Below are 69,512 nucleotides of genomic sequence, written 5' to 3'. Positions count from 1 at the left end.
ATAATCCTTTGACCAAGGTCGGGATGCCCCACTGAGTCGACCGCGAGCTAAGTCTCCCTCGACCTCGGGATGCCCCGCTGAGTCGACCGCGAGCCAAGTCTCCCTCGACCTCAGAAAGCACCGCTGAGCACCGCAGAGCCGACCGCGAGCCCAAGCTCCCTCGGCCTCGCGCACGATCCTCCTGTTGGGATTTGTATCCTAAATGTCAATCGTCAGCATATTGATAATTGAATTTTGTAAATGAATTGACAAATTAATAAAGTATTATTTGGCATTATTCATCATTTCATTGTACATTTTTAAATGAACTCTTATATAATGAAGTCCTTAAGACTTATTTTATGATAAAGGAGGATTTATCTTCAAGTTCTTAAAACTGTTCGCGATCAAATGATATGTTGTTACTAGGACGACAACATTATTGAGATTCGGTCATTGTGTGACATATACGTTGGTTGTCCTCTTAACCAAGGAGTGTGGGGACACTGATATGTCACACAGGTAAAGTGTAGGAGTACATTTCACTGTACGTGACCAATTCCGGAACGCTTTACTGTTAAGAGATGTTCCGAGTGGATATAGGTATAAGTTTGGCCCTCTAACCTGAGACCGCAATCTGTGATTAGCAAGCAACTCACTGTACTTTGGTACCGGACTACCTAAATTTCTAATTCAGTAACGGAAGGTCACTGGGTGCAGTCAAGTACTTGCGTAGTTAGTTGTGAGTCGAGATGGAATTGACCCCTCCTGAAAATAGGAGATAATATCTTGTGATTAATTTAGCAAAACTTTGGCCAGGGTAATCCCAGTGAGGAGTCACGAGATATCTAAAGTTAATCACATAATGGATGTACTAATTATAGGGTTGACAGTGAGCTCTAAGTCATCCTGGCATTAGGAGTCAAAGGGATGAATTATACGGTAACCATAGTCCAAGCGTTCTTGAATGTTGCTTTGCAATCATTCGGCCTATCCGGATGTCGGGTACCATTGCTAGATGGTCATTTCGATTAGTACAAAAAGTTGTTCTTCTGCTACCGGCTTAGGTTCGAACCTATGGGGTCACACGCATAGAAGTTTATAGGTTGATCAAATGGTTGATTAATGATTAAAAATCATTCAAGGATAATTTGGTCAATTCGATTGACAAATTATCTTAAGCAAAAGTTGCATTAAAATAATTATTGAATTATTGGAGGATTAATTAGCATTTAGATTGCTAATGAACTCAATTTGATTGAGTAATTGGGCTTAGGTCTAATTGGATTCCAAGTAGATTGAGCTTGACCCAATTGATGGAACTTGACCCAATTGGATTGGGCTTGATCCAAATCAATTAGAAGACCTTATTTGATGAGGATTATGAGTCCAAATAATCAGAATTGGATAAGGAGAAGAATCCTTAAATTTTAGGAACCCATCCTTATCTTCTTGGAGAAGAATGATACCTTCATTTATCCCCAATATTTTCTATGCTTATCCTCTTTATTTTTGGCCAAAAATTGGCGTGAGAAGAGAAGAGGCGTGGGGCTATATTTTCTATAAAAGTGGCGCCTCAAATCTTCCTAAAAAGATTTAGATGAATTTTCTAATTTGTAGGGATTGCATGGCACATGAAATAGGGTGGTCTGCGGCTGAACTTTGGACGCATGAATTCCTATCTTTTACGGATCCAAAATGCACGAAATTTTAGCTGCCAAATAACCAGAATTTTTTGAAGATTTAATCAGCCAAATTAGTTGGCTAAATTAGGTATGAGTCATGGGGGGGGGGGTCTTTTGGCTATAAAAGACCTTCATGCCTAGGATTCAAGATATACAATATTTAGAGGTTTCAAAAAATTCTGAAAAAATTTTCTGAGGGCCTCCATCCCTTCTTCTTCTTCTTTCTCATGTCCATCCTCCATCTCGTTGAAGAACAATCAAAGGTTGAGTGTTTAGAAGGAGAAAGCTTCAGCCATTGCAACGTTCTTGCGCGAGCTAGCACTCCCGCGGAAGACAATCTACCTAGGGCTTCACGTGTACTTCTCATAGAGGCCATTCGTGTGCGTGGCTGTGAAGTCAAGGATCAGATCCACAAGTTTCTTCCATCATAAAAAGGTATTAATTCTATATTAATCTTTTATTTTGGAGTCAGGGTCTGGGTCCGATTCTCCGAGGTTTTATCCTTCTTTGGGGCTCCTCACGGAGTTATCTCCAGAATCCATTCGATGGATATTCGGAGATGAATCGGAATAGAGTGTTTACCTTTCAGATCTGATAGTTAATCATGCATAAAGTTTTAGCATAATTGTTTAAACGATTTCGGAATAGACACCTTTCAGATCTGATTTCTAGATTTGATCTTATAAGCATGCACGAATTAAATTGTTTGATTTGATTTTTCCGCTGCATTTTTGAAACTTAAAAAGAACTACGTATGGCTTGATCCCCCTTGTGAAGGGGTACGTAGGCAACCCGATCAGGTTCAGCCATGGTTTTAAGAAAAAAAATTCAGCATGCTTAACACCGAAGAACCTAGGATTCACTTTCAGTGGTATCAGAGCCAGGTTCGTACTTAAACTTTTATGTTTTAATTCTTGCAATTAAATCTGAAATCGTGAACATGCTTAGATTAGATCTAAAGTATTTTTTATGATTGATTTAATTGCTAATTATGCATGATTAACTAGATCTGAAATTTTGGATGCATATGATGCATGTTTGTGTTAAGATTTGTATCATAAACAAATCTGAAATCATAATATTATTTAGATTAGATCTAAATTAAATTAATGATTCAATTGATCTCTGATTTTAAAGAACAAATCAGATCTGAAAATAAAAAAAAAATTACATAAGATGTATGTTGTTTGAATTAATTCATGTAGTTATGTATATGTGATGCATCAACATAAAACATAATGACTTAAACATGAATTAAATCTGATTACATATGATTAATTACAAATACTCAGATCTGAAAATAAGTTTTAAGAACTGAAAGATTGTAATTAATATGTAATTAAAAAGAAATATGCAATGATCAAAACTTTCATAAGTCTAAACTTAATTGAGAAATAGAATTGTAACTCAATTAATTGACATTGCATAATTCTTGGGGCATATGGGTTAGCTCAAATCAAGTTGGTTAGACCTAGGGTTAGAATCAAACATGGTCTAATTAGAGTTAATTGATCAAATCTAATTAAGTAGTAACTAGATTAGGTCAAGGAAACTCTAGGTCAAATACAATAGTTGTAGATTGATCAATTCCATGGCTTTGATTAGACCAAGATGGAATTTGATTTAGGCTCAGAGGTAGAGCCCGAGTTATTTGAGTGATCAAATCGAAATTGATTAACTAGTCGGTGTCTAAGGTAAGTTTGGCAGACTCGACCGATGGTTTTTAATTGGGAGCTACTCGCACTGATTCGTCTTTGTCGAGTTAATGGCATATTCCTTCCACCGATCTCACTTACCTGGCCCGACATGATCAATCACATTTTGATTGGATCACTTAATAATTCAAGTTAGCCCATGCCTATAAGAAAAATCAGTTTGATTGATTTAGGTGCTTTCTTAACCGGTTTGAGTCTAATCTGATTTGGTGAAGTCAGTGGAAGAAATTAGACTAACCGGATCTTCTCATCTATCCTAATTATGAAATCCTCTAAAATTATACCCAATGTTCTACACTCATAGGGGTTTCCAGAATGGTAACATGCATCACCATCGGAGGCCGATTGACTCTCGCAATAATTCACCAAAATTGGGACTTCGACACAGTTTTTCCGCAGTGCCGGAAAAACTTGTCGAAATCCAATTCTTCCTCTTTTAACCACCTCTACAACCCTTATTCGACCCCTTTAGACTACATCCACCCTTTGTATAGCCTAATTTCATCAAAAGACTAGGTAGGGATGGGTATTTACCTTTTTCTCTACGAAAAATCGAGGTCTTTGCGTAGAGAAAAATGAGATCTACGCTTTTCCCTTCAGTTGCCAGCGCAACCGGGGCTCCCTTTCCTTCTTCTTTCTTCTTCTTCCTCTTCTTTTCTTCCTTTCTTTTCTTCTTCTTCTTTTCCTTCTCTCTGTCACCGCCTGAGACTCCCCCCCTTTTTTTCTCTGTTTCACTCCATTGACACAGCACCAAACCCATGAATTAAGTCACATCAAGCACTATTCATCCTTTGTTTAATATTATTAAATTCCTATTTTGCCCCTAACACTTCAACATATCTACTGTTATGCCATTAACTTTTGATTCTTTTTCATTTTACCCTTGCCACTTCAACGCATCTACAACTATGCCATTATCTTTTGATTCCTTCCAATTTTACCCCTTATATCAATTTTAAAGGACTATTCTATCCCTTTTTATATAAAATAAAAAAAATTTTGGGATTATTACAGGGCCTGAGCGCCGCAAGCGGATGACCTGACGACTTGGTCGCTGGGAAACGGGGGCTGGGCAAGCAAGGGCCGCAGGATTCCTCGTAGAGCTCGAGCCCGCGCGCTCGTTGGGGGAACCTCCTTCCAAATGAAGTCGGAAGTCCCGGCCTCAGTGCCCCTCACCTCGGTGGGAGCAGTAGTTGAGGCCGACCTAGCCTTCTTCCTGGGCTCAGGTGGAGCCCCGCCGGCCTCAGCTGCCCTCTTCTTGTTCGGGCAAGAAGAGCTGCATTGCTAGTCACCATCCTTGCAATGTCTGAAAAGGAAAAAAGGCCTAAGTGTCAGGTCGTCACCAAAGAATGATGATAAGAAAGAGGAAGAAAACAAGACAAAAGACGACAAAATAGAGGAGGAGCAGTGCAACTGCTCTTACCCTGGGGGGGCGCCGAACTCAGGCCGACGTTCGCCAAAGCCTCCTCGCTCAGGAGGTCGTTCAGAAGAATATTCTCCTCGAGGCCGTGAAGAGCATCGAGAGTCTTCTGCTCGCTCAGTGAAAGTTTGGGGGATTTGTTGACGGCCTTGAGCCGGGGCTGCCCCCACCTCGGGTCAAATCCCCACGTGCGCTCGGAGGAGAAAAAGAAAAATTTTTCCTTCCACCCATGAATGGAGAAAGGAGCACCTCGGAAGAACGGCCTACCGCCCCGAAGGGCGAGGTAGAGCCATTCCCTGTCCGTCGGGTTGGACTTCAACATGAAGCACCGGCAAAAGACGTTCACCGAGGTCGGTATCCCATGCGCGAGGCAAAGGGATAAGAAACCGATAATGGTTCTCCACGAGTTTGGAGCGAGCTGCGATGGGACGAGCTGATACGTCGCCAGGAGCTCGTTCACAAACTCGTGCAAGGGGAATCGCAGGCCGGCCCAGAGTGTCTTTACGTACACCTCGACCCGACCTGGAGGAGGTCTCGTCATCCGGTCTTCCGGTCCCACGGGCTCAAGGTGAAACCCGCGCTGAGGGAAAAACCAGGCGCGAATCAACTCCAACTCCTCGGTCAAAGCTGGACCCGACTCCGTCGGGACCATGACCCGTCTCCGACGCGACCTCCCTCCTGTGAGATAGGTCCCTACCGGAAAATGAGGCATCGCCTGACACTGCTGAGAAAAAAGGAAGACAAAGGAGGAAGGAAAGAAAGACAGACCCTCCGAGCAAACGAGGAAGAAGCACCTACTGTGGGTTTCACTGAAGGCACCGACAACCGAAAGTGGAGGATCGAGACGATTGCCGGGAAACACCTCGGAGCGCCGTCGGGAAAAACTAAACAAAGATCGGAAGACAAGAGAGAAGAAAGTAGAAGAAGAAGAAAAGCAACAACAGTGGCGGCCAAATGAGAGCTTTTAAGGCCAGGCCGGGGTTTATATAGATCCCCCCGACGGCCTAGATCGACCGGGCCAGATCCCGCCTTCCGTCTAGATCGCGCCACGTATCGGCCCCAAAAACCGAAGCGGCGTATCAACCTGGATCGATGCTTTAAAAGCAAAATCGAAGCAGCGTCCCGTCGGATCCCGGAGCCTCATTATGAGCCCGCAGCTCAAAACTGCCTCGAAAGGCAAGAGGGCGTCGCCTCGTGCCCTCATTAAAGACGTCCCGAAGCGCGCGGAACAGCGGAGCAATTTAAAGCTACCGGGTCCCACCAGCGTGATAAAGACAATTACTTTCTTTGCCCGAGCTCGTTAGCGGCTCGAACTCGGAAGTCGGAGGATAGTGTTGGAGGAAAAATGGACTGCTCTAAAATATGTGGATCAAGGTCCGCCGTACCGGTACCGGTCGGCGTACCGGTGGACGGCCGGACCGGTACGGTACCGGTCCGGTTCGGTACGTACCGGTTGGTACCGGTCCCATACCGGCCGGTACGCGGTGGTTTCAAAAACCACAGCGCGTGGCGCTGTGGTTCTAAAAAAAAAAATCGTACCGGTGCGAACCGGCCGGTTCGCACCGGTACGAGGCCGGAACCGGCCGGTACGGGCCCGAACCGGCCGGTACGCACCCGTACCGGCCGGTTTGGATAAAAAACCGGGAAATACCGATTTTTTATCCGTTCCGGTACCGATCCACGGCCGGACCGGTACGTACCGGCCCGTACCGGCCGGTACGGGCCGGTACAGCATTCCATGATGTGGATGCGTCGCCGACACGTGATGACAGGTGCAACGGCAGCAACCCTCAAGGCGCCCGACCTCAGCGCGTCCGACCTCAGAGCTCACAGCCTTGCAGCCTTGATCTCGGCTAAGCTGAGCCCGACCGATCTTAAGTCCGAAGAAGACCCAATCAAAGAATGAAGCAGACCTCTCCTCATCTGAGATCTAATCTCGTGATCTCCGTCTGAGCAATTGTCAGCAATTAAATGCGCACGATCTCTACGGACCTCCAGCCAGCCCAAAATCTCAGGCCATCCATGGCAACTCGTTGACTCACTCAACTCCGTCCAGGCACCTACGGCAACTCATTAATTCACGTAATGTAATAACCCCAAAAAAATTTTTTTTTATATATATATAAAGGGATAGAATAGTCCTTTAAAATTGATATAAGGGGTAAAATTGTAAGGAATCAAAAGATAATGGCATAGTTGTAGATGCGTTGAAGTGGCAAGGGTAAAATGGGAAGGAATCAAAAGTTAATGGCATAACAGTAGATATGTTGAAGTGTTAGGGGCAAAATGGAAATTTAATAATATTAAACAAAGGGTGAATAGTGCTTGATGTGACTTAATTCATGGGTTTGGTGCTTTGTCCGTGGAGTGAAACAGAGAAGAAAAGGAGTCTCAGGCGGTGACAGAGAGAAGGAAAAGAAGGAGAAGAAAAGAAAGGAAGAAAAGAAGAGGAAGAAGAAGAAGAAAGAAGAAAGTCTTTTGATGAAATTAGGCTATACAAAGGTGGATGTAGTCTAGAGGGGTCGGATAAGGGTTGTAGAGGTAGTTAAAAGAGGAAGAATTGGATTTCGACAAGTTTTTCCGGCACTGCGGAAAAACTGTGTCGAAGTCCCAACTTCGGTGAATTATTTCAGGGGTCAATCGGCCTCCGATGGTGATGCATGTTACCATTCTGGAAACCCCTATGAGTGTAGAACATTGGGTATAATTTTATAAAAATTGGAGTTCGGAAAGTGGATCAAAATCGGGATGAAATAACCCACTGTCAATCCAGGTTACTGTTCATCCGAGATGAAAAAAAGGGAGAAAATGGTGGGAGTCGCCTCAAAACGCGTCGGAGTCGACTCGAGGTCAACTAGAGTCGACTCGGGGTAGATTGGGGTCGACTCATGCCTCAGAGGGGTCGACTCACGAGGTTGGGGGTCGACTCACGAGGTTGGGGGTCGACTCTCTCTGAGAGTCTGGAAAATGAAGTTTTGCGGCTCTGTGGTCGGGGTCGACTCATGAGGTTGGGGTCGACTCAGGCTTCAGTAAAATTTTTAGTGAAGGTGGATTTTGACTCTTTCTCGCACCTTGACCCTATAGCAGCGGCCTAAGGTGTGTATGTGTTGCTTTTGCATCATAATACATATAAGGGGAAGATTAATTGATAGGAAAAAGAAAAAAAGGAAAGGATTTAGAAAAGGGGGGAGTTGAATCAATTAAAGTTTCCTATATTTATGATTGGCACGTAGATTATGGCCCTTAATACAAGACTAAATGTTACGGGGGAACTTAGCCACCATGCCCCACGTGACCGGCACGCGCGCCCGGGAAGACTACGGCTGCCCCTTGATCCAGCAATCCGACCTCGGGTCGGATATCTTCGGCTCCGCAGCCCGACCCCGAGTCGGCTGCCCCTTGATCCAGCAATTCGACCTCGGGTCGGATATCTTCGGCTCCGCAGCCCGACCCCGAGTCGGCTGCCCCTTGATCCAGCAATCCGACCCCGAGTCGGCAATCTCTGACAACAACAGACTGTTCCCCTGAGGCACGCCGCGGCCCCCTGCTCCACTACTCCCTGCAACGGCCGTATCCGACGCTGTTTCACGATCCCCTGTAACAGCCGTACAAAGCGAAACTCCACTACGCCCTGCCATAGCCGTACCCAGCGCTGCCCCACGACGCCCTGTAACGGCCATGTCAGTGGCAACCCCATCGCGCCACACGATGACCAATCCCCAAAAGAACCCCCCAGCCTGGTATATATGCGGCTGGGGGGGAAGGGGGAGGGTAAGCAAGATTTTCCAGAGTATCATCTTACCTGCTACCTCTCCTTCTCCTTCGATCTTCCCTAACTTGATCGTCGGAGGGCCCCCACTACCCCGGTGGTGGTGCGAGGCTTGCTTGCAGGTTTCCCGGCGGAAGGTGGAGCGCAACCGAAGCAATTCCAAGGGAACCCCGTTCACACCGCTGTGCCAATCGTTCTCGGTTTGAACCCCCAGCAACAGTTGGCGCTAGAAGGAGGGCCCGGATCTCAGAGCGATCGTAATGGCACGGCGAGGTGGTCGTGGAGCTTCCAATGCTTCCGGTCGCGGGGCCTCTCACGCCTCTGGCCGGAAGGCCGCTACATCTCCAACACACTCTCAGCAACACTCTACCTCCCCACCGCCCGTTCAGACGGTCGAAGCCGCCCAGTTCGACCAACTAACCCAGCAGGTTCGCACCCTCGCGGAGGCGGTGCAGAATCTGCAGGGTGCGATTTCCCGGGCGCCGCAGCGGGCTCAGGAGCCGCCGCGGCCTGAGCATTCGCCTATCCTCCTCAACCCGCGCTCCTTCCTCTCCCATGGGGATGAGCGCCGGCGCGAGGAGGATTCTCGAGCACGCTCCATTCTGCCGGAACCTTCCCACCGGAGCCGCGCGGGGTCCGAGAGGCGGGCCCGGGCGCGTTCCCAGACCCCCCAATCCTCGAGGAACCCGCGCTCCAGTCGGTCCCCCTCTCGCCGCTCCTTGTCTCCCACCCACCGGTCGCGCTCCCTGGACCGGCGGGTGGACGATCTCCACCGACAACTCCAGGTCCTGAAGGGCCATTCCAAAGATCCCTTCGCCAACTTAGAGATCTCCTCCCAGCCGGCGCTTGCCTCGAGGATCCTGCGGACCCCGAATCCGCCGGGGTTCAAAATGCCGGCGATCGAGCCCTATGACGGGGCGGCGGACCCGCGGGATCACGTCGAGAGTTTCAAGACCCTTAAGCTCCTCCACGGAGCATCAGATCCCCTTCTCTGCAAGGCTTTCCCGGCAACCCTCCGTGGCCCGGCGAGGGCATGGTTCGCCGGGCTGGAGGCCGACTCAATCCGGTCCTTCGACTAGTTCACTCGCCTCTTCGTCACTCATTTCGCCGTCAGTAGCCGGCGGCGACTGGTCTCCGACTCCCTCTTTGATGTCCGGCAAAACGAGGGAGAAAGCCTGCGGGATTATCTTACCTGCTTCAACAGGGCTACGCTGGAGGTCCGGAGCCTGAGTCAGGAGGTAGCTCTTTCAGCCCTGAAGCGTGGCTTCCGGAAGGGCAGACTCACCTTCTCCCTGGACAAACGCCTGCCGCGGAGCTTTCCAGAGCTGTTGTCCCGGGCGAACCAGTATGCGGACGCCGAGGAGGCGGCCGCCCACCGGAGCAAGGAGGCCGCCGAGATCCCTCCAAAGCTTGGGAAGAAAAGGCGGAAAGAGGCACGCCAGAGGAGGAGCCCGAGGCCCCAGCGTCGGCGCAGAAGCCCGTCGCCGGCGAAGAACCACGGCGCCCCACGCCCTCGTTCTCCGCCCCGACGTTTCAACCGGTACACCCCTCTCCTGACTCCCCGGGCCAAGATCCTTATGGAGATCAAGGGGCGGGAGGACCTCCCGGCCCCGAGACAGATGCGGAAGATCCCTGGGAAGAGGCCCTCCCGGGCGTACTGTGAGTACCACCGAGACCACGGCCACGACACGAAAGACTGCTTCCAGCTTCGGGACGAGATCGAGGCTCTCATCCGCCGGGGGCGTCTCGGTCGATATGTGAGCGACCGACGTCCCCCCGCAGACCCGCGTCCGGCCGACCCGGCTCCTCCGGGGCCTCGGGAGCAGAATCGACCCGTTGCGGGCGTGATCCACACTATCACTGGGGGCTGCCCCCGACTCGTGAGGAACGCAGGGGGCTCGACGGAGGCGTCGGGGGCGGCCGTCGCAAAGAGGCAGAGGGTCGGCAACGTAATCACTTTTTGTGATGAGGATGTAAAGGGGGTTCAGACCCCCCACGATGACGCCATGGTAATCTCCCTCACCATGGCAAACTATGATGTAAGGCGTGTTCTTGTGGATAGTGGAAGCTCAGCTGATATCTTGTTTTACGAGGCCTTCCAAAAGCTGGGCTTGTCCAGACAATTGTTGCACAAAATGTCCACCCCCCTCGTAGGATTCACCGGTGACGCTGTCCCGGTGGAAGGTGTCGTTGAGCTGCCTGTGACTGCGGGCGTCGCACCCACAGAAGCCACGGTGCGACTCGGGTTCTTGGTCGTCCGTGTTCCCTCGGCTTACAACGCTATCCTCGGACGACCCGGGCTGAACGCCCTTCGTGCGGTGGTCTCCACGTACCACTTGCTCATGCGGTTGCCCACGACGGTCGGGATTGGGGAGGTCCGAGGTGACCAACCGACCGCACGGCAATGTTTCTTAGCGACCCTCAAAGGGAAGAAGCCCGCAGAAGCCCTAAGCGTCGAGTCCCTTGATGCCAGAGACGAGGTGGCCTTGCGGCAGGGGGAGCCGGCCGAGGGTGTGGTCGAAGTTCCCCTCAAGGAAGGCCGCCGGGACCGGGCGGTCTGGGTCGGCGCCAATCTCGACCCGGGAGCTCGGGCCCGGTTGGTGGAATTCCTCCGAGCCAATGCCGATGTATTTGCCTGGTCGGCGGCCGATGTACCTGGGATCGACCCGGAGGTCATCTCTCACGCCCTCAACGTCGACCCGACCCACCGGCCAGTGAAGCAGAAGAAGAGACACTGTGCCCCGGATCGGATCTGGGTGATCGACCAGGAGGTAGACAAACTCTTGGAGGCAGGATTCATAAGGGAGGTGAGTTACCCCGAGTGGCTGGCAAATGTCGTACTTGTCCGGAAGGCGAGCGGGAAGTGGAGGATGTGCGTCGACTATACCGACCTGAACAAGGCGTGCCCCAAGGATAGCTTTCCGCTTCCGCGGATAGACCAACTGGTCGACGCGACTTCCGGACATCAGCTGCTGTCTTTCATGGACGCCTTCTCCGGTTACAACCAGATAATGATGGCCCCACAGGACGAGGAGAAAACTGCCTTTATAACAGACCGGGGGCTGTACTGCTATAAGGTAATGCCCTTCGGTCTGAAGAATGCTGGCGCCACTTACCAGCGCCTCGTCAACAAAATCTTCAAAGAGCAAATCGGCCGGAATATGGAGGTGTACGTGGACGATATGCTGGTGAAGAGCCGCCAGGCAGACCAGCACATCGTGGATCTGGAGGAGACTTTCACCACCTTGCGGAAGTTTCGCATGAAGCTGAACCCAGCGAAGTGCGCCTTTGGCGCTTCGGCCGGGAGGTTCCTCGGTTTCATTGTCAACCAGCGGGGCATCGAAGCCAACCCGGACAAAATCAAGGCCATCCAAGGTATGTCCCCTCCGACCAAAGTGAAGGAGGTTCAGGAGCTCGCTAGAAGGGTCGCCGCGCTCGGACGATTTGTGGCAAAATCGGCCGAACGCTGCCAACCATTCTTCAAGGTGTTAAAACGCCCGAAAGACTTCCTCTGGACGGCCGAATGTCAAGCAGCATTCGACCAGCTCAAGGAATACCTGGCGTCTCCTCCCCTGCTGTCCAAGCCGCAAGAAGGGGAGATGCTCTACCTCTATCTGGCGGTCTCCCCAACCGCGGTCAGTGCGGTGCTGGTTCGGGAAGAGGCAAAGCTCCAGAAGCCCGTGTACTACATCAGCCGGGTCCTACGGGATGCCGAGGCGCGGTATACGAAGGCTGAAAAGATCGCCTTCGCGCTGCTGACCGCGACCAGGAGGCTCCGCCCCTATTTCCAGGCCCATTCTGTCACCCTCTTAACTGATCAACCACTACAACAGATCCTCAGCAACCCCGAGAATGCGGGACGGCTGGTGAAGTGGGCAATAGAACTCGGTGAGTTCGACATCCGCTACCAGCCTCGGCCCGCCATCAAGGCCCAGGTGCTCGCGGACTTCCTCGCTGAGTGCACGGTGCAGGTGGCGGAACCTAGACCGCCGGAAACGCCCAGCCTCGACCTCCCGACCTGGACGCTTCACATCGATGGGTCGTCGAACCCCGAGGGTGGAGGGGCCGGGCTGGTCCTTACCAGTCTTGATGGAGTGATAGCCGAGTATGCCTTGAGGTTTGGATTTCCAGTGACCAACAACGAGGCGGAGTACGAGGCCCTAGTCGCGGGACTCAAACTCGCCGGGGAGCTCGGCATCCGGCGTTTGAAGGTCTTCACCGACTCCCAGCTGGTGGTCGGGCAGGTCCGTGGGGAGTTCGAGGCCCGGAGCCCGACCATGCAGAACTACGTCCGGAAGGTGCAAGCACTCATTTCCGACCTCGGCAGCGTCGACCTCCAGCAGGTCCCCAGAAGCGAAAATGCCAGGGCCGACAGGTTGTCCCGCTTGGTGGGCGCAGAGGCGCGCAACCTGTCGAGGGCAATCTACCTGGAGACCCTGGATGCCCCGAGCATCGGCGAGGCTGGGGCGGTGATGGCGATTGATCCGGAGCCGTCTTGGATGGACCCGCTCGTCGCCTACCTCGCCGAAAGGATCCTCCCTGAAGACGAAGATCAAGCTCGGCGACTTGTCAGGAAGTCCGCCCACTACGTACTCTATGAAGGGAGGCTGTATCGGACCTCGTTCACCGCCCCCCTCTTAAGGTGCCTCCGCCCCTTGGAGGCGGCCTACGTCCTCGGCGAAGTCCACGAGGGCGTCTGCGGATCGCACTCGGGGGCTAGGTCCTTGGCGCACAAGATCATGAGGCAAGGCTATTATTGGCCTACCTTGTTGGAGGACTCAAAGGATCACGTACGGAAATGCGACGCCTGAGGCTGTATCGGACCTCGTTCACCGCCCCCCTCTTAAGGTGCCTCCGCCCCTTGGAGGCGGCCTACGTCCTCGGCGAAGTCCACGAGGGCGTCTGCGGATCGCACTCGGGGGCTAGGTCCTTAGCGCACAAGATCATGAGGCAAGGCTATTATTGGCCTACCTTGTTGGAGGACTCAAAGGATCACGTACGGAAATGCGACGCCTGCCAGCGCCACGCCAACGTCCAGAGAGTCCCTTCTGTCCCCTTGGCACCAATCACCGCACCCTGGCCCTTCTCACAGTGGGGAATGGATATCCTCGGACCGTTCCCCGTCGCTTCCGCCCAGCGGAAATTCTTGATTGTTGCAATCGACTACTTCACCAAGTGGGTGGAGGCGGAGCCGCTGGCCACTATCACGGAGGCGCAAGTCCGGAAGTTCGTAAAGAAAAACATCATTGTCCGATTTGGGGTACCCCGGGTCCTCATCTCGGATAATGGTCGACAGTTCGACAACAAGCATTTCCGTGACTTCTGCGAGGAGTTCGGGATCGAGCATCGGTTCACATCTGTGTCGCATCCCCAAACCAACGGTGAGGCCGAAGTGACAAATCGGACAATCCTCCAAGGAATTAAGGCGCGAATCGGTCGGACGAGGCAAGCTTGGGTCGAAGAACTCGAGAACGTCCTTTGGGCGTATCGGACCACGCATCGGACCCCTACCGGGGAGACGCCTTTCGGCCTAACCTATGGCACGGAAGCGGTCGTCCCCGTGGAGCTCGGACTCCCCTCGCCCCGGGTGGCCGCGCACCGACCCGAGGCCAATTCGGAGCAGCTCCGAGGGAACCTGGACCTCTTGGAAGAAGCGAGGGAAATGGCGCAGGTCCGGATGGCGATGTATCAGCGGAGGGTGGCCCGGTATTATAACTCCAAGGTCCGACCAAAACTTTTCAGAATCGGAGATCTGGTGCTAAGGCGGGCCAAAGCATCTCAGCCCGCGGAAGGTGGGAAGCTGGCGCCAAATTGGGAAGGCCCGTATAGGGTTCGCTGGGTAAACCGACCTGGCTCCTACCAGTTGGAGGCACTAGATGGTCGAGAAATTCTAAGGAGCTGGAATTCCGCTAACCTGCGGGTATATTACCAGTAGAAAGACAAAGCCAGAAAGACAGCTCAAAAAATATATAGTTCTTTTCATTTCAATAATTCCTGGTTACAATGGCGTGTTCGTGTGATTACAAAGAATTCCCAGAGGGGGATTGGGGAGTAAAGAAACTAAGGAAGAGGTGGGGACTCCGTGGAGCTGAAGATCTGGGATCCCGAACCCTCCGCCCGAAGCAGCTGCAATCCCACTGGCCGTGGGTGCTTCCCCCCGGAGGCGCCATCGACGCCTCACGCAAAAGACGAAGAGCCGGCGCGGACGAAGAAGAAGTTCACACTGCTTCTAGAGGAACGCCACCTCCAAGGGATATTCCGGTCCTCCTCAGGAGAAGGGGAGAAAAGGAATATAAGGGAGAAGAGCGCGAGGAGGCGTGATCCCGGATGAAACGCCTAGAGCGGAGTTCCACCGGGGAGAATCCTCCCGTTGATCCCAGATGAAACGGCTAGTTGGTGGAAGTCGCGAGGGGCGCGCCTCCCGTTCCTCCGGCTGGGATTTTCCAGCCACGCGCCGGAGAGGAGGTCCACGATCCATGGCAACCTGAACAGCTCCGGCTTGGCAGGCTCCACCGCACCTGCGCTTATATTTATAGCCAAACTGTGGCCCCTCGGTCGTTCCGATGCGGGTGGCTCCAATAAATGCGGGCACATCGAATCCGGACAGGACACTCCGGATCTCGAGGTTTATCCCCCCACGATCTCCTAGGCATCATTCTCCTTAATTGCATTCTTCGTACAGGACACTCCGGACGGCGTGTATCCCGCGGCCCACGTATCTCCGCACGCGCCCAGGCCGCATCCGCCTCGAAGAACGCGCGTATCGCGGCCGCTTAACTGGCACTCCTCGCAAGCAGCAACTGGCCGGTCCGATTTTCCAGGTAACGCCTCAACTAGCATTTAATGGCCTTCTAGTGTTCCCCAGGCGACGCTTCGAGAGGGGGAGAAACACGATCGCAGCTGGCCACGGAGAAACCCCGTCGAGCGGCAAGTGACAGGCGCGTGGCCAACGAGCGGAATTCCCCGAGGCTCGGCCCTCGGATGCCAGGCTAACCCGATGATCATCCCGGGAGCAGACTAGCCTGAAGCCCCGACCGGTCGCCTCGGCTTGCGCCAGCCTTGGCCGACCAACGAGCGGAATTCCCCGAGGCTCGGCCCTCGGATGCCAGGCTAACCCGATGATCATCCCGGGAGCAGACTAGCCTGAAGCCCCGACCGGTCGCCTCGGCTTGCGCCAGCCTTGGCCGACCAACGAGCGGAATTCCCCGAGGCTCGGCCCTCGGATGCCAGGCTAACCCGATGATCATCCTGGGAGCGGTCGCCTCGGCTTGCGCCAGCCTTGGCCGACCAGCGGAAGAATTTTCTGAGGCCTAACCCTCGGATGCCTGGCCTAGCGCCGGAAGAATTTCCTGAGGCCTAACCCTCGGATGCCTGGCCTAGCGCCGGAAGAATTTCCTGAGGCCTAACCCTCGGATGCCTGGCCTAGCGCCGGAAGAATTTCCTGAGGCCTAACCCTCGGATGCCTGGCCTAGCGCCGGAAGAACTTCAAGAGTCAGGAGTCGGCGAGACGCTACCAAGAGTTAAGAAGAGGAAGGACGAAAGTGAAATGAGGAAACACTCTGTTTGCATTAACTTTCGTTGCATCAGGGCCGAGACCCATACAACATGGCAAAACGCCAACATACAAAGAAAAGAACAAAGAAAAGTACAGAGAGTCAGTTTGGAGGAACCCCTGAGTCGGGAACGGCGAGCACGTCCACGAAGGGTGGGGAGACGGTTGGAGAATCGGCAGGCAATGGCATCGGAGGGGAGTCGAGGAGGGAGACCCCACTCAGGTCAATTCCGGGGTATTTAGCGGACACCCTTGCCAGGCCTTCATCGAAGCCTAAGGCAAAGGAGTCGGACCCCGCGTCCGACATGTCACGGATGAACTCGGCGGACTGACAATAGGCCTGTACCGCCTGACGCCCGATTTCCGCGCTCTTCGCGGCCAGCACAGCCTCCGCTCGCTCCGTAATCTGAGCTTTCGCTTTCATGACCTTCGCCACAATCCGGTCGTCCGCCTCGGAGGAGACCCTCAGCAGATCGGCCCGAGCCTCCATGTGCCTCGCCTCGGCAGCGACGCGAGCAGCCTCAGCCTCCTCCAGGCGCGAATGAAGCTCCTGGTTGCTCGCACGAGTCCCCTCCAAGGCCGACTCCAATTCGGCCAGCTTGGCTTCAAGAGATTGGGTTCGGTTGCGGGCGTTGTCGGCCGACTGCTGGGCCTTCTCCCACCTCTCCCGGAAGTCGGCAGCCTTCCGGGACTGCTTTTCGGCCCGCTCCTCCGCCTTCCTGATCTCGCTTTCAAGACCCGAGGCAACCTTGAGTTGCTCCTGAGCATCCAACAGTTGCCTCTCGAGGACGGCGAAGCCGAGTGCCCGCTCTTCGGCCACCTGGAGCCTCGTTTCGAGGTCCCTGGTCGTCCTCCCCGCCGCAGCCTGGCCTCCCTCCTCTACAGCTTTCAGTCGGCTCTCGGTCCTCGCCAGAAGCCTCGCCTGTTCCTCGTGGCTCTCCTCCAGGTGGATCATGTACTGGGCGAGCTAAGAGATAGGAAAAATGAGAGCGTCAGACGGGGATCAACAGAGCCTATAAACGACGAAAGCGACCAAAAGAACACTCACCGACATGAGACAGACGCAGCTGGCAGCTCCGACTTCAGGGATGCTCATCTGCCGGACCTGCCTACGGTCCCTCTCCAGCAGCACCGTCTCGACGAGGTTTCGGGCGCCGGCGAAAGTGAAGGCCGACCCCGACTTCGCCCCGGAGCCGGACGGTGGTTCTGCAGCCTTACCCTTACCCATCGCTTGGGAGAGAGTCATGCCAACCGTGCGCGGGGCAGGGGCCGCGCCAGAGATTGACAGGGTCCCGCTCGGCCGGGGCCTCGGCGCGCCCCCCCTTCTCGTATCATCCGAAGCCGACCGAGTCGAAGATCGGGCTGGGGACCGACTGCGTCCGACCCGGCCGCCCCGGGCGTGCTCGGATGACACCTCCGGAAAAACGATAGTCTCATCACTGGAGGGCTGATACGGCGTCAACTGTCGGTCCGAGCCCGCGGCGTCCCCCTGATCGATGGGTCCGGACCCGTCTGTCGGCGTCGGAGTCGCCTGCTGGCGGGGCTTCTTCGCCGGTGGGACCCCGCTCGGAGGAGTCCGTTTCTTCCTCCGGACCGCTTCCAGTAGGGACGCCCTACTAACAGCCATTGCCTTGTCCGACTGCATGACGTCGTCGATTTCTGCAAAAAGGACGAGATGGTTAGAAACTAAGAAACCGATGGAAAGAAGAAAGGAAAGAGGAGAAAAGAGCTAAAAAAGAAGAAGTGGTGGCGGGCTCACGGTCGGCGGGGACCGAGCTCAGACCGACGTTCACCAAGGCATCCTCGGAAATAAGGCTAGCCACCGAGGGGAGCCGGCCCTCGGCAACCAACCCCCTCAAGACGGCGACGCCATCGGACTCCTCCCTCGACAACCTCGATAGGCCGATCGGGGACTTCATCGGCGTCTCCCAGGTTGTCCCGATTCCCCAAGAGGGATCTACGTCGATGAAAAAGAAACGCTCCTTCCAGCCATGAATGGTGGAAGGAGCCTCCTTGACGAGGCCGCACCCTCGCCGCGCCGCAAAGCACCACCACCCTCTGTCCCGGGGGTGGCCGTTCAGGCCATAGCATTCCCAAAAGACGTTCAGGGTGGCGGGAACCTCGTGCATGCGGCAGAGAACCTGGAAGGCCGTCAGGGTACGCCATGAGTTCGGCACCAGTTGCGTCGGCGCCACTCTTAAACCTCGAAGCACCTGCACGACTAAGTCCGAGAGGGGAAGGCGGAACCCAGCCCGAAGGATGTCCTCATTGATGGCGACCTTCCCTGGAGGAGGATGGGACATCCTCTCCTCAGGCCCCGGGAGCGTAACGTTGCAGGTTTCGGGAAGGTGGTACCGGGCCACGAACCTATCTAGGTCTTCGGGGACCAGCTCCGACTGAATGCGGTCTGCTCTTACTTCGTCCATCCCTAACGGCCAGTGAATCTACGGTCAGGACGGGGTCAAGAGGGGAGAAGGGACCGGAACGACTGGGGTACACTAATACGAAAAGAGAAAGTACGGAGGGCCCTAAATTGCAGAGTGGGGCAACTCACCGGAAGGGAAGGAAGAACGGCTCCGAGAGCGCCAAAGGAGGAGCGAACGAACAGTCCGACGGCAACGGCAGCAGCACAAGGGAGAAACTCGAGGATGCCTGTGAAGAGAAAGGCGGACGGGGGAGGGCCCCCGGCTAAATGGCGGAAAGGCGGGTGACGCCTCGGTGACGCCAGAGGACGCCTGGCTGCCGAAGGTTCGTTCGCGCCCCAAAGGCGAATCGACGCCATTAAGGAAGGATGTCCGCCGAAATCCGCAGACCGCCAGATCAGCGACAACCGCCATACGCCGTAAAGAAGGCGGGGAGCTCGAAGCGCGCGCCTTTCCGAGGGATGGCGGCAATCTCGAAGCATCACTCCCTTCACCCGTTCCCCTCCTGGTTCCAGGCTCGGAAGTAGGGGGCTACTGTTACGGGGGAACTTAGCCACCATGCCCCACGTGACCGGCACGCGCGCCCGGGAAGACTACGGCTGCCCCTTGATCCAGCAATCCGACCTCGGGTCGGATATCTTCGGCTCCGCAGCCCGACCCCGAGTCGGCTGCCCCTTGATCCAGCAATCCGACCTCGGGTCGGATATCTTCGGCTCCGCAGCCCGACCCCGAGTCGGCTGCCCCTTGATCCAGCAATCCGACCCCGAGTCGGCAATCTCTGACAACAACAGACTGTTCCCCTGAGGCACGCCGCGGCTCCCTGCTCCACTACTCCCTGCAACGGCCGTATCCGACGCTGTTTCACGATCCCCTGTAACAGCCGTACAAAGCGGAACTCCACTACGCCCTGCCATAGCCGTACCCAGCGCTGCCCCACGACGCCCTGTAACGGCCATGTCAGTGGCAACCCCATCGCGCCACACGATGACCAATCCCCAAAAGAACCCCCCAGCCTGGTATATATGCGGCTGGGGGGGGAAGGGGAGGGTAAGCAAGATTTTCCAGAGTATCATCTTACCTGCTACCTCTCCTTCTCCTTCGATCTTCCCTAACTTGATCGTCGGAGGGCCCCCACTACCCCGGTGGTGGTGCGAGGCTTGCTTGCAGGTTTCCCGGCGGAAGGTGGAGCACAACCGAAGCAATTCCAAGGGAACCCCGTTCACACCGCTGTGCCAATCGTTCTCGGTTTGAACCCCCAGCAACAGAACCAATTTGACTACTCTTCAACCCCTTGTAATTCCTCTCAATGTTCCCTCAAATGCATGTACAAAATAATCAAGCATGGAGAAACAAGATTATAGAGGAATCTACTACATTATCAATCAATATGCACAAGTGGAATCAATTCACACTTGGCGACATTCATGAAAATGAATTAAGAATGCTCATGGTGCAAAGTACATGACTTCCACTCACCTGTCAATCTGGCACAACCCTGATACACCTCCAAAAATCTACAATAGGCAGTAGAGGACTTCCTCCTCTTGTTCTCTAGCTTCTTGCCCAACTGATACATGCATTTACAATACATTTAGTGTTGCTGAAGGTTCAAACCGAGAACGATTGGCACAGCGGTGTGAACGGGGTTCCCTTGGAATTGCTTCGGTTGCGCTCCACCTTCCGCCGGGAAACCTGCAAGCAAGCCTCGCACCACCACCGGGGTAGTGGGGGCCCTCCGACGATCAAGTTAGGGAAGATCGAAGGAGAAGGAGAGGTAGCAGGTAAGATGATACTCTGGAAAATCTTGCTTACCCTCCTCCTTCCCCCCCAGCCGCATATATACCAGGCTGGGGGGTTCTTTTGGGGATTGGTCATCGTGTGGCGCGATGGGGTTGCCACTGACATGGCCGTTACAGGGCGTCGTGGGGCAGCGCTGGGTACGGCTATGGCAGGGCGTAGTGGAGTTCCGCTTTGTACGGCTGTTACAGGGGATCGTGAAACAGCGTCGGATACGGCCGTTGCAGGGAGTAGTGGAGCAGGGGGCCGCGGCGTGCCTCAGAGGAACAGTCTGTTGTTGTCAGAGATTGCCGACTCGGGGTCGGATTGCTGGATCAAGGGGCAGCCGACTCGGGGTCGGGCTGCGGAGCCGAAGATATCCGACCCGAGGTCGGATTGCTGGATCAAGGGGCAGCCGACTCGGGGTCGGGCTGCGGAGCCGAAGATATCCGACCCGAGGTCGGATTGCTGGATCAAGGGGCAGCCGTAGTCTTCCCGGGCGCGCGTGCCGGTCACGTGGGGCATGGTGGCTAAGTTTTCCCGTAACAGTAGCCCCCCACTTCCGAGCCTGGAACCAGGAGGGGAACGGGTGAAGGGAGTGATGCTTCGAGATTGCCGCCATCCCTCGGAAAGGCGCGCGCGCTTCGAGCTCCCCGCCTTCTTTATGGCGTATGGCGGTTGTCGCTGATCTGGCGGTCTGCGGATTTCGGCGGACATCAAACGAACCTTCGGCAGCCAGACGTCCTCTGGCGTCACCGAGGCGTCACCCGCCTTTCCGCCTATTTAGCCGGGGGCCCTCCCCCGTCCGCCTTTCTCTTCACAGGCATCCTCGAGTTTCTCCCTTGTGCTGCTGCCGTTGCCGTCGGACTGTTCGTTCGCTCCTCCTTTGGCGCTCTCGGAGCCGTTCTTCCTTCCCTTCCGGTGAGTTGCCCCACTCTGCAATTTAGGGCCCTCCGTACTTTCTCCTTTCGTATTAGTGTACCCCAGTCGTTCCGGTCCCTTCTCCCCTCTTGACCCCGTCCTGACCGTAGATCCACTGGCCGTTAGGGATGGACGAAGTAAGAGCAGACCGCATTCAGTCGGAGCTGGTCCCCGTAGACCTAGATAGGTTCGTGGCCCGGTACCACCTTCCCGAAACCTGCAACGTTACGCTCCCGGGGCCTGAGGAGAGGATGTCCCATCCTCCTCCAGGGAAGGTCGCCATCAATGAGGACATCCTTCGGGCTGGGTTCCGCCTTCCCCTCTCGAACTTAGTCGTGCAGGTGCTTCGAGGTTTAAGAGTGGCGCCGACGCAACTGGTGCCGAACTCATGGCGTACCCTGACGGCCTTCCAGGTTCTCTGCCGCATGCACGAGGTTCCCGCCACCCTGAACGTCTTTTGGGAATGCTATGGCCTGAACGGCCACCCCCGGGACAGAGGGTGGTGGTGCTTTGCGGCGCGGCGAGGGTGCGGCCTCGTCAAGGAGGCTCCTTCCTCCATTCATGGCTGGAAGGAGCGTTTCTTTTTCATCGACGTAGATCCCTCTTGGGGAATCGGGACAACCTGGGAGACGCCGATGAAGTCCCCGATCGGCCTATCGAGGTTGTCGAGGGAGGAGTCCGATGGCGTCGCCGTCTTGAGGGGGTTGGTTGCCGAGGGCCGGCTCCCCCCGGTGGCTAGCCTTATTTCTGAGGATGCCTTGGTGAACGTCGGTCTGAGCTCGGTCCCCGCCGACCGTGAGCCCGCCACCACTTCTTCTTTTTTAGCTCTTTTCTCCTCTTTCCTTTCTTCTTTCCATCGGTTTCTTAGTTTCTAACCATCTCGTCCTTTTTGCAGAAATTGACGACGTCATGCAGTCGGACAAGGCAATGGCTGTTAGTAGGGCGTCCCTACTGGAAGCGGTCCGGAGGAAGAAACGGACTCCTCCGAGCGGGGTCCCACCGGCGAAGAAGCCCCGCCAGCAGGCGACTCCGACGCCGACAGACGGGTCCGGGCCCATCGATCAGGGGGACGCCGCGGGCTCGGACCGACAGTTGACGCCGTATCAGCCCTCCAGTGATGAGACTATCGTTTTTCCGGAGGTGTCATCCGAGCGCGCCCGGGGCGGCCGGGTCGGACGCAGTCGGTCCCCAGCCCGATCTTCGACTCGGTCGGCTTCGGATGATACGAGAAGGGGGGGCGCGCCGAGGCCCCGGCCGAGCGGGACCCTGTCGATCTCTGGCGCGGCCCCTGCCCCGCGCACGGTTGGCATGACTCTCTCCCAAGCGATGGGTAAGGGTAAGGCTGCAGAACCACTGTCCGGCTCCGGGGCGAAGTCGGGGTCGGCTTTCACTTTCGCCGGCGCCCGAAACCTCGTCGAGACGGTGCTGCTGGAGAGGGACCGTAGGCAGGTCCGGCAGATGAGCATCCCTGAAGTCGGAGCTGCCAGCTGCGTCTGTCTCATGTCGGTGAGTGTTCTTTTGGTCGCTTTCGTCGTTTATAGGCTCTGTTGATCCCCGTCTGACGCTCTCATTTTTTCTATCTCTTAGCTCGCCCAGTACATGATCCGCCTGGAGGAGAGCCACGAGGAACAGGCGAGGCTTCTGGCGAGGACCGAGAGCCGACTGAAAGCTGTAGAGGAGGGAGGCCAGGCTGCGGCGGGGAGGACGACCAGGGACCTCGAAACGAGGCTCCAGGTGGCCGAAGAGCGGGCACTCGGCTTCGCCGTCCTCGAGAGGCAACTGTTGGATGCTCAGGAGCAACTCAAGGTTGCCTCGGGTCTCGAAAGCGAGATCAGGAAGGCGGAGGAGCGGGCCGAAAAGCAGTCCCGGAAGGCTGCCGACTTCCGGGAGAGGTGGGAGAAGGCCCAGCAGTCGGCCGACAACGCCCGCAACCGAACCCGATCTCTTGAAGCCAAGCTGGCCGAATTGGAGTCGGCCTTGGAGGGGACTCGTGCGAGCAACCAGGAGCTTCATTCGCGCCTGGAGGAGGCTGAGGCTGCTCGCGTCGCTGCCGAGGCGAGGCACATGGAGGCTCGGGCCGATCTGCTGAGGGTCTCCTCCGAGGCGGACGATCGGATTGTGGCGAAGGTCATGGAAGCGAAAGCTCAGATTACGGAGCGAGCGGAGGCTGCGCTGGCCGAGAAGAGCGCGGAAATCGGGCGTCAGGCGGTACAGGCCTATCGTCAGTCCGCCGAGTTCATCCGTGACATGTCGGACGCGGGGTCCGACTCCTTTGCCTTAGGCTTCGATGAAGGCCTGGCAAGGGTGTCCGCTAAATACCCCGGAATTGACCTGAGTGGAGTCTCCCTCCTCGACTCCCCTCCGATGCCATTGCCTGCCGATTCTCCAACCGTCTCCCCACCCTTCGTGGACGTGCTCGCCGTTCCCGACTCAGGGGTTCCTCCAAACTGACTCTCTGTACTTTTCTTTGTTCTTTTCTTTGTATGTTGGCGTTTTGCCATGTTGTATGGGTCTCGGCCCTGATGCAACGAAAGTTAATGCAAACAGAGTGCTTCCTCATTTCACTTTCGTCCTTCCTCTTCTTAACTCTTGGTAGCGTCTCGCCGACTCCTGACTCTTGAAGTTCTTCCGGCGCTAGGCCAGGCATCCGAGGGTTAGGCCTCAGGAAATTCTTCCGGCGCTAGGCCAGGCATCCGAGGGTTAGGCCTCAGGAAATTCTTCCGGCGCTAGGCCAGGCATCCGAGGGTTGGGCCTCAGGAAATTCTTCCGGCGCTAGGCCAGGCATCCGAGGGTTAGGCCTCAGGAAATTCTTCCGGCGCTAGGCCAGGCATCCGAGGGTTAGGCCTCAGGAAATTCTTCCGCTGGTCGGCCAAGGCTGGCGCAAGCCGAGGCGACCGGTCGGGGCTTCAGGCTAGTCTGCTCCCGGGATGATCATCGGGTTAGCCTGGCATCCGAGGGCCGAGCCTCGGGGAATTCCGCTCGTTGGTCGGCCAAGGCTGGCGCAAGCCGAGGCGACCGGTCGGGGCTTCAGGCTAGTCTGCTCCCGGGATGATCATCGGGTTAGCCTGGCATCCGAGGGCCGAGCCTCGGAGAATTCCGCTCGTTGGTCGGCCAAGGCTGGCGCAAGCCGAGGCGACCGGTCGGAGCTTCAGGCTAGTCTGCTCCCGGGATGATCATCGGGTTAGCCTGGCATCCGAGGGCCGAGCCTCGGGGAATTCCGCTCGTTGGTCGGCCAAGGCTGGCGCAAGCCGAGGCGACCGGTCGGGGCTTCAGGCTAGTCTGCTCCCGGGATGATCATCGGGTTAGCCTGGCATCCGAGGGCCGAGCCTCGGAGAATTCCGCTCGTTGGTCGGCCAAGGCTGGCGCAAGCCGAGGCTACCGGTCGGGGCTTCAGGCTAGTCTGCTCCCGGGATGATCATCGGGTTAGCCTGGCATCCGAGGGCCGAGCCTCGGGGAATTTCGCTCGTTGGTCGGCCAAGGCTGGCGCAAGCCGAGGCGACCGGTCGGGGCTTCAGGCTAGTCTGCTCTCGGGATGATCATCGGGTTAGCCTGGCATTCGAGGGCCGAGCCTCGGGGAATTCCGCTCGTTGGTCGGCCAAGGCTGGCGCAAGCCGAGGCGACCGGTCGGGGCTTCAGGCTAGTCTGCTCCCGGGATGATCATCGGGTTAGCCTGGCATCCGAGGGCCGAGCCTCGGAGAATTCCGCTCGTTGGTCGGCCAAGGCTGGCGCAAGCTGAGGCGACCGGTCGGGGCTTCAGGCTAGTCTGCTCCCGGGATGATCATCAGGTTAGCCTGGCATCCGAGGGCCGAGCTTCGAGAAATTCTGCTCGTTGGCCACGCGCCTGTCACTTGCCGCTCGACGGGGTTTCTCCGTGGCCAGCTGCGATCGTGTTTCTCCCCCTCTCGAAGCGTCGCCTGGGGAACACTAGAAGGCCATTAAATGCTAATTGAGGCGTTACCTGGGAAATCGGACCGGCCAGTTGCTGCTTGCGAGGAGTGCCAGTTAAGCGGCCGCGATACGCGCGTTCTTCGAGGCGGATGCGGCCTGGGCGCGTGCGGAGATACGTGGACCGTGGGATACACGCCGTCCGGAGTGTCCTGTACGAAGAATGCAATTAAGGAGAATGATGCCTAGGAGATCGTGGGGGGATAAACCTCGAGAGCCGGAACGGCTCCGGATTCGATGTGCCCGCATTTATTGGAGCCACCCGCATCGGAACGACCGGGGGGCCACAGTTTGGCTATAAATATAAGCGCAGGTGCGGTGGAGCCTGCCAAGCCGGAGCTGTTCAGGTTGCCATGGATCATGGACCTCCTCTCCGGCGCGTGGTTGGAAAATCCCAGCCGGAGGAACGGGAGGCGCGCCCCTCGCGACTTCCACCAACTAGCCGTTTCATCTGGGATCAATGGGAGGATTCTCCCCGGTGGAACTCCACTCTAGGCGTTTCATCCGGGATCACGCCTCCTCGCGCTCTTCTCCCTTATATTCCTTTCCTTCCCTTCTCCTGGGGAGGACCGGAATATCCCTTGGAGGTGGCGTTCCTCTAGAAGCAGTGTGAACTTCTTCTTCGTCCGCGCCGGCTCTTCGTCTTTTGCATGAGGCGTCGATGGCGCCTCCGGGGGGAAGCACCCACGGCCAGTGGGATTGCAGCTGCTTCGGGCGGAGGGTTCGGGATCCCAGATCTTCAGCTCCACGGAGTCCCCACCTCTTCCTTAGTTTCTTTACTCCCCAATCCCCCTCTGGGAATTCTTTGTAATCACACGAACACGCCATTGTAACCAGGAATTATTGAAATGAAAAGAACTATATATTTTTTGAGCTGTCTTTCTGGCTTTGTCTTTCTACTGGTAATATACCCGCAGGTTAGCGGAATTCCAGCTCCTTGGAATTTCTCGACCATCTAGTGCCTCCAACTGGTAGGAGCCAGGTCGGTTTACCCAGCGAACCCTATACGGGCCTTCCCAATTTGGCGCCAGCTTCCCACCTTCCGCGGGCTGAGATGCTTTGGCCCGCCTTAGCACCAGATCTCCGATTCTGAAAAGTTTTGGTCGGACTTTGGAGTTATAATACCGGGCCACCCTCCGCTGATACATCGCCATCCGGACCTGCGTCATTTCCCTCGCTTCTTCCAAGAGGTCCAGGTTCCCTCGGAGCTGCTCCGAATTGGCCTCGGGTCGGTGCGCGGCCACCCGGGGCGAGGGGAGTCCGAGCTCCACGGGGACGACCGCTTCCGTGCCATAGGTTAGGCCGAAAGGCGTCTCCCCGGTAGGGGTCCGATGCGTGGTCCGATACGCCCAAAGGACGTTCTCGAGTTCTTCGACCCAAGCTTGCCTCGTCCGACCGATTCGCGCCTTAATTCCTTGGAGGATTGTCCGATTTGTCACTTCGGCCTCACCGTTGGTTTGGGGATGCGACACAGATGTGAACCGATGCTCGATCCCGAACTCCTCGCAGAAGTCACGGAAATGCTTGTTGTCGAACTGTCGACCATTATCCGAGATGAGGACCCGGGGAACCCCAAATCGGACAATGATGTTTTTCTTTACGAACTTCCGGACTTGCGCCTTCGTGATAGTGGCCAGCGGCTCCGCCTCCACCCACTTGGTGAAGTAGTCGATTGCAACAATCAAGAATTTCCGCTGGGCGGAAGCGACGGGGAACGGTCCGAGGATATCCATTCCCCACTGTGAGAAGGGCCAGGGTGCGGTGATTGGTGCCAAGGGGACAGAAGGGACTCTCTGGATGTTGGCGTGGCGCTGGCAGGCGTCGCATTTCCGTACGTGATCCTTTGAGTCCTCCAACAAGGTAGGCCAATAATGGCCTTGCCTCATGATCTTGTGCGCCAAGGACCTAGCCCCCGAGTGCGATCCGCAGACGCCCTCGTGGACTTCGCCGAGGACGTAGGCCGCCTCCAAGGGGCGGAGGCACCTTAAGAGGGGGGCGGTGAACGAGGTCCGATACAGCCTCCCTTCATAGAGTACGTAGTGGGCGGACTTCCTGACAAGTCGCCGAGCTTGATCTTCGTCTTCAGGAAGGATCCCTTCGACGAGGTAGGCGACGAGCGGGTCCATCCAAGACGGCTCCGGATTAATCGCCATCACCGCCCCAGCCTCGCCGATGCTCGGGGCATCCAGGGTCTCCAGGTAGATTGCCCTCGACAGGTTGCGCGCCTCTGCGCCCACCAAGCGGGACAACCTGTCGGCCCTGGCATTTTCGCTTCTGGAGACCTGCTGGAGGTCGACGCTGCCGAGGTCGGGAATGAGTGCTTGCACCTTCCGGACGTAGTTCTGCATGGTCGGGCTCCGGGCCTCGAACTCCCCACGGACCTGCCCGACCATCAGCTGGGAGTCGGTGAAGACCTTCAAACGCCGGATGCCGAGCTCCCCGGCGAGTTTGAGTCCCGCGACTAGGGCCTCGTACTCCGCCTCGTTGTTGGTCACTGGAAATCCAAACCTCAATGCATACTCGGCTATCACTCCATCAGGACTGGTAAGGACCAGCCCGGCCCCTCCACCCTCGGGGTTCGACGACCCATCGATGTGAAGCGTCCAGGTCGGGAGGTCGAGGCTGGGCATTTCCGGCGGTCTAGGTTCCGCCACCTGCACCGTGCACTCAGCGAGGAAGTCCGCGAGCACCTGGGCCTTGATGGCGGGCCGAGGCTGGTAGCGGATGTCGAACTCACCGAGTTCTATTGCCCACTTCACCAGCCGTCCCGCATTCTCGGGGTTGCTGAGGATCTGTCGTAGTGGTTGATCAGTTAAGAGGGTAACAGAATGGGCCTGGAAATAGGGGCGGAGCCTCCTGGTCGCGGTCAGCAGCGCGAAGGCGATCTTTTCAGCCTTCGTATACCGCGCCTCGGCATCCCGTAGGACCCGGCTGATGTAGTACACGGGCTTCTGGAGCTTTGCCTCTTCCCGAACCAGCACCGCACTGACCGCGGTTGGGGAGATCGCCAGATAGAGGTAGAGCATCTCCCCTTCTTGCGGCTTGGACAGCAGGGGAGGAGACGCCAGGTATTCCTTGAGCTGGTCGAATGCTGCTTGACATTCGGCCGTCCAGAGGAAGTCTTTCGGGCGTTTTAACACCTTGAAGAATGGTTGGCAGCGTTCGGCCGATTTTGCCACAAATCGTCCGAGCGCGGCGACCCTTCCAGCGAGCTCCTGAACCTCCTTCACTTTGGTCGGAGGGGACATACCTTGGATGGCCTTGATTTTGTCCGGGTTGGCTTCGATACCCCGCTGGTTGACAATGAAACCGAGGAACCTCCCGGCCGAAGCGCCAAAGGCGCACTTCGCTGGGTTCAGCTTCATGCGAAACTTCCGCAAGGTGGTGAAAGTCTCCTCCAGATCCACGATGTGCTGGTCTGCCTGGCGGCTCTTCACCAGCATATCGTCCACGTACACCTCCATATTCCGGCCGATTTGCTCTTTGAAGATTTTGTTGACGAGGCGCTGGTAAGTGGCGCCAGCATTCTTCAGACCGAAGGGCATTACCTTGTAGCAGTACAGCCCCCGGTCTGTTATAAAGGTAGTTTTCTCCTCGTCCTGTGGGGCCATCATTATCTGGTTGTAACCGGAGAAGGCGTCCATGAAAGACAGCAGCTGATGTCCGGAAGTCGTGTCGACCAGTTGGTCTATCCGCGGAAGCGGAAAGCTATCCTTGGGGCACGCCTTGTTCAGGTCGGTATAGTCGACGCACATCCTCCACTTCCCGCTCGCCTTCCGGACAAGTACGACATTTGCCAGCCACTCAGGGTAACTCACCTCCCTTATGAATCCTGCCTCCAAGAGTTTGTCTACCTCCTGGTCGATCACCCGGATCCGATCCGGGGCACAGTGTCTCTTCTTCTGCTTCACTGGCCGGTGGGTCGGGTCGACGTTGAGGGCGTGAGAGATGACCTCCGGGTCGATCCCAGGTACATCGGCCGCCGACCAGGCAAATACATCGGCATTGGCTCGGAGGAATTCCACCAACCGGGCCCGAGCTCCCGGGTCGAGATTGGCGCCGACCCGGACCGCCCGGTCCCGGCGGCCTTCCTCGAGGGGAACTTCGACCACACCCTCGGCCGGCTCCCCCTGCCGCAAGGCCACCTCGTCTCTGGCATCAAGGGACTCGACGCTTAGGGCTTCTGCGGGCTTCTTCCCTTTGAGGGTCGCTAAGAAACATTGCCGTGCGGTCGGTTGGTCACCTCGGACCTCCCCGATCCCGACCGTCGTGGGGAACCGCATGAGCAAGTGGTACGTGGAGACCACCGCACGAAGGGCGTTCAGCCCGGGTCGTCCGAGGATAGCGTTGTAAGCCGAGGGAACACGGACGACCAAGAACCCGAGTCGCACCGTGGCTTCTGCGGGTGCGACGCCCGCAGTCACAGGCAGCTCAACGACACCTTCCACCGGGACAGCGTCACCGGTGAATCCTACGAGGGGGGTGGACATTTTGTGCAACAATTGTCTGGACAAGCCCAGCTTTTGGAAGGCCTCGTAAAACAAGATATCAGCTGAGCTTCCACTATCCACAAGAACACGCCTTACATCATAGTTTGCCATGGTGAGGGAGATTACCATGGCGTCATCGTGGGGGGTCTGAACCCCCTTTACATCCTCATCACAAAAAGTGATTACGTTGCCGACCCTCTGCCTTTTTGCGACGGCCGCCCCCGACGCCTCCGTCGAGCCCCCTGCGTTCCTCACGGGTCGGGGGCAGCCCCCAGTGATAGTGTGGATCACGCCCGCAACGGGTCGATTCTGCTCCCGAGGCCCCGGAGGAGCCGGGTCGGCCGGACGCGGGTTTGCGGGGGGACGTCGGTCGCTCACATATCGACCGAGACGCCCCCGGCGGATGAGAGCCTCGATCTCGTCCCGAAGCTGGAAGCAGTCTTCCGTGTCGTGGCCGTGGTCTCGGTGGTACTCACAGTACGCCCGGGAGGGCCTCTTCCCAGGGATCTTCCGCATCTGTCTCGGGGCCGGGAGGTCCTCCCGCCCCTTGATCTCCATAAGGATCTTGGCCCGGGGAGTCAGGAGAGGGGTGTACTGGTTGAAACGTCGGGGCGGAGAACGAGGGCGTGGGGCGCCGTGGTTCTTCGCCGGCGACGGGCTTCTGCGCCGACGCTGGGGCGTCGGGCTCCTCCTCTGGCGTGCCTCTTTCCGCCTTTTCTTCCCAAGCTTTGGAGGGATCTCGGCGGCCTCCTTGCTCCGGTGGGCGGCCGCCTCCTCGGCGTCCGCATACTGGTTCGCCCGGGACAACAGCTCTGGGAAGCTCCGCGGCAGGCGTTTGTCCAGGGAGAAGGTGAGTCTGCCCTTCCGGAAGCCACGCTTCAGGGCTGAAAGAGCTACCTCCTGACTCAGGCTCCGGACCTCCAGCGTAGCCCTGTTGAAGCGGGTAAGATAATCCCGCAGGCTTTCTCTCTCGTTTTGCCGGACATCAAAGAGGGAGTCGGAGACCAGTCGCCGCCGGCTACTGACGGCGAAATGAGTGACGAAGAGGCGAGTGAACTGGTCGAAGGACCGGATTGAGTCGGCCTCCAGCCCGGCGAACCATGCCCTCGCCGGGCCACGGAGGGTTGCCGGAAAAGCCTTGCAGAGAAGGGGATCTGATGCTCCGTGGAGGAGCATAAGGGTCCTGAAACTCTCGACGTGATCCCGCGGGTCCGCCGCCCCGTCATAGGGCTCGATCGCCGGCATTTTGAACCCCGGCGGATTCGGGGTCCGCAGGATCCTCGAGGCAAGCGCCGGCTGGGAGGAGATCTCTAAGTCGGCGAAGGGATCTTTGGAATGGCCCTTCAGGACCTGGAGTTGTCGGTGGAGATCGTCCACCCGCCGGTCCAGGGAGCGCGACCGGTGGGTGGGAGACAAGGAGCGGCGAGAGGGGGACCGACTGGAGCGCGGGTTCCTCGAGGATTGGGGGGTCTGGGAACGCGCCCGGGCCCGCCTCTCGGACCCTGCGCGGCTCCGGTGGGAAAGTCCCGGCAGAATGGAGCGTGCTCGAGAATCCTCCTCGCGCCGGCGCTCATCCCCATGGGAGAGGAAGGAGCGCGGGTTGAGGAGGACAGGCGAATGCTCAGGCCGCGGCGGCTCCTGAGCCCGCTGCGGCGCCCGGAAAATCGCACCCTGCAGATTCTGCACCGCCTCCGCGAGGGTGCGAACCTGCTGGGTTAGTTGGTCGAACTGGGCGGCTTCGACCGTCTGAACGGGCGGTGGGGAGGTGGAGTGTTGCTGAGAGTGTGTTGGAGATGCAGCGGCCTTCCGGCCAGAGGCGTGAGAGGCCCCGCGACCGGAAGCATTGGAAGCTCCACGACCACCTCGCCGTGCCATTACGATCGCTCTGAGATCCGGCCCTTCCTCTAGCGTCAACTGTTGCTGGGGGTTCAAACCGAGAACGATTGGCACAGCGGTGTGAACGGGGTTCCCTTGGAATTGCTTCGGTTGCGCTCCACCTTCCGCCGGAAAACCTGCAAGCAAGCCTCGCACCACCACCGGGGTAGTGGGGGCCCTCCGACGATCAAGTTAGGGAAGATCGAAGGAGAAGGAGAGGTAGCAGGTAAGATGATACTCTGGAAAATCTTGCTTACCCTCCCCCTTCCCCCCAGCCGCATATATACCAGGCTGGGGGGTTCTTTTGGGGATTGGTCATCGTGTGGCGCGATGGGGTTGCCACTGACATGGCCGTTACAGGGCGTCGTGGGGCAGCGCTGGGTACGGCTATGGCAGGGCGTAGTGGAGTTTTGCTTTGTACGGCTGTTACAGGGGATCGTGAAACAGCGTCGGATACGGCCGTTGCAGGGAGTAGTGGAGCAGGGGGCCGCGGCGTGCCTCAGGGGAACAGTCTGTTGTTGTCAGAGATTGCCGACTCGGGGTCGGATTGCTGGATCAAGGGGCAGCCGACTCGGGATCGGGCTGCGGAGCCGAAGATATCCGACCCGAGGTCGGATTGCTGGATCAAGGGGCAGCCGACTCGGGGTCGGGCTGCGGAGCCGAAGATATCCGACCCGAGGTCGGATTGCTGGATCAAGGGGCAGCCGTAGTTTTCCCGGGCGCGCGTGCCGGTCACGTGGGGCATGGTGGCTAAGTTCCCCCGTAACAGGTTCCAAATTGTGAAATGACTTCTTTTGTGAATTGATTTCATTTCCTCTATTTCAAAGATTTGTAGAGCCTTTTCAGTGGTATATTGAGTTGCATTGCACTTCCTTGACCCTCACTCGTAACCCTGATGTTAGTTTATGATTGGGTCGTGGTCGAGTGAATGGTAGTCTTGATTATACTCATTTTCAGTAGAGTATTGGGAGGGTGCATTATGGCATTTATGCATGGCTTGGCAGTATCTACAGGACACCTATAGTCGATGGGGTTGGACATCAGCCTGTGTGCACATAGTAGCCTTCTGGGTGGGCGGAGCCCAGTCCCTTCATAGGAGGGACACAACCCTAGGTGTAGGATCGGCCGGTCCTACGACTTATATTCTGCTTGCCGTCGGGCATAGTAAGACCCCACGAGGTGCAGTATGGCTTTCCGCGGATGTAGAATTTCCGCGAGGTGCCATTTAGTAGTCAGATGTGAGATGATTCTCACGAGTTTTTATGGATTTCTATTCTGGATACTGGCCGGCATTTACATGATCAGTGTGGTGTCTTATTTTGCATATGCATGTGACAGTAGGGAGTTGTTGTGGTCCGCCTGGGGCGTAAGACCCACCTCCCGACAGCTGTCTAGTGATGACTTCGCATATTGACACCCTGATTTATATATTGGTGTGGCGTCATATTCTACGCATGCATATGGCAGTAGAAAGTTATTATGGTTCGTCTGGGGCGTAAGACTCACCTTCCGATAGCTATTTATCGATGTTTCAGCATATTGACACCCTGATTTACATATTGGTGTGGTGTCATATTCTATGTATGCATATGGCAGTAGAGAGTTATTGTGGTTCGCCTGAGGCGTAAGACCCACCTTCCGATAGCTATTTATCGATGATTCAGCATATTGACACCCGATTTGTATGTTCCAGCATTATAATCTGTCGAGCATATTCATGAGTAGCATATATGTTTACTTGATTATTCCATATGCGCTCCAGATGAGTTGATTGTGATTGTGGTGATATTGATGATTTACTCCATATTCTCTATGTTGAGTTCATGTTCATCTTGTTATTGATCTTGAGATTTCATCTCGAGCCATGATTATATCTTGTCTCATGTGCATAGTACTCACTACTCCACTCACTGAGTATTCATATACTCACTCTCCAGTTTGGTGTTTTTGATTTCAGGACAGGTGTTGTATAGAGAGGAGCAGGATTAGAGATTGCCTGCTAGCTGTGCCGCTCCATAGTATAATGTAGATAGAGGTTTATACCTTTTGGTGTATTATAAACCTTCTGTTGTATATAGTGTATAGTTACAGTCATAGATCCTGTTGTGGATATGGGTTGACCATGGATGGATTGGAAAGTAGGTATATATATATGTGCAGATCAGTTGTGTGCCTGTGATAATGTATTGCTATATATTGTCTAGGTTTATTATGTGACAGATTATGTGATTGCTGCTCCGACAGGTAGTGTTGTATGTATTGAGATAATCCTGACATGTCAATATAGGAAAGGTGATCATTTTGTGTATGTATCATGCCAAAATTTTCAGAATTTATTGATGATTGATAGGTAACGGGAACGGGACGGGGGTCGTGACAGGTAACCCATTAATTCGCCCAGTCACATCGCAGGTAACCCTGGCATCCCTCCTATAAAAAGGGAACTTCTTCTTCTAAAGGGGGGACTGGGGACTTCTGACTTTGACTCCTGCATACAGACTCTCTTTTTCTCCACAAAAGCCCACTTTGACTTAAGTATTGGAAGGCCGGTGCCGGAAACCCCGGGCACCGGCTTTTTGCAGGTCCCCCGGAGGACGTAGCCCGCTGACGCACCACCCGCCGGAGCTCCTCCTCCTCAGCCAGTGGTCACCCCCGGGTCCATTTTCCAGCAACAAGTTTAAGCATAGGAGATGCTTTAATTGTTAAGGTTTGAAACCAAGGTCCGCTGTACCGACCATACCGATGTACCGGTGGGCACCGGTACCGTACCATACCGAACCGAACCGGTACTGTACCGGGTTGGTACGAGCCGGTTGGTACGGGTTGGTACCGGTTCGGTACGGGCCGGTACGGGCCGGTATCGGTTCGGTACGGACCGGTACAGGTTGCGAATAGTCAGAACCAAAAAATATAGCTGTACCGTACCGGTTCCGTTCGGTATCGGTACGTACCGATCCGTACCGATCAGTATGGTAGACCATGTTTGAAACTCTAAACAATGGTAGGAATTTTACCACTCTAATTATAAGCTTGTTTGTTGAAAAAAAAAACAAAACAAATCAACAAATACTCCTACATGGCATTATCTTGATCGTCAGAAGTTAGATTTGAAGCAAATGATACATCATGTTTCTGTAGGATCAATTAAATTTTATTCTTATACGGATTGATAACATATTTAAAGCATCTTATTAGGAATAGCATAACTGTACTTCTTAATGAAAAATAATTTTTCAAAAAAATTTTAGAAAAAAATATAATCAAAGAGTTGAGGCATACTATGCAAGCAGCTTTGCATGACAACACGATATTCCTTATACAAGGGTATGGTAGTAAAACTAAACAAGAACCACAAGCAATCTTAATAGAGAATTTTTTTTTTCACTTCTTAAAACTAAACAAAAACCACAAGCTATCTTAATAGAAAAATTTTTTTTCTCCCCTCAACCCCCTGCGCTTGAAAGAAAAACAAAATATGGGATTAGTTAGATATTTTGAATTACCTTTTTAAATATTAGATAATGATTAGACTTGTTTTAGAAAAAAAATAAAAAATTTATAATTTTTAGAAAAATAAGATAATTTGTTTGTTACGCACTTTCTTTTAGCACTCTACTCAATCATACCCTTATCGATTAGCTTTTCTCTTTTATTATTTGAATATGGGTTCAGGCACATCATATCGAAAATCAAGATTTGGTAGGCATATCATACAATATTTTCTAATAATAAGAATAATTTTTAAAAATGATAAAATCTTGTTAGGTTGTTACTTCTATTAAAGTTCTATTATCTAAAATTTTAAAAACTTTTAATCCCTTATATAGTTATTTCCTATTACAAAAGCTTTATAATGTTTAAAAAGATTGCCCAATGATTACATTATTCTAGCAATTTATATAAGCATCATTTGAACTCTTATTGATCTATCAGAACATGAGAAATAGTCAATAAATTTCTTTCTTCCTGTCTAATTTTTATAACTTTCCTTCTATACAGGAATATAACAGATTAGAGTTCAAAGAAAATTTATATAAGTTACTACGTGTGAAATATTAACTTATACGTTGCATTTTCCATGCATTTTTATCTTTGGAATAGTATTATGAAACTATATATAGTTCCGTGTGTATATGAATCCATTGTTTTATCCACAATAAAATAGGTTCAATAATGTCCTTAATAATGTTGTGCACACCCTTGATAATTTTGTTTTTGTGAGTATGGTGGTTAGGGCTGCGATTGCGAGTAAGATTTTAGTAGAATCTTACTTGGTAACAAGAATCTAATGTATATTGTGAACATATTATGTGAGTTTTGATTAATTAAGATCAAAACTTACACATCTCACACGAAAGTGGGTCATGACAAATTAACATGTGCTTTCTAGGAGTGTTCCAGCAGTTAACGTTAGACCAAGTAATTCATTAAAACATATAACTCTAGCTTCTAGGCGTAGCTACTTATTTAGTAATTATAAGAAAATTTGAATGTGTCATCTAATGCAACAACTAGTCGGAAGGGTGTCTTCTTTTTCTTCTTCATGTAACCGCTTTCTTGCTTTCTACTACCGTCACCATGTTGATCATAAGGATAGAGGCAAGAAAAGCTTTCTAGCTTGTTGATGCACCTTCCTACGCAAGGATTGCTTTCTGGATCCTCGCACTCATTAATATCTAGCAAGAGCAAAAATATGTTGAAGTCAACAAGAATTGAGGTAACAATAATATATTAGGATGGACTAAAAGTAAAGGTAAATTAACAAGTTTTGGCAATGGTTGCAAACTGGGTTATAATCTTTAGTGAGGTGGATCATAGCTTAATAGTTGTATCCTTTGTCCATTTGGAAAAAGATTCCAAGTTCAAAAAGATTGGTCTTACTTGTACATCCTTCTTCAGTGTAAGGATTTCAATGGTAGCCTTGGCTACAATTGCAGCGATACCCAAATCCATTGGTTGAATTGTAACAATAACTGTTCTTCTTGCAAGCATAAGTTTTTATATTCCTTTTCACTTTTTTACGTCTCTTTCCCAATTGCCCAATCCAATGCCATCAGGTAACGTTCTTGAGAAACTAGCTAGTTATGAATACCCGGCTAAATATTACTCGAAAATTTGAAGCGGTTTCGCTTAACAAAGAAAACTCAGCTGCACGTTGTGCCTCCGTTCTTAACAAGAATTACGTGGCCCTTCCCTACGCCACGATCAATTATGCTTCCAAATATCATGTTAAAGCTTTTAAGATCTTTAATGATAAAGGCCTGACAACAGTCGAAGCCGCAAAATCCACGGTCGACAATGTTAATAGTGTTACGAGTAGAGTTGCAGAAGTTAGCACAAGCGCTTGACGAGGTGCTAGAATATCCTTGAAGAAGTACAATAGCCTAACAACCAACATTCGTCCACACGTTTTCCGAGCTCTCTGTGTCCGATATCGTGTGGGGGGTTCCCTCCAGGTCCATCCAGCTGGATCCTTGAGTGAACTTTCCGTCGCAGCCCTGAGCAATAGCACCAACATAGATGCTCAGATTGCCTCGCAGCAGCGAGATGTCTTTAATCTCATGACATCCTGGCACCTCGTCAAGCGCTTGTAGTAACTTCTGTAACTCCATCCTTAACGTTGTTAACACTGTCGACTGTGGATTTTGCGGTTTTGGCTGTTGTCAGGCCTCTATCGTTAAAGATCTCAAATGCTTCAACATGATATTTGGAAGCGTAATTGATCGTGGCATAGGAAAAGGCCACGTAATCCTTGTTAAGAATGAAGGCATAGTGTGCAGCCGGGTTTTCTTTATTAAGCAAAACCGCTTTAAATTTTCAAGTGATATTCTGCCGAGTATTTATAACAAGCTAGTATTTTAAGAACGTTACCTGATGGCATTGCATTGGGCAATTAGGAAGGAGACGTGAAGAAGCAAAAAGGAATATAAAAACCTATGCTTGCAAAAAAAACAGTTACTGTTACAATTCAACCAGTAGATTTGGGTATTGTAGCAATTGCAGCCAAGGCTACCATGGAAATTTTTTACACTGAAGAAGGATGTACAAGTATGACCAATCTTTTTGAACTTGGAATCTTTTTCCAAATGGACAAAGGATACAACTACTAAGCTATGATCCACCTCACTAAAGATTATAACCCAGTTTAGGCCTGTTAACGAGCCGAGCCGAGCCCGAGCTTGGGGAGGCTCGGGCTCGGCTCGTTTCACAGAACTCGGGTCGGGCTCGGTACCGAGCTCTGTATTGGGCTCGAGCTCGGGCTCGCTTGGCAAAATAAAGGCTCGGGCTTGAGATCGTAAAGCTCGTTTCAATTACAAGCCCGAGCCCGAGCAGCTCGGGCTCGGGCTCGATATGAGCTCAGGCTCGATACGAGCCCGTTGGTCTGTTTTTTGTTTCCTTGAAACAGCACAGAAATAATTTGAATGTATATAAAAGAAATCATAAAGTGGTAGAACAATAAACAAGTAAGAAATAGACAAGCAAGATTGGACTACATAAGTTTCAGATTTAATTATGCCAGCATAAATTCTTTTTGGCTCAGCGCCTTGCAGTACCATAAGACCACAGATACAAGTGTCACAACAAATTAAGGGAAAGTATGAACACAAGTTGTTAAAAAGATACATCATCTTGAACGAAGACATCTTAAATGGTATTCATCAGATTGGCTGCCAATAAAAAGGACAAGAAAATTTTGAATTAGACATTCATCACTATCCTCTGCTGTTTAATTTACAAAGAGACCGCTGCATGAGCAAGCTATGGTGACCGCCAGGTGTTCTGGATGTTGTTTGAGCTGATAACCTCCATGGCTCCATTTCAGTAACATCCTGTGGCCTGGAAGGAGAAAATTGACTATTTGACGCATCAGTTCAGCCTATGATGCACGACAGCAACTATGGCGATGTTAACTATGGGTGTATCCTGGCTCTTTTCAAGGAATGAGCTTCGCATTTCCCTTGGGAGTATTCCTCACCCAACGGCCACCTTGGACGCAAGTCAAACTGTATCATGGCAAACAAGCAATTAGGTGCAGTGGCTACTAAACAAAACAAGATTATAAAAGCAAATGTAAGAAATAATTTGCAGGGTTTTTTTCAAAAAAGAAAGGGAACTAATTTGTTTGACTATTTTCAAACAACTAAGAATTTGCTGAATTTGCTTGTGAAGAAAAAAGTATACAATGGCATGTTATAGGAACAAATACAATGGCATATTCACCAACCTGAATTGCCATGTTATAGGATCACAGCCATGTTATAGGAACAAAGCTGCACTGTTCATTCCATGGCACGAGAGTTAACAGGTCTGCCATTGAAATCAGCTCACACTAAGCATCTCTAAACAGCCATTGATGTTAACAGGATTGGCTCTTGCCTATAAAAAAGGTATAATAAACTAAACAAAGATGAAGATAGATAGCTGACGAACACTGCTCGATGACCCAACTAATAGGTCTAGTTCCAAACAATGTTCCAGCTAATAGGCCTAGCTCCTGAAATTGAAAAAGATCTTTAAAATTTAAAACCCAATTCCAGCAATTACATGTGATTTTTTAAATTCATGATGTCTTTCCTTTGATCTTATAATTTTGGAAAATAATCACCTGATTATGCATCAAAACTAGGGAACAAATTCGGCTGTTCAGTTTCACATAAATTACAGCATCTATCCCTGCAGAAAAAGATAAGAATATTAAGAAATCAAAATATAGCCATATACATCATATGGAAGCTGAAAATCAACAAAAGATTAGTCTATATGACCAAAACAAATAATAGTTACTATAAGGACAAATAATGATCTGTAAAGCTTGTAACTAATGTCAACATCTTGAGTGCTCACTATTGAAGATTCAAGGGGTTCTGCATCCAATATTAGTACAATAAGAAGAACTACCTTGAGTAGATGAACTTGGACCAAAATTTCTTTGCGAAGAAGTCATAAATAAGAAGCTTCCCAGCCCAACAGCACTGATCCTAACAAGAAATCGAGAAATAATTTTGATGATACCAGACCGAAGCATACGGGGGAATTAAAAAGGAAAGAAGAACAGAATATATTAATATCATGGGCAACACTGATCGCCAAAAAAAGAAGAGAGGAGGAATAGAAACCCTTCTCGGTTCACCTTTTGGGAAACATTCTTCTTCTCCCGGCACTGATGCAGAATCACATTATGCTCATAAAAAAATCCCAATTAGCAAAAAAAACGAAGGGAACAGAGGAAAGCTCACTAGAAAAGTGATATGGAGAGGAGAGAGATGGGCGCAGTGAATGCCAAACAAAGGCGAAGAAGGTGGGTGACATCAGAATCCTTTGTATTCTAATCCACCGTGAGGAAAGAAGAGGGAACTCATCGTGACGCCGAGGAGGACGATGAGAAAGAAGAGAAGCACCGCACCGGCCGCTGGGAGAAGGAATGGAGGAGGACGATGAGAAAGAAGAGAAGCACCGCGCCGGCCGCCGGGAGGAGGAATGGAGGTCCGCGCCGGCCGCTAGGAGGAGGAATGGAGGATGGTTGGAGACTTGGAGTCTGTCTTGGAGTTGGAGAGGAGCCGAGGAGGTGAGGAGGCTTAGCCGTTTGCCCGTTTAGAAAATTAGGAGACTAGGAGAGGGAGAGATGGGGAGAAGGGCTTTGGCCCGTTGGATGCAGGGTTTGGTTTCCAAATGATCTCGACCGTTGAATTTCAAACTTTAAGTCTTGGGCTCGTTTAGGCTCGTGAGCTGCTCGGGCTCGAGCTCGGGCTCGGGCTCGAATTTAAACGGGCCTCATTTTGAGCTCGGGCTCGGGCTCGTTTGCCTAACGAGCCGAGCCCGAGCCGAGCTTTTACCGAGCCGAGCCCGAGCAGCTCGGCCCGTTAACAGGCCTAACCTAGTTTGCAACCATTACCAAAACTTGTTAATTTACCTTTACTTTTAATCCATCCTAATATATTGTTGTTACCTCAATTCTTGTTGACTTCAATACATTTTTGCTCTTGCTAGATATTAATGAGTGCGAGGATCCAGAAGGCAATCCTTGCGTAGGAAGGTGCATCAACAAGCCAGGAAGCTTTTCTTGCCTCTGTCCTTATGATCAACATGGTGCCGGTAGAAAGCAGGGAAGCGGCTGCATGAAGAAGGAAAAGGAGACACCCTCCCGACTAGTTGTCGCATTAGGTAACACATTCAAATTTTCTTACAATTACTAAATAGGTAGCTACGCCCAGAGGCTAGAGTTATATATTTTTATGATTACTTGGTTAGACGTTAACTGCTGGAACACTTCTAGAAAATACATGATAATTTGCCATGGCCCACTTCCATGTGGGATTTGTGAGTTCTGTTTTGATCTTGATTAATCAAAACTCATATAATATATACACAATATACATTGGATTCTTGTTACCAAGTTAGATTTTACAAGGGTCTTACTCGCAGTCGCAGCCCCTTGGAGGCAGCGCTAACCACCATGCTCACAAAAACAAAAATTATTAAAGGTGTGCATAAGAGCACTATTTTGTTGTGGATAAAATAGTAAATTCATGGACACACGTAACTATATATAGTTTCATAACAACACTATTCCAAAGATAAAAATGCATAGAAAATGCAATGTATAAAGTTAATATTTTACAGTCTTAAAAAGAAACAGTTTGAAAAGGTTCAATTGTATGAAATGAATTTCTAGGTCCAGAAATTCCTTAACATGATGTTGGTAAAAAGCAACAAATTATTGTCGATCGATACTTATGTTTAGTAACTTATCTAAATTTCTTCTGAATTCTAAGCAGCTATATTCCAGAATAGAAGGAAAGTTATAGAAATTAGAGAGGAAGAAAGAAATTTATTGACTATTTCTCATGTTCTGATAGATCTAAGAGTTCAAACGATGTTTACATATATTGCCAGAATATCTTTGGGTAATCTTTTCAAATATTACAGAAGTTTCGTAATAGGAAATAACTATATGAGGGATTAAAAGTTTTTAAAATTTCAGATAATAGACTTTTGATATAAGTAACAACGTAACAAGGTTATGATATGCTCACCTAATCTTGGTTTTGGATTTTGATGTGCTTGGGAACCCGCATTCAAATAATAAAAGAGAAAACCTACGACAAGGCTATGATTGAGAAGAGTGCCAAAAGAAAGTGCCTAACAGACAAATTACCTTACTTTTCTAAATATTGTTAATATTTTATATTTCTTTTCTAAAATAAGTCGATTCATTATCTAATATTTGAAAAGGTAATTCAAAATATCAAACTAATCCCATATTTTGTTTTTCTTTCAAGCGTAGGGGGTTGAGGGGAGAAAAAGAATTTCTTTGTTAAGATTGCTTATGTTTCTTGTTTAGTTTTAAGAAGAGAAAAAAATTTCTCTATTAAGATTGCTTGTGATTCTTGTTTAGTTTTACTACCATACCCTTGTACAAGGGATATGGTGTTGTCATGCAAAGCTGCTTGCATCACATGCCTCAACTCTCTGATTATATTTTTTTCTAAATAATTTTTGAAAAATTATTTTTCACTTGCTTCAAATATGTTTTAAATAAAATTTAATTGATTCTACAGAAAGGTGATGTATCATTTGCTTCAAATCTAACTTCTAACGATCAAGATAATGCCATGCATAAGTATTTGTTGATTTGTTTTACTTTTTATTTTTTCCAACAAACAAGCTTACAATTGGAGTGGTAAAATTTCTACCATTGTTTAAAATTTTAAACTTTAGCAATAAAAGCATCTCCTGCTGTCAAAATAAAAAACTATCAACTGAGATTTTTTTGAAACTAAAGTCTTTGCTGATTATATGCAGGTGTGGGGTTTAGCGTCTTGTTCATTCTAATCATTGGATATTTGTTGTCATACTAGGTCTCGAAAAAAAGAAAACTAATAAATATGAAAGCCAAATTTTTTCAACAAAATGGAGGCTTGTTTATTCAGCACCAAAACTTAAGTCAAGGTTCTAATTCAAGACTAAAAATCTTTAGTATAAAGGAACTTGAAAAGGCAACCTACAACTTCAGTGAAAACTAAATACTGGTCGCGGTGGTTATGGTACGGTATTGAAAGGGGTTTTGCCAAGTCAAAATGTCATCGCTATCAAGAAGTCCAAGTTAGTTGACCAAAGCCAGATCGAGCAATTTATCAATGAGATCATCATTCTTTCTCAAATCAATCATAGAAATGTTGTCAAACTCTTGGGTTGTTGTTTAGAGATCCAAGTTCCATTACTTGTCTATGAGTTCATATCTAACGGAATCCTGTCCCACCATATCTATGGTGTGAGTCATGATTCCTCAATGCCATGGTAAGTTCGTCTAAGGATAGCAGCAGAAGCTGCTGGAGCGTTGGCATATCTGCACTCAGTTGCTTCAGTACCAATCATTCATAGAGTTGTCAAGTCGGCAAACACACTATTAGATGAGAATTATACAGCCAAAGTATCAGATTTTAGAGCCTCAAGGTCCGTCCCATTTGATCAAACACATGTAACCACCCTCGTGCAACGGACATTTGGATACATAGATCCAGAGTACTTCTATATAAGCAAGCTAATACAGAAAAGCGATGTCTATAACTTTGGAATAGTTCTCGTAGAGCTATTAACTAGAGAAATTTCAATCTCTTTAGCTAGATCAGAAGATCAGAAAAATCTAGCTACGTTTTTTGCGTTGATGTTTTCAGTTAGCAAAGCCCCAAATTATAGAGAAATCTAGAATAGAGCAACTCTCTGTGGTTGCACAACTTGCGAGGAGGTGCTTATATTTGAAAAGAGAATAAAGGCCAACTATGTAAGAAGTTGCCATTAAGTTAGAAGGGCTAAGGAGGTCCCATAGGCAACAAATGGCTCTCCAAACTCTCGACAAAGGGGAACACTTGCTAGGTGAGATTGGAGACAACCAGACAATATGATCTTTTTATAACGAATTGTTGAGATATTTTCTACGCTATAGATGCTTTCTACTTTTCTAAGCAGATGTTGATCATATTATTCTTTGAACTTTGCAATTTGATCATATTTATTAGTTTTTTTTTCTGTGAGACCGGTATGACAACAAACTTCTATAACATTTAAAAAAATTATGCAAGGTCTCTAATTATCACAATGGAACTTTATGAACAGAAACTCTATCAGGTGCATCTTTATTATTGAGGTTCCAATCCCCATAGGCTGGGGCCCTTTGACTCTGCTCTACTCGCCATCCTACCTCACTTTATGTATGTGAATAATGGGTGGGGCACTACTACTGAAAATCACTTCCTATCTACATATATATAATGAGTGTAATTGAAGAGACTTCATGCGGCCATCACAAACATTGAAGCCAAGAATTGCTCTCCTCTCTCCCTAACTCTCTAAGTGTGCCTCCCGTACCAGCTCCCCCAACAAAAAAAAGAAAAAAAAAAGAAAGATTCATACACCTTTCAAAATACAGCTTATTGCATATTTATTCTTATTTTTATTTACATATATAACCCGTAAATTATCTTGTTTGTGTAACGGTACCTTCTAGTTATATTTTTTTTTATTGATGGTACCAATAAATAATTATTTTCAGTATAAAATAGGTTTAATCGCCCTTCATGCATTCAGATTCTTGAAAACAATATGCAAAAATAATAGCTCCTTATAATATAATTGAATGTCAAAATTTTTACAGATCTTGATGTAAAAAGATTATATTGGCATTTTACACTTAAAATGAAAGTTTGCAACCTATATTTCAACTAAAAATTCAAAAATTAGAATCTTTACCTGCATCAGATGATAATGCTTCATGTTAGTTCCAAAATAGTATTGATTCAACTATACCATTAAGTGAAAAAAAACTTCGTCCAATCTGTCTCTTTCTTCATGTACACTGCACCTAAGATAGATTGATAATTTTTTTGTTTCAAGCTATGTAGATCTACAAGACAAGCTTCATGTCAGTAAATTTAGATGCTGTGGGAAATTATAATGATCGAACAGCTTAATGGCCGATGCTTTCATTTCAATTTGCTTCAAAAATCTGCACCATGATCCCTGTTCTCCACTTCAAATCAGTAGGTGACCACAATGAACATCTTTGTCTGCATTAGGCCAAAGCAAAAATTCATTAGCTGTTTTGTCCATGGATCTTCATAAAAGTCCAGTCAGTTAGTGTTAGTGAAAGGTACAACAATGATGAATATCTACAATTGGCTGTTACCTTGAAAGTTGCTGAATTGAATTGCAATAAATTCTTCTTGTTGTAACACACAGGGATATACATCAAGTTGTCTTCAACTATATAGAAATGTGATATCAGTAAAAACTGACATTTCAAGGCCATAAGATTGTTTTTTTCTTAGGCAAAACAATGTTGCGACAGGCAAAGAAAATATTCTTATATTTCTAGCACACATTATTGTCTTCTCCAAGCACATCAACATAAAGAGCACTCCCCCATTCTGGTATTAATGCTATCAAAACCGATATACATTTGGTGAGTAGTTTTTGGTCTCAAATTATTTCCTGGCAACTTCAGTTGATTGGAATGTGATATCCAGACTTCTACAATTGGAACAAGGTCAAGGTTCGCTACTGTGATGGTTCATCATTTACTCCAAGCACATCAACATAAAGAGCACTCCCCTATTCTGGTATTAATGCTATCAAAACCAATATACATTTGGTGAGTAGTTTTTGGTCTCAAATTATTTCCTGGCAACTTCAGTTGATTGGAATGTGATATCCAGACTTCTACAATTGGAACAAGGTCAAGGTTCGCTACTGTGATGGTTCATCATTTACCGGAGATGTAAAGAGAGTAAATCCTGTAGGTTCAATCTAGTATGCTCTCTCTTGCTGCAATGTTAAATGTGAGAATAGAGAGGTTTGCTCATGAAATAGGCTTAAGATCATGTACAGAATTTGGAATATATGTAAATTAACTTTGTTTGCATGCATGCATCTGATTAGACCACCAACCTTCATTATAGAGGAGCAAGGGTATGGCTTGCTGTTATGGAAGATCTACTTGCAAAGGGAATGAGCAAGGCTGAAAATGTAAGCTTCTCTCAAGGCCTAGTTTTTTGTGTTTACTATGAATTTTTTTTATGACACTAATAGTGATTGCAGGCTCTTCTCTCAGGCTGTTCTGCCGGTGGATTTATATCCATTCTACACCGTGACAACTTCCATGCCCTTTTACCATTGGGTACCAGAGTTAAATGTCTTTCAGATGCTGGTTATTTTATCAATTTGTAAGTTATTCGTCCTTTACGTACTTGATATTTTAATCGGAGTGTTTGACTCACACCTCTAATCAGCTCCAAAAATACATTAATAAAAGACCAGCTTCAAAAATATGGATACAGATTGCTCATCATGGTTAAATTATGATGTCAAGTTTTTACTTACCATTCTATTTGATGACATCTTGGCAATAACATGAAGGATATTACTGGAACAGAACACATTAAGGCCTTCTTCAGTGATGTGGTCATGACACATGTATGCCCCTAATCAAGGTTTGCCGTACCGGTACCGAACCCCATACCGGTGCCGCACCAGCATAGGCGTACCGAATGTCGGTACGGTACGGTATGCGGTATGCTAGACGTACCGATACTGGCGTACCGATACCGGTACCCATCGGTACCGGTATGGTATGTCCGGTATCGACCGGTACAGCATACCATGCCCCTAATAGTTTCATAACATACAATAAGTGTTTACTTAATATATTTTCGAGGCTTCTACAGTTTCTCCTTAGAATCTACATTTGAGAAAAACAGCTGCAGATGAGTCTTAGCTAGTTCCATCGTATTTGTCTATGTCAGGCATCTTTCACCTTTTTTGGAAAAAAAAACCTTTGGAAAAAGGGTCAATCCCTTCATGTTGTTTTTTATTCCAGACCCCTTCACTTTCTTCAACTCTTCCTGTAACTTGGCTAGCTGCTCCCCTTGTTCCTTTCCATTTTAGTTCTGGGTTTAGGGGAAGGAAGGGGGCTGTGGCATGTTCACAATTGATGCAACCTATCTTCTCTGGTGTTCATTGTAACTATTCTTTACCCCAGTTGACTGGTTTATGCATGTCTTTTAGGGATCAGCCCAGAATTTGCCATCTTCATGCACTTCGAGGCTGACACCAAGCATGGGTTGTATGTCTAAAATCAACAAATATTCCAACAACCCTATTGTGCTATCTTACCAACACTTTCGATGAAAATGCAGTGTTTTTTCCCTCAAAACATGGTGCAGCAGATACGCACGCCACTTTTCATATTAAATGCTGCATATGATTCATGGCAGGTATGAATTAGTCTTGCACCAAGTGTGTTTTATTGTGCAGTTTGATTTGTAATTCAATTTGCTAAACCAGGAAAAGATTTTGAAGAACAAGCAGACAGAATATTGTCAATGTAAATATTCTCTAAATGACATATTAAATTACTTTTCTTACACTCAAATTATGTATGTTCATATAATGTTCATGTAGATAGCTTTTTAGATGATATTTTGATCTATCTACATGTCACGGAAATCTAGGCCTCTCCATTGCAGATAGCTTTTTAGATGTTCATATAATGTTCATGTAGATAGCTTTTTAGATGATATTTTGATCTAACTACATGTCACTGAAATCTAGGCCTCTCCATTGCAGATAGCTTTTTAGATGATCATATAATGTTCATGTAGATAGCTTTTTAGATGATATTTTGATCTAACTACATGTCACTGAAATCTAGGCCTCTCCATTGCAGATAGCTTTTTAGATGTTCATATAATGTTCATGTATATAGCTTTTTAGATGATATAATGTTCATTGCTTGATGATGCAACTTACATGTCACTGAAAACTAGGCCTCTCCATTGCAGATAAGAAATATTTTAGTACCAGGTTTGCTGATCCTCATGGTACCTGGCATGACTGCAAGCTTGATATACAGCAGTGCTCTTCATCTCAACTTCAAATCATGCAGGGTTAGTACTTAACACTCAACTTAGTGAAAAATCTAGTCCTTTTTGGCAGTGAAAAAAAAAATCTAGTGAATAGCTCAAGTTTAAGCATCTGAGAAAGGCATATATCTGCTTTTAACAATTAAACTTTTGGATAGAATGCGTTCCAATCTACAAAAGATGTCTGTTCTGATTTGATTCATTAATTGCATTCAGTCATTTGCAACCAGTTGTGAACCATCTTTGTTTAAGTATTTCAAATTGCAGTGAGATAGAGTTGTAAAGTGTCAGACAACTGTTCTGAAATTATGCAAGCAGTTGCTCAGTTGAATGATGTTATAGACAAAATCATTTGCTATAATAGGTTGCAGGACACAATTTCTAAATGCACTGGCTGGGTTTGGGAGCTCTTCTTCTACAGGCATGTTCATAAATTCTTGTTATGCCCACTGCCAGTCAGAAATGCAAGAGACATGGCTAAGTTCTGATTCTCCTGTGCTTGAGAAGATTGTCAGATCCATTACCATATGCTATAGATTGTTAGATAACAGTACAAATTAGTGCCTACATGGCACTCACCCTCATGTCTCTTTTAATTTAGCATTACTCTCTTTCTCTGATTTACCAAATATATCATGTTAGATTTGAACTTTGGGCTCTTGAGGGAGTCAGTTGATATCCCTCTAGGTGAAGTATACAAAGTTCTGGTCAGGTTATTTATTCTCTGAGTGCTAAAAGTTATAGAAATTAGTTGTCCTCCAAATTTCCTAGTTTACTGTATATGTTAATGTTCTGCAAACTTTTTTTTTTGCAGCCAATTGCAAAGGCAGTTGGAGACTGGTTTTATGATAGGATTGCCTTCCAAAAGATTGACTGTCCTTACCTTTGTGACTCAACATGTCACAGCCGCATCTTTGAAGACAATTCGGAAGCATAGCAATTACAGTATTCTCCATTATTATTCTCATTCATCATGCTACATTTTTTGCAATAATTAAAGCTCAAAATTAGAGGAAATAACAAACAATTATGTTTCCTAGAATAAGGCAAGGCACATCAGCACCAAATTTCGCTTGTGTCTTGCTTCATGACTCATGCATTTGACATTATTCTTTTAAGGAGAATGGAGGGGCCAGATCCCAACTGATGTTTTCATTAAGGGAATGTATGGAACAATATATCTAAATATCAATTAAGTTCTTTATTGCAAAGTATCATATTGGCAAAGAAATCAGCAGATTATACAATTGTTTTCCTGGTTCCTTACTTCTTCAAAATTCAAGCTAGATATTTTGTCAACTTCTCGAGAAGAGATATTGCTTCCAGAGCTTTGATCTTACCAAGCATCATAATTTTATGTTTTATTTTCCAGATCAGGTGAAAAGTGCTAAAGTACCTTAATTAAGTGTGTGCTGGTCTTAAATTTTGATATTCTGGAGCATCTAGGAGACTAGAAAAAATTCACTTTAAATTTTGCATGGATTTAATTGAATTTTGTTATTTTATGCAGAAAACAATGACTGCTAAGATAATTTTGCTAAGATATCATGGACTCAAGTTCCTCTTATTACCATAATTCTCCTATCACAATAATATTTCTCTTCTAAATTATCATAATTGTTGGGTTTTTTTTGATCTGGTAAATTACCATGATCATCATAGAAGGAATGCGTCTTGCTCATTCAGAGGTTATTTTACATACTGTATCATAGAGTTTGATCCATGGGAATCGATTGTCAGACTGCAAATCTAGCTGGTAATGCTGTCATATCTTTCAAAAGCTGCTTGTTTTTTCATCTGTTGCTTTGCGAATTATCTAGTTGATGCTTCTTAAAGATTCAATATACCTTTTGCTATGCAAGTATTCTAACTTGCGTCGTGTAACTTACAAGTGACTTGAGTGAGAGTTGGTTTTGATTACAGCGAGCTTTCACATGAAGAATCGCTCACATATCGATAACCAAACCTTGTAATTGTTCCTATTTATGCGGTTTCCTCAATGGATATACTGAAACAAGTTTTTCTTTTATTTTCCAAAAAAATAATCTTTTGATATATTCTTTCCTGCAATTCTAGGGGTTCCTAACCCTTAAATTCTCTTTATTAATGCAGATTCTTTACTTAAATCAACTCAACCTTTCAAATACTGAGGTTATTCAAAATTTGTTCTTAAAACTCATCCTTTCAAGGTATATTAGCATTCTTTTGGGTATTCAGTGTTGCCCCACTCTAAGCTAATGATACCTCTCTTTGCTTTGTTTGGCATGGTTACAAAGGATCCATGTGGCATCCACATTACTGGATCAACTATAAATCTTCTATTGCTACCACAGTCATGTATAAGTATAGCAGTAAAACATGAGACACCCACTTAGCATGACTTTGCAAAAGAAAATTAGTGAAGTAAACAAATGCATAAAAGGAAAGCAAAATCCGGATCCTATATAAAGGGACACATCTTTAGCTAAAAATTAACGAATCGATTAAATGATGCATTCTGTAATAAGTGGTGCTGCTGATCTACTTCTTGTTCTGCACGACATCATCTTAACTTCTTGATTCCCTGTCTATCCGAGGAACATTAAGTTCACCATTTCTCCTATCATGACTACTGACAGTATTACTCTTCAGAATTCATTCTTTTTGCTTTTGGAGATACTGGAGGGAATAAAATAACAGATACAAGGTGGTTGGGCTATTTTCAGCCTTTCCACACACACACGAAAAAAAAAAACACAAAGAGAGAGACAATAGTATTGCAGTATTCCTGAATTTTAGTTTATCCTACGGCTTTTAAATATGTTTGGTTATCAATGGCTTTTAAATATGTTTGGTTGTCAATGGCAAATATGTGACAGATGAACAAGGATTTGGGTTAGCTAGAATCAGAAACAAAGTGCAGTGGAAATAATTGGTGAACAAATTGTGGAAGGTGAACAGAAAATTCGTTATCCTGGCAAAGTTGAGCTTTACATCAAACAAAAAAAATATGGATATAGATATGTTGTTATCTGGTCCGTATCTGATCCAGTTTCAGCCCTACCTCCAGAACTGAAAGAATTAATCAGTTAGGCCAATATTCTAGGCATAACCATAGTTCAACAAGGGTAGCAATCAAGTTTGGAGCAGAATAGTTGAGATATTTGATGGCAAAGATGCACCCAAGGCATCAATGAATGGTTAAGTGTCTAACCAGCTTGGACTCTGGAATGGGAATGGAAATGAGTGACTTTCATTTCAGCCATTTGGTTGGAGAGTCCCATTTCCATTCCGATTTCTGGAGGGAATGGGAATTTTCCAATCCTCCAAAACCCAATTCCTACTCTCCCTTAAAATTCAAATTTCATTCCGATTTTGATTTTGATTTTGGGCATAAACCAAACACATCGGAGGATATATGCATTCTGATTTCTATTCCAATGCATTCCGATTTCGGTCTCGAACCAAATGGCACATCAACAAAATCAATGAGAATGCTTCGTAGTGAGTGGCAGCTATGTGTCACTGATACATCTGAAGCCTTAGGGGGTGCTGAACGCTCTAGAATACCATATGGAAGGTACCATTTCATCAAAATGAACACTATTTAGGTTTATGTTTGATAGGTTGGTTGATTCCATACAGTCCAACAATATTATGAGACCCAGGCCCAATTCAGTTGAGCCAGACTGGGTGCAGCCCATTCTGTGCAAGTTTATGTTTGGGTCCTTCTATAGCATGCTACGTAGAGCTGATCGTGGGTCAAGCCTCGGGTCTAAACTTTTTTCATTTTTAATCTGGCCGGGCCTATATAAAATTTGCTATTTTCTGTGCCCAAGCTCGGCCCATGATTAGCTTTAATCATGTTAACTGTGCTCTTCTTTAATGTTACTCTAAACAGCTATCTTTATTATTATCTACCATTTAATTATTTATGTTTGTGTGTTTGAGGGCAGGGATTTTTACTGGGCTATTAGCTCATATCATTCTCTCGACCTCTTCAGAGCTGCAGGATACTTAGCACTCGACTGAGGTTTGAGGTTCACTAGTGAGACGTAGAAGAAAATTAAGATATCTTCAATAACACCTGGTGTTTGAACATTGTATTTGAATTATTTTTGTTATTTAGTATTATTAAAATTATTTGTCTTATTTTGAGATATAATGAATTATGGTTGAAATTTTATTCTATTAGTAGATCTTGCATATTCTTTAGGACTATACTTTATGGAATATGCCTCTATGCCAGCCCATCAACTGTAGCACTCCGGTGCTCTGGGCGGAGAAGGTACAGTGGAGCCTCCTTATTCATCATTTATAGTTGAGATGAGCCAACATATCATGTGTTTTTCTGTACTAGCCGTACTATTTTCCCGGATTATCTCAATGGAATTCAGTATTGGAACGTTTGAACAGAAGCAAGGGGCCCAGACCTGGTACTAAAAATTTTCCCTTCATTGCTGGTTTGCCCTGTGACATTGGATGATTGGTGCAATTAATAGACTTGGTGTAGTCCATGAAGGGCAGATGGTAGGTGTTTTCCAGTTTACTTATGTCGCATTTCTGGAAGTAAGCCTATGTTGGTTTATGAAATCGGAGGGAAAAGGTTATGGCTTTTGTTAGACATTTTGGAGCGAAGAGAGGAAATCCGACCGAGAAAGGTCAATATCAAAAGAAGATAGCATTGGAAAGTAGAAAGCAAGGGAGTGAGTATTCGAAGCCAAATTGACTCATTGAGGCTTTCATCTGAAATTTCTTTCATTCTTGTTTGATTGTTTGGGATTTTTTATTATTTTGATGTCAATGTAATTACTTTTTTAATTTAACTCTGTTCCATTCCAAAAAATGCTGCTGTGATGTTCCCTTTTTTTTATTTAACTCTGTGTGACTTGTAATTTATCTGATGATTTTTACTCTCTGTGGCCTGTCATTGCTCTGATTGTTTAACTCCATGTGGCCTGTAATTGCTATAGTTTACTATAGTTTAAGTATATGCGCTGTTGTGATATTTCATTTCTTTATTAAACTCTCTATGGCCTGTGTGCTAATTGTGTGATGTGTTCTTGGGTATAAGATTACTGTGTCCTGTGTTATAAATGAGTTTTGAAGTATATATTTGTGATATTGTATTGCTTTGTTACTGACCGAGCTTATCTTGTTTCTGTTACTTTGTTGACCTGTTTCCTGATCATGACTACTTTACAATACAGTTCCATCATGGTGGCTATTTTATGGATGAACCAAGAGAAAACTACTGTTAGTGTGAAATTTTATATAGCAATGAGATATTTTTATGCTCATTTCATTACATTGCAGCCATAGAACAGCCAACCATTCACCTAACCAAGCCACACATGTACCCAAAAAAGCCAGCCAGATCAGCACCAGTTTAAGGCAAGTAGCACCTTAGCACCAGTTCATGGCAGCTCAAGTACTCAGAACACCAGTGAGAGGGGTGATACCTGGAAACTCCCAGCGAAGAGGAAGGAATTAAGTGACAATGGGTGGACTGGAGGCTGCTAGGCAGCAAGCACAGTAGAGATTTAGACCAGTTGGAAAGAAGATCAATCAAAGAATGCATGCTTTTGCAGTTGGGATCTTTTTTTTGTCACATAGTATTTTTGTGCATTTAGTTAAAACTATATATATATATATAACTATATATGTTGTTTTAACTTAATGACATATTTAGCTAAATTTCATCATCAAGATGGTTCCCTAATTTTAGTTCACTTTATTGCATGTATTGGATTCAATCAAACATATTAAATATTAGTTCACTTAATGTTTACAAAGTTTAGCCAAGTTAGCATGTCGCCTTGAGACAACTTTATGCACTTCTACGCTTTATATTCCTTTATTTTTTTATTTATTTTTGTATATTAAATGTTATGTATTATTTTTATCTAATCTATTTTTTTAAACTCTAATTTACTTGCAACGGTCGACGTAGCACGGAGAAGAAAAATGGTCTATTTGAAAGTCCGTGACACGATGTGACGGATGTCCCGATTCCCGAAGACCGTTACAATGGCCGTTGTTTCAATGTAACAGCCGCCACCGAGCAACCTGCGTTTAAAAGTTTAAACTTACTCAAAAACGCCCACGTGGCAGGCCTCCATTTGATTTACTCTACATATCTATATCGTTGTTAAACAGCGGATCATCATCCCATCAATTAGGACAGCACTTGGGGAACCCGACGTAACGCTCGCCGCTGCAAAAGATCCTTGTCGCTTGCGTCGCTGCTCCAAAATTTGAAAGGAAAAGAAATACTATTGCCTAACCACCCCGATACATTCCCCCAAAAGTTCTAAATCCTGACACTCGATGGCATTTACTCGACTGGGTTGGAGAGTAAAAAGTTTGTCCCGCAATCTATATTTTTTTGATAAATATTTTTTATATAAGATTAAAATAAAAAATAATTTATTTATATTTTTTATATATTAAAAAATGACTTTAGAATTTATTATCTATGTTTTTTTATTACTATTTTTTCAAATAGGTCAGTGATCCATCCATATTGTCCATAATACTCTTTATTATATAAATATTATTACATATAATATAATATAATATAATATAATATAATATAATATATAATATAATATAATGTAACATAATATGTTATAATAAAACTATATTATAATATTTTATCTTATAATAATATAACATATTATATTATAAGATTATATAATGATATCATTATTATATAATATTATAATACAATATAATATAATATATTATTATACTATAAAATATTATATTATATTATATTATATCATAGCTTACTATATAGTATAATACATAATAAAAATGACTTACTCATTTTTTTTTAGATGGGTAAGATTTTTTCTCATTTTATGGATAAATATTATTTATAAAAAATAACTTATTTATCTGGAAAAATATGAAAATATGGGTAAATTAGATAACGGTTAATTGTTTTTTATAATATTTATCCATCAAATAATGACCGTAAGAAATCTGTCATTTTACCCCGGAGTCTGAATGTTAGGAGAATCTCGTGGGGTGGCAGTACTTGTTAGCCACCTTCTCTCTCTCATCATGGGGAGATTTAAGACCTAAACCCACCATCGGTGATCATATCGCGCTCATGCTTTGCCCTAGAACTCGGCGAAGAAGAGAAAGAAAAATATTAAAAATAGAATAAAGAATAATAGATCGAGCTCGGGTATCTTCTTCTTAGCCTTCGTCTCTCTCCCTCTCTAAATCGTTCTAGGGTTCGGCATTGGGGGGTGGGGAGCGATGGAAATCGAGCTGGGGTTCGCCGGATTGGGACGGCATTAGGTTGGATTGCGATCGCTTGGGAGAGGGGATGGGATCCGGGAGCAGCAAGGATGCGACGGCGGCGGGTGGAGGACGGAAGGCGAGATCCAGAGGTGTTAGGGTTTTCAGCTCTTCTTGCTTTCGCCTCTCATCCACTCTTTGGGATGCCCGGGTGAGTTGTTTTTATCTACGTTTTTCACTTTTTCCTAACTTCTGTTCCTATTCTGATTTGGTTTTTGAAATGCGGGATCTTGTCGTCATTAGCTCACTGAATAAAGTTGGCAGCTTTGTTTAGTTATATGACAGTTTGAGAGCTTTATTTAGTTTTATGACAGTTTGAGGTGATGAGAAGCTTCTCATTTTAAGAAAGTTGCGATCTTTGAGCTTCAAATCGATGGTTTCTGATATACTTTAGAGTTGGTTTCTGATATACTTTAGAGTTGGTTTCTGATTCTGTTTTAAAATGCTGGATCTCGTCATTGTGAGCTCACTGATATAGCAGAAGATTGGAAGAACTTGAAAGCTTGTATAGTTTTACAGCAATTTGCAATTACGAGATCTTCTTTCCATGAAAGTTGTGATTGTTGGGTTGATTAAAAGAGTGGTTTTCTTCTAATGGATGATATTTATGATGTTTCGTAGGCTGGGTTCTCAAGTTATTGTATTCTCCCATGAAGAAAAGCTTTGAGCTTTTTGGGACACTGATTCAAAATTAGAAACCACTAATATTGAAAAAATTTAATTATTGAAATATAGTAGCCTGGGTTTGCAAGAAATTGAGTTATCTTTTTCCCCTTTAATTTGCATGATTTGCTCCGACTTGGTGGCACATTTACCTTGGTCGTCACACAGGCTCTGGCTATGCGGATACTGGTTTTTCATTTTATTTTCCTTAGAAAGACATAGGGTTGTTCGTTCATTCTATTTATCTTTTCTTAGATGCATTTTTCTTGGCAAGTGAATCGAGTTGTGGATTGTGTCAACGTAGTAAACTTCAGTAGAAGATAAATTCCATGTAAATGCCACTGGGTTGGTTTGCTTATCGATCTTATGTATTGTCTGACAATTTCTGCACATGTTACTGTCATTCTGGATATTGGATTATGTTGGTGTCGCATCCTAAATTCTGGATTCTTATAGGAATGATAAGTTTTAAGAGCTTCGAGAATTGAAATAGTTTGGATTTTGATTTCATTTTCAGAAGAAAGAAGAAGGTGGAAGATCTAAAGACAATATTCGAGCGGACGAAACAAAGAGAAAAGCCTCTGGAAGGAATCATGAAGGCTGCATGAAGCTTAGGCTTTCTGGACCTAGTAAAATGCCTTCATTAACTTCCTCTGATGGTGAACAAAGTGGAGAAGATCAAGATGGGGAACTGCAAATTGATTCAGTTGCCAGCAATAACTCTGGCACATCAGCTGCTATTAGCCGATCATCAAACCCTGCAGGCAGGTCGCGCTCTCGTTTTGGTTTTGTCTCAGATGGAATTAGTTTCAGGTTAAACAGAGCTGTCAGTTTGGGGTCATCAAGGGCCCACTCTCTCTTCTCAGCTGCTCTTTCCATTCCAAACAATGATGCAGGTGATGATGCTATTATTGATGTTGATAGTTCTCTAAATAATGTAAATGATACCCATGAGAGTGTTGTTGTGGAAAATAATTGTCCCCAAGATGTGGTCGCAAACAATGAAAGGGTTGAGGCTACAAATAGTCGATATTCTCGTAGGAATCGACTAGAAGCTGAAAATGCTGCATTAAGATATTCTAGTAGACGACTTGGACCGCAAGAACCTTTAGAAGGCAGCATGCGATTTAGCCGAACACTCAGTGTCGGACGGCTTCGTGACAGAGTTCTTCGAAGGACTTCCCTCTCTGAGGGATTATATGGTCCTGTTCTTCTAGAGGATAGGTTTGTTGGTTCTACAGAGCATGTTAACAGGAGACAACTCTTGGGTGGTACAAGACGAGCACAATCTTCTTCCAACAGGAACAATGAAGTGCTGCAAGATTCGTCTAGTCATCACCCCTATCGAATCACTGGCACTACAGACATAAATGCTGATCATGCCTCGGAAACTGTGCAGCCAAGAGAAACCAGTAACCGTGATTTACTGGAGCATAGATCAGCATTCCTTGAAAGAAGAAGGAGAATAAGATCTCAGGTAAAGTTAAATGGATTTGCCTTCTACTTTCTTGTATATGTAACATTCATGAAGAATTGCTTCTTTTAGCAGGTCCGGGCCCTTCAGCGATTAGGTAGCAGGTTTGAGAATTTATCAGGTCATGATAGATCATGTATATTATCTGGTCAACATCGAACAGGTCACTGCACATGCAGAACAAACAATCGAGCTGCTAATCCTGATGATGACACAAGTGCTAGGGCTAGCATATCTAGAATTGTTATGTTAGCGGAAGCACTTTTTGAGGTATGATGAAATGTTTTCGGGGAACTTCTTGTATCATGTTCCTTAATCATGTGTTACTGCTTGGTCAAAGTAATTTTATTCCTTTAGCCATTTTACCTAGGTGTTGGATGAAATTCATCAGCAGTCTGTAGTTCTCTCATCTCGACCGTCTTTTTCCTCAATTGGATCTGTTCCTGCTCCGAAGGAAGTCGTAGAATGTATGCCACTAAAAGTATACATGAAGCCACATAAACACCAAAATGATGAGGCTGCACAGTAAGTAGTCCTTTGCCTTGAAGCTTAAATTCTTTTCCCTCTCAAGTCGTTATTTTCCTCTGCTGAGTTAGAAGGTTATGATTTAACATTTGCTGTTGTATTGATAGAATTCATTTAGTTGATAGCATCACAACTAAAATGTAAGTTTGCATACATTTGACAGTAATCATGATTTCACATTTATCAAATTGTCATTATATTTTTGTTATTTTTCAAATCAGATATGCATATTTTTTAGAAATGCTTAGATAAATTTGCTTGTGTAATTAAGAAAATTGCATGTAACTATGGAGTCAAAAATTGTGTTTGTGTGTGTGGTTACGAATGTGAGTTTGCTATTTAACAAATAACCTGTAAAATTTTGCAAGCGGGTAACACGGCTATGATATCATTGAGATGCAGTGTATGGAAACCGTGGGAGACATGATCTCTGGAAATTGTCCGGAGGACACACTAGATCGACATAATTAAGTTGTTCTATTATTACATATAAATCAAAATTTAGAACCTATAACCATTGCCGGCACTTGATCATCATTTCTAAAATTATGTTAAAGTCAAGACTCATCTTTTAAACATAGCATCTACTCGACATAGTTAAATCATTTTGTATAAATGAATGAGATTTTTTAATTTGATTTAACAAGAGATTGCTCTATTATTTGTATTCAAAATTCTAGATGATGCTACCGTACAATAAGATTTGGAGATTTGTGACATTAAATATTGTATCAGTTAATTAATCTTCAACTTACATATCACCTGATACAATATGTTTTCTGTGATGCCCCTAGTTATAGTTATCCCACTCAGTTTCTTAATGATCAGTGCAGGTTAATAACTGACTTGGTGCATGCATGATTCTCCATCAAGATCCATTGCATGGGCTGTCTGGTTTTTAGAAGGCATTCTATGAGCATAACTTGCTGTTTTGAATCCTTTTTCTATGTTTTCCTTTTTCATTTCAGTATAGAGTCTATTTATGAACGCTGAAGATGAGAAGTTAGTTTATTGGTAGGGAGGGTTAGTTGTTAGGGCCTACATAGTCAAGTAAAATTGTCACCCATGTAAGCGAGCTTCAGTTTTCCTAAGCTCTTGATAGCACTCATATGTCATTATTAGTGGAATGCCCACCTTATCTTTTAACCATATCCCAACATAGCATGGGATATGATTAGGCAAATGCTATCAAAAACATTCTATCCATGATTTCTCCTCTCTTCACTGTTAGTGCCTAGCTTCACCAATTGAAACTTGTTTTCTAAGATTATCATTATTTGTGACTCTTGTGCTGATAAAGACTTGTTACTGAAGATTTGAAAAGAGAAAACAGGATGGTTCTGCTGGCCAGAGAGAACGCAAGTTTCCAGTCGTTGAGGTGCTATATGCCTCCCTTGAGATGGAGTGAAGCCAGTTTGCAGCCAAAGGTGGCTAGTATGCATCTAGAAGAAGGTTAGATGGCATCCATGCCCAAAGAAAGTTTCCTTGCTGGCCAGCTTAGTTATCAGCATCTTAAAATTTGATATTTTCTTCTCATTCATTTGGGCTAGTGGCGTTCTCATTTCTCCTCCCTCTCTTAACCTTTCTGAATGTCCTCTTTGTTGCCTTCATTCTCCTCTTTAACTTCACTTTTCTTGTACTTCTCGAGAATTATTTCTACAATTTGTTTTATATTTACAGCAGGTCTGGAATCTAAATCAGTGATGCCCCTAAAAGCAGTCCCACAATGACCAAATCGACTGGTATTAAAGCATCAACTCCTGCTTCTAGAGCACCATATCTGAATCAGGCTTAAATTGGTTTAAGTGATAAGATGAGAGGGTTCTATGAATACACATCTAAAAAAAAAATAAACTATAAGTTTTTTTTTTGAATAGAAAATGCAGTTAACGAGCTAATTTTCCATTCTGTACTATTTGCTAGTGCACATGACTTGCATTTTCTTTTAATGGTTGGTTTTATCCTTTTGGTAGAATGTGCTAGATTCTAATTGCAAAATTCTTCTTTTTCCTTTGTTGATGTATGATTGTTTTAGATGTCTTTTCCTGCGGCTTAGAAGTCTTTTCACTCTTTATTTATTATTTTTGGATTTTCTGTATTTGCATCTTTAAACTTAGTAGGCATTATCTTGGGTTTCATTTGGTTGACAGATGTTATATTTGCCTTGTGGAGTATGAAGAAGGAGATTGCATGCGAATACTGCCTTGCAATCATGAATTTCACCGAACATGTATAGATAAGTGGTTGAAAGAGATTCACAGGTATCTTTTAATCTGATCCATTGTTCATCCTGCTTCTAGGTCTACTATTTATTGTTTTCCTTATTTCTCCTGCTACCGTTGGATGATTAATGTCAGAACCTTTTTAAATAGAATTAGATAATTCATTATTATAAAACTCAAAGAAACTCCTTATTGTTTTTTTTTTTTTTTGTAATTCTTTGATATGATCCCTTTCAACAATTTTTGCTCTAGCTCTGTTGATACAGGTTATTATGAAACTGTTCCTTTTAGTGCTTGTTGAACCTTGTTAGATTTCTTCATCATTTAGTTTAACCACTCTTTTGTAGCTTTAATATTTTTCTTTTTAAGTTTATTCCTTTTTTCAACCATGGTAAATTAGATAAATGCATAAGTATTTTTCATCTGCATATCTCAAACAAATATCGTAAATCATTCATGATTTATGAGAAATTTCAAAGTAACTCAACTTTATCAATTTAAGAGAAAAGCTCAAGCATCTTCTTCTATATGCTTCCAACTCTGATCCACAATACATTGTCCACTTAATTTCATCTCTATCAACCTCTATATCTTCTAAGTTGCTAAGTAGCTGGCTCCTGGCTGTTTGAATTTGTGCTGTGTGTTTGTCTGTTGGGTTCTGATCAACAGCTTGACAGCACTTTATGTATTCATATATTTTGGTGCTTGATTCCATTAAATATAAAGTTTAATCTGTTGCGCAATTATAATCACAATTATTTTGCCTAGTTAGGTTTACGGCTAAATAGTGAAGTCGGGAAATCCTGTTATGTTATAAGTTTTTCATGATCTTTGTGCTTGCACAAGACGGATTAGGAAATATCTCCTGTGCATTCTGTTTGATTTTTCCTTTTTCCATCTCCAAATCTAAGGACTTTCACATGCAATAATACTTGCTCACATGTGAAGATTCGTTTTATTTTTGCTGTAGGGTCTGTCCTCTTTGTCGTGGGGATGTCTGCAGATCGGACACATCAAGCACGGAGAAGCTTGGTTGAAACAGATTTGTGATTGTGAGATGATCTGCACTGAATACTTTGCTCCATGCATCATGGAATTGGTGGCATTTCTGCCTCCTCCAGGAAACCAAAGCATTGGGTTGTGCTGTGTTATTAGTGACTGCAGCTCATGGCTTTGGGTCCTCATGGCCTTTCCTCATGTAATTGTTCGATTTTCAAATTTATGAACGGCCACTTAGAAGCTTTGCAGATGTAAAGGGCGACCATGAGATTTTTTTGATTATTTGAAGCAGGGGAATTTAATTAATATCTTTTAGCGAAACTTAATCTATATTATTTAGGCTCCGGTTACTGATTTCTTCTCAAACTGCTCAACCTTTTAAAGATAAATTTTCTACTGCTTGCAGGTGATACGAGCCAATGACGTAGGTTTTTTTTTCCCTGTAGAAGTTTATGCTTATTATTCTTCTTAATCTCTTCAGCTGCGGACATATATATATATATATATATATATATATATATATATATATATATATATATATATATATATATATATATATATATATATATATATATATATGCGGCCTTAACAAAAAAATCCTCATTGTTAATACTCCATTTTATTTGTTGCAGTAATATATGTGAATTTGTTCAACTTGACCAGAATTCACACACTGCTCGATTTTTGAAAGATTCTGTTTCACTTCAGAGTTGTTTGGAGCGTTATAGTTGAGGTTGCACTATAACTTGAGTTGCATTGCAATTTAAGTTGCAGTATTCGAACTTAAAGGAAGCTCATTGTGTATTTGGAGAAGAGTTCAGGGAAAGGAGAGGTGTTAGAGATATTTCACTGAAGACTTTGTAAGTGGATGCTAGATCAGAACACTTAGATGTACATGGAGATAAGGGTGTTTAAAACGAAAAGGTCGGCATCAAAGCCACGGGTGACAAGGGTCTGGACCTAGACACCCATAGGGAGAGTGAGTAGCGGTCAAAGACAATGCATGGTGGTGTAGAGACGGACAAGATGAGCGACGGTGGAGGAGGAGGAGGGCGGCACAATGGATGAGGATTGTCCAAAGGAAAGATTAGGGTAGAGGACCTTGGTGAAGATGAAGAGTGTGTGAGGGGGGTGGAGATGCGACGATCGGCGAGACGGTGGAGGAGATTTACCATACGTTGCAGGTCAATGAGCAAGTCTTAACTTACTATGCTATTTGACTTGCAAGCATCCAAAAAAGTGGACTGGTCTCTGCCTACAATTTGAGTTGCATGTGGCTCCACTTGTGGATAATTAGCATGTTTTCACTTCCTTCCAACTTCTACAATGTTTGTTGTGGATTAATTTTTGACTAATATATTGAGCAAAATGGGGACAACATTTCATTACTAATTCAAATTCCAATGATATTTGATATGAGATAAGAGAGGATGGCTTTATTCAAGCCAATATTGGAGCTTGTCCAAGAAAAAATTTACCATGGTGTTTAAGTGGATCCAATAACAGCTAATGTTTGCTAAACTCATCTGAGGATTGGCTGATCTCATTAAAGCATCCAGCTAACATGCTATTCGGATTGCGGAAAATGATTACAAGAGAAACTGAGGAGACAAATTGATCTTGAATAAAAAGAAATCACTAGAAGTCAAGAGATTTGGAGAGAAAAACGGGACGATGCAAATATTTTTTTTTATTCCTTTTTCGTTCCAAAATCAATAATCCAAATAGATTTCTTTACTTTGTAGGTGTCCAAACAATGGGATAGAAAGTCATATTCTTTTTCTTTTCTTCACTTGTATCCATTTCATCTAAATAGTATAATTTCTTATGAAAAATATAATTCTAGATCAAAATTCAAATTTTAGGTTTGAAAATTCAATTCACCCATCCTTCACTTGAACCCTACCTTTTTTATCTTTCTTGGATATGTTTTGTCTCACCTGCTATTAGTATCCTTGGGTCGACTCTCTAGACCTGCCTACCATCTTGACCCTTTCCTTATCCTTATCCTCTTCTTTATTTTTCTAGGGAAAAGAACATTAAGAAGATATTTTTTGATTACTGTTGCATTTTTATCAGGCAATTTTGCCTATTATTTGATTGAAGCTAGTGATGCAATAAAGTCCTAGCAAACTATTTATTCAATAAATAAATAATAGATAAAATTTTAAAAAAAATAATATTATTTTATAAAATAGAAATAGAAAACATATTTCTTTTGCCAGAACTCTGGCTGGCTCCTGCGCCACCCCAGTCTATTTCTTGAAGATAATTTGAGCACAGGCCACAGCACACCAGAGCAGAATAAAGAAGAGAGAAGACGATACAAGGAAATGGGAAACAAAAACTCCAAGCCATGTCATCCCCCTTCCCTCCTCTCCACCTCTCCTTCCCCTCTCCTTTCCCCACCCCGACTCCCTCAACCCCTCTCCTCCTCTCCCTCCCCCAAAACCCCGACCACACCTCGAACCCAAGCCCCGAACCCAAACCCACAACTCTCCGGTCCCGGCTGAGCCAGCTCTGCAAGGAGGGCCGCCTCGCCGCCGCCCGCCGCCTCTTCGACGCCCTCCCTCGCCCCGCCCCGACCCTCATATGGAACACGCTCCTCATCGGCTACGCCTCCAACTCCCTCCCAGCCGACGCCCTTCGCTTCTACTCCCTCATGAACTCCTCCGCCGCCGCCGGTGGCGGCCCCCCTCGGTCCGACCACTACACCTACTCCTCCGCCCTCAAGGCCTGTGCTGACGCCCGCCAGCTCGCCCTCGGCAGGTCCATCCACTGCCACCTCCTCCGCCGCTCCCCCGCGCCGCCCAAGAACCGCGTTCTCAACAACTCCCTCCTCAACATGTACGCCTCCGCTCTGGCCCCGGAATGGGCACGTGCCGATGCTGTCCGGTTGCTGTTCGACGGAATGCCCAAGAGAAATGTGGTCTCGTGGAACACGCTGATAGGATGGTATGTCAGGTCGCGGCGTCCGGCTGAGGCGCTGGCGCAGTTCAAAAGCATGATTGAGGTGGGAGTTCGGCCAACGCCGGTCAGTTTTATCAATGTGCTCCCAGCGGCGGTCAGTGTGGGGGGCGGGAGGTGCGCCGACATGTTGTACGGTTTTCTTGTTAGGCATGGAAGTGAGTATGCTAGTGATCAGTTTGTTTTGAGTTCGGCGATATTTATGTATTCGGAGCTCTTGGATGTGCAGTCTGCAAGGAAAATATTCGATCAAGCTGAGTTTAAGAACATCGAAGTGTGGAATACCATGATTGGTGGGTACGTTCAGAATGATCGGTTTGATGAAGCTGTTACCCTTTTCATCGAGATTTTGGAGTCGGATGTGGTTGATGCTGATACCGTGACGTTCTTATCCTCCCTAGTGGCAGTTTCGCAGCTACAGGATGTCAGGCTGGGGCAGCAGGTCCATGCTTTTCTGGTTAAAGAGTATTCAATGGCACTGCCCTTGATTCTTTGTAATGCACTTATTGTTATGTACTCGAGGTGTGGTTGTGTTCAAATTGCCTTTGAGCTTTTCTGTCAGATGCCCGAGAGAGATCTTGTCTCATGGAACACCATGGTCTCTGCTTTTGTGCAGAATGATTTGAACTTTGAGGGTCTCCTGTTGGTCTATGAGATGCAGAGGGAGGGGTTTTCTGTGGATTCCGTGACAGTGATGGCCCTGCTTTCTGCAGCATCCAATCTGGGCAGTCTCAGGATCGGGAAAGAAACACATGGATATCTCATTAGGCATGGGATACAGTGTGAAGGGTTGGAGAGCTATCTGATTGACATGTATGCAAAGTCTGGTTCTGTCAGGACTGCAAGTCAGCTGTTCGACGGTGTTCTAGTCGATGAGCGAGATCAGGTCACATGGAATGCAATGATTGCAGGGTACACACAAAGTGGACGGACTGAAGAAGCTATTTCAGTGTTTCGAAAAATGCTTGAAGAAAACCAGGTACCCAATTCAGTGACCCTATCCTCTGTCCTCCCTGCTTGCAACCCTGTTGGAAGAATTCAAGCTGGTAAGCAGATCCATGGATTTGCCATCCGACGCTACCTAGATTCTAATGTTTTTGTTGGTACTGCTCTGGTGGATATGTATTCCAAGAGTGGTGAGATTTTATCTGCAGAAAGAGTATTTGATGGCATGAAAGCAAAGAACACTGTTACTTACACCACAATGTTATCAGGCTATGGTCAACATGGTCTCGGTAAGAGAGCCCTATCTCTTTTCCAGTCAATGAAAGAATCAGGAAAAAGGCCTGATGCTGTCACCTTTGTAGCAGTGATTTCAGCGTGTAGTTATTCTGGGCTGGTGGAGGAGGGTCTTTCTGTTTATGAGTCAATGGAGGAGTTTGGGATCGTGGCTACACCGGAGCATTATTGCTGCATTGTGGACTTGTTGGGTAGAGCTGGGAGGGTGGAGGCGGCATATGAGTTTATTCAAAGATTGGGTGATGAGGGAAACCTTGTGGGAATCTGGGGATCATTACTTGCAGCTTGTAAAGTTAATGGCAAGTTTGAACTGGGAAAGTTGGTCTCAGAAAAGCTTTTTGAGATTGGAAAGGAAAATGGACTTGCAGGTTACCATGTTCTGCTCTCAAATGTATATGCTGCTGAGGAGCATTGGGACAATGTTGACAGGGTGAGGAAGGAGATGAGAGAAAGGGGCTTGAGGAAGGAACCTGGGTCAAGTTGGATTGATGTTGGGGATACAACGCATAGGTTCATCTCTAGAGACCAAAAGCACCCGGAGTATGACCAAATATACAGAATGCTGCAAGAGTTGGCCTTGGAGATGAAGTTGCCTAGTCATGAGACCCCTGATCCTTGCCTTGTTGATGGGAAATCTGAGGTTGATTAGTAACTCCCATTATAGATTCAACTTAATCAAGAACTCAAGATTTTCTTTTGTATTGGTGTGAACAAAAGCAGCTTATGGGCGGATCATTAGCTTGATGGTTTGTGGATAAGTAGTGCTTTAGCTGATGCATGCTTGGTGGCTGGTGTCCTTCAACTTCTGAACTAATAAGGATCCTACTTGTCCATGTTATTGTGCTTCATTGGCATGAAGCTAGTTTGTGTATGGGTTCTATGCTGCCTGCGGTGCATATTTCTCATGATCAGGGGCTTGCCTTCTGGAGGCATGGCGGAGGCTTGGTTTGGAAGGAGAGTGTTGACTGTTTGTGCTGGATGAATATGAACCAAGATGATTTTGTGAGGGCCAATTTGGATATCCGCCAAGGCGTTGATGGTTGAAAGGGGAGACTTGAGTATCCAAGAATGATTCGCTGGCCAAAATAATCAAGGTTTTAGTGGATATTATGTTGTTTGAAGAACAAAGGTGAAAGATGAAGCTGCCGAATAGTGCAGATGAGTGCAGATGTCATATGATTCTAGTTGATCAAGTCTTTTGTTCCATAATGTCACTAAAGTGGTGGGTACAGCCAGAGGGAAGAAGCCTTTTGTTTTTTTCTCAAGAATACAAGAAGCCTTGCTATCAAGTTTATCATCATTACTATATCGTTACTATCACTGATGTTGCTTTATCTGCAGAACAATTTTATTGCATAGGACAAGTTGGGAAAAATTCTTATCTTGTATATATTACTGAAATGCAGTGAAGGCATGGCAGAAAACACAAGTGATAATTAGAATTCTGATACAGATACAACTGTAATGTGTCTGAAAGATGCCACTGACAATGATGAACTTTTATTGCGATCACTGGGTTTACAATATCATCCATTTCAAATCTAATCATTAGGATATATTAGGGTGCAGTCGTGGCTTTTGCTTAAATAAATTCCAAATCAAATTTATGTAGTGTTTTGGAACTGTGCTAAAGGAAATTTTTGGATATTGTTTAAATGTGATTCTTGAATTATCAGAGTTTAGCTATATAAATTTTTATGGTGAAATGTAGGAATTCTCTAGATGATATTCACTATTATCTAGAGAAATAAATTTTTAGAATTATAAAAATTATTCGACAGGTCTTGCATGTCTTGTGGAGCCCAACAGTGTGGGACCTGCGGCCGGCTCATGTTGTCAACGGGGTGTGATGCACTAGGAGTTAAGATGAGAAAGAAATCCAAGAATAAAGAACTAATGGATCCAATGAGATCCTCTGTGGAAGTATTACAGGACTCGCAAGAAACAAGACTGATTGCAATTACAAACTAGTTTTCCATGGCACCATGTGGTGAAGAAAAGTAAGATTTGATGATGATAGCACGTACCTCATTACCGGAATCAGCAATGCAAGCAAAATAAGCTGTCTATCAGAATGCTGCAAAACCCAACATATGGTCTTGTGCTAATCCTGCACCTCTCACCAAGATCATGACTAGCATAACCACAAGTAGACAATTGTCTCATGCTGACAAACGCAATGCGGTCAAATTAGCTGCTCATATATTCACGAAATTGGCTTCTGTTCTGGTATTCCTCAACTCTTCCTCACACTAACTTCTGGTATTGTTCTGGTTGTACTATACGATCACCTATGCTTCATCCTCCATGGGGCCGACACATTTGAGAGAACAGGGTGCTAGCTGCCATTTGCTAATATTTAGGAAAGTCAAAGGATCAACAGAGTGGAGGTTGACTGGCTTATTTTTCTTTGCATCTTCTAATGCACAACCCAGCTCTCCCTCCCTCCCTCCTTCTTCGTGGTCCAGAATGTTGGAAATTTAATCCAAATTTAGCCATACAACTTGAGTTTTATTCATTTGAGCATAAGAGTATGATGTTATGTCAGATGGTGTAGCTTTGAATGGGTAATGGAATAGGCTCCACAAAGGAGATGGAGTTTCTCATGTAGTGGGAGTTGCATGGGAGTCTGGCTCTAGCTTTAACTCGTGCCCATGAAAGCTCATACATATATACATATGGTTGGTTCGAATAGTAACTTTGTATGGAGAAGTCATTAATAAAATAATATACTTTATGTGCTGTGTTATTACCCTGCCATCTCCTGCTGTCTCTCGGTAGAGGAGTTACCAATAAAAAGAGATATATTCTATGCTGTGTCATCTCTCTCCCGTTCTTGCCTACGACCTTTACCAGCAATGTCCACCATGCTATCATTTGAGCTATAGTAAGAGTTGGAGGGGCCTTTCAGGCCAAGCATATTTACCATGAAGCCAATGGTGCTGCGAATTAGATGGCTACGTATGTAGTTTAACACTACGGAGGTACCCTCTGGACTGGAGATGAAGAGGTGCCCTTTGCACTTCGAGGTATCCTATTTTTTAACTTTATTGAAAATATCAGTACCCATCAAGTATGATCCACCTGTCCTAGCAAAGAAAAAAAAAAAATTCCACCATGCCATCGGTGTGTTCTCCGTTACGAAGGTCAGGCACCGAACAGGACTTGCCAACCTCTTTGTTTCCTCTTCAATAAATTGCACCTCGTACCCAAACATATATATATTGCACTGATGATAGATAAGTAAAAGATTTAAAAGATCAAACATCCCGGACATGTTACAAAATCAAAGCACCTGCACTGCTCTTAATTTTGCTGCCATGGAACACAGTTTCATAATTTTGGAATGACCTTTCAATCAACTACATCAAGAAAACGCAGGCAGCACAAGCAATGAAGATACAAGGAACAAATGTGCGTCCAACTAAACAAGAAGATGATGGTAAGAGGCTTTGCTGTCTTCCTTTCAAACGAATAATAAACAGCTTGATGAACTAAATCCTGCGGTCAATTCGGAGCATGAAATAAAACCGGCACCATAATCATCAATAAATAGGAATTTTATTAGCAAATGGGAGTCCCTAGAAACTGGTCATGCAACGGCTTCTTTATTAAAATACTTTTAAGACATCCACTTCCCTGCACCCACAGCCAACTATGCTCCCGCACCTACTTCTAATAACCAAGTACTAGTCTAGAGTTATCTGAATTTAGAGAACAATCTTGACCTCCTCAACAAGCAAGCATAGATGTACTCTGTCGCTTGAATTTAAGTAATAGATTTTTTGTGCCCAAATACTGCATCCAATCAAGCTTAGAAGTTTAATCTGTAGCCAGTGACTCTAGGATAAAATTCTGTTTCATCATATTCGCATATGTCCACATTCTCACTACAAAGTCTTTTCCAACTCTTCCCACATTCTATGAACAGTACATAAGAGTCAGAAAGACATAAATTGCCCTTACTGGTGCAGAACATCGTACTTTGATACATCCGAGAAAACATTTCTTTTTTCTATTAAGTTTGGACACACATTTGTTTTATACTATTTAAATTGTCCAATTTTTAACCATCTGATGCATAAGTTAGAATTTCCAAATTACATGGTTTTTTTTATGTAAATAATTTAGAACTAGTATATCACTCCACTGGCTCTAGATCATTGATGTTAGACCTCCATCCTCCAATCATGACCTGATTGGAGAATCCACTCAACCAGATGCTAGTCTACTCAAATCTCTTTGTGTGTACGCCTGCATGTACTGTGCAATCTAAATAACAATTGCTATGAAGCTTTTATTCTTCCATAATAGTAACTATATCGTCATTATCTCATGTCTTCATCATAATCTAAAGAAAGTAATATTTTTTAAACTAAATCTTTATATTGATTGGAAGAAATGATCTGTTAATCAATAAAAAAATGTGGCTTGACCAAATAACACCACGTTTTCAATATCTACTCACAGTATTTTTACTTGTCAGGAAAATAACACTAAGGGCTCGTTTGGTTCGCGGGAAGTATTTTTCCTTCTAGGAATATGATTCCTGGGAATCAGATTCCTAGGAAGAGAATACCTAGGAAAGTACTTTTGGCATGTTTGGTTAACCATGGGAAAGTGACAAATTTCCAAAGTGCTTATGTTTGGTTGACCATCCACT

At 46.6% G+C, this 69,512-nt stretch overlaps 5 protein-coding genes and 1 pseudogene across 21 annotated transcripts; 5 read left to right on the top strand and 1 right to left on the bottom strand.

Annotated features, from left to right (window-relative positions):
- The first annotated feature begins 22,566 nt into the window (after positions 1-22,566).
- On the top strand, positions 22,567-33,178 carry LOC148714174 (uncharacterized). Its single transcript, XM_089929346.1, has 3 exons — positions 22,567-22,746; positions 22,828-23,461; positions 33,147-33,178. Exons 1-3 carry the CDS (start codon positions 22,567-22,569, stop codon positions 33,176-33,178), a joined length of 846 nt encoding a protein of 281 aa, XP_089785472.1.
- Positions 33,179-38,183: 5,005 nt separating this feature from the next.
- LOC103708673 (uncharacterized) lies at positions 38,184-40,073 on the bottom strand. Of its 9 annotated transcripts, none has more exons than XR_016399709.1 (5): positions 39,788-40,073; positions 39,682-39,711; positions 39,450-39,529; positions 38,776-39,224; positions 38,184-38,554 (listed from the first exon to the last, which is right to left on the bottom strand). XR_016399709.1 is itself a non-coding variant. In XM_089929383.1 (5 exons), exons 1-4 carry the CDS (start codon positions 39,574-39,576, stop codon positions 38,797-38,799), a joined length of 321 nt encoding a protein of 106 aa, XP_089785509.1. In that variant the 5' UTR covers positions 39,577-39,716; the 3' UTR covers positions 38,184-38,554; positions 38,776-38,796. The 9 variants fall into 9 exon arrangements, 1 of the variants encoding a protein (XP_089785509.1); XR_016399710.1 differs by having other exon boundaries at positions 39,450-39,523; XM_089929383.1 differs by lacking the exon at positions 39,788-40,073 and having other exon boundaries at positions 38,776-38,858; positions 38,982-39,045; positions 39,157-39,224; positions 39,450-39,716.
- A 1,744-nt stretch (positions 40,074-41,817) lies between these two features.
- LOC120110028 (wall-associated receptor kinase 17-like) lies at positions 41,818-43,761 on the top strand (annotated as a pseudogene).
- A 710-nt stretch (positions 43,762-44,471) lies between these two features.
- On the top strand, positions 44,472-48,843 carry LOC120110027 (pectin acetylesterase 8-like). 2 transcript variants are annotated; one of them, XM_089929382.1, is made up of 7 exons: positions 44,472-45,342; positions 45,486-45,572; positions 45,645-45,769; positions 46,611-46,819; positions 47,387-47,491; positions 47,832-47,977; positions 48,282-48,843. In XM_089929382.1, the coding sequence occupies exons 4-7, from the start codon at positions 46,813-46,815 to the stop codon at positions 48,402-48,404; spliced, it is 381 nt and encodes a 126-aa protein (XP_089785508.1). In that variant the 5' UTR covers positions 44,472-45,342; positions 45,486-45,572; positions 45,645-45,769; positions 46,611-46,812; the 3' UTR covers positions 48,405-48,843. The 2 variants fall into 2 exon arrangements, 1 of the variants encoding a protein (XP_089785508.1); XR_015975988.2 differs by lacking the exon at positions 47,832-47,977 and having other exon boundaries at positions 48,282-48,411.
- Positions 48,844-54,488: 5,645 nt separating this feature from the next.
- On the top strand, positions 54,489-60,964 carry LOC120109972 (RING/U-box superfamily protein). 8 transcript variants are annotated; one of them, XM_088717320.2, is made up of 7 exons: positions 54,555-54,911; positions 55,941-56,900; positions 56,973-57,167; positions 57,268-57,422; positions 58,756-58,874; positions 59,573-59,683; positions 60,615-60,964. In XM_088717320.2, exons 1-6 carry the CDS (start codon positions 54,789-54,791, stop codon positions 59,656-59,658), a joined length of 1,638 nt encoding a protein of 545 aa, XP_088573446.2. In that variant the 5' UTR covers positions 54,555-54,788; the 3' UTR covers positions 59,659-59,683; positions 60,615-60,964. The 8 variants fall into 8 exon arrangements, 7 of the variants coding, with proteins under 7 accessions (XP_038979826.2, XP_088573448.2, XP_088573447.2 ...); XR_015975982.2 differs by having other exon boundaries at positions 54,556-54,911; positions 58,737-58,874; XM_039123898.3 differs by lacking the exon at positions 58,756-58,874 and having other exon boundaries at positions 54,489-54,911.
- A 1,892-nt stretch (positions 60,965-62,856) lies between these two features.
- Positions 62,857-66,452, top strand: LOC120109971 (Tetratricopeptide repeat (TPR)-like superfamily protein). Its single transcript, XM_039123897.3, has one exon. The coding sequence runs from the start codon at positions 63,000-63,002 to the stop codon at positions 65,496-65,498; it is 2,499 nt and encodes an 832-aa protein (XP_038979825.2). The 5' UTR covers positions 62,857-62,999; the 3' UTR covers positions 65,499-66,452.
- Positions 66,453-69,512: the final 3,060 nt, after the last annotated feature.

This window comes from Phoenix dactylifera, chromosome 3 (genome assembly GCF_051530095.1).
Source record: "Phoenix dactylifera cultivar Ajwa chromosome 3, Ajwa_hap1_PhDact_Kaust_v1.1, whole genome shotgun sequence".
Taxonomy (NCBI): Eukaryota; Viridiplantae; Streptophyta; class Magnoliopsida; order Arecales; family Arecaceae; genus Phoenix; species Phoenix dactylifera.
The sequence above is the reverse complement of the archived record's forward strand: the minus strand, read 5'-3'. Positions and strand labels throughout refer to the sequence as shown.

Excerpts from the sequence above, each read along its gene's own strand:
- LOC148714174 (XM_089929346.1), top strand. The coding sequence starts at position 22,567 with ATGGGTAAGGGTAAGGCTGCAGAACCACTGTCCGGCTCCGGGGCGAAG. Across the intron at positions 22,747-22,827 it reads GCTGCGTCTGTCTCATGTCG|CTCGCCCAGTACATGATCCG; the intron begins GTGAGTGTTCTT and ends TCTATCTCTTAG. Across the intron at positions 23,462-33,146 it reads TCAGGCGGTACAGGCCTATC|TAGAGAGTTATTGTGGTTCG; the intron begins GTCAGTCCGCCG and ends TGCATATGGCAG.
- LOC103708673 (XM_089929383.1), bottom strand. The coding sequence starts at position 39,576 with ATGCTTCGGTCTGGTATCATCAAAATTATTTCTCGATTTCTTGTTAGG. Across the intron at positions 39,225-39,449 it reads TCCAAGTTCATCTACTCAAG|GGATAGATGCTGTAATTTAT; the intron begins GTAGTTCTTCTT and ends CTTTTTCTGCAG. Across the intron at positions 38,859-38,981 it reads TAGTTGGGTCATCGAGCAGT|ACCTGTTAACTCTCGTGCCA; the intron begins GTTCGTCAGCTA and ends TTTCAATGGCAG.
- LOC120110027 (XM_089929382.1), top strand. Across the intron at positions 47,492-47,831 it reads TCAACTTCAAATCATGCAGG|GTTGCAGGACACAATTTCTA; the intron begins GTTAGTACTTAA and ends TTGCTATAATAG. Across the intron at positions 47,978-48,281 it reads CTCCTGTGCTTGAGAAGATT|CCAATTGCAAAGGCAGTTGG; the intron begins GTCAGATCCATT and ends TTTTTTTTGCAG.
- LOC120109972 (XM_088717320.2), top strand. The coding sequence starts at position 54,789 with ATGGGATCCGGGAGCAGCAAGGATGCGACGGCGGCGGGTGGAGGACGG. Across the intron at positions 54,912-55,940 it reads CCACTCTTTGGGATGCCCGG|AAGAAAGAAGAAGGTGGAAG; the intron begins GTGAGTTGTTTT and ends TTTCATTTTCAG. Across the intron at positions 58,875-59,572 it reads TAGTATGCATCTAGAAGAAG|ATGTTATATTTGCCTTGTGG; the intron begins GTTAGATGGCAT and ends TTTGGTTGACAG.
- LOC120109971 (XM_039123897.3), top strand. The coding sequence starts at position 63,000 with ATGTCATCCCCCTTCCCTCCTCTCCACCTCTCCTTCCCCTCTCCTTTC.